The 72,089-nt window shown below is 37.9% G+C and overlaps 3 protein-coding genes, 1 long non-coding RNA gene and 1 pseudogene across 4 annotated transcripts; 4 read left to right on the forward strand and 1 right to left on the reverse strand.

The window, feature by feature from the left end:
• Positions 1-2,734: 2,734 nt before the first annotated feature.
• Positions 2,735-10,752, forward strand: chrnb3b (cholinergic receptor nicotinic beta 3 subunit b). Its single transcript, XM_072664254.1, has 6 exons — positions 2,735-2,798; positions 5,105-5,256; positions 7,526-7,570; positions 8,165-8,274; positions 8,862-9,738; positions 10,603-10,752. Exons 1-6 carry the CDS (start codon positions 2,735-2,737, stop codon positions 10,750-10,752), a joined length of 1,398 nt encoding a protein of 465 aa, XP_072520355.1.
• itga6l (integrin, alpha 6, like) lies at positions 10,057-26,755 on the reverse strand. The gene is made up of 25 exons (XM_072664253.1): positions 26,537-26,755; positions 26,109-26,236; positions 25,917-26,011; positions 25,591-25,816; positions 24,675-24,779; positions 23,566-23,782; positions 22,329-22,534; positions 22,116-22,207; positions 21,058-21,185; positions 20,883-20,972; positions 20,713-20,777; positions 20,471-20,607; positions 18,897-19,049; positions 18,610-18,725; positions 18,357-18,507; positions 17,101-17,184; positions 16,922-17,001; positions 16,635-16,709; positions 15,712-15,814; positions 14,889-15,065; positions 14,655-14,759; positions 14,384-14,494; positions 13,921-14,019; positions 12,911-13,036; positions 10,057-11,557 (listed from the first exon to the last, which is right to left on the reverse strand). Exons 1-25 carry the CDS (start codon positions 26,716-26,718, stop codon positions 11,477-11,479), a joined length of 3,132 nt encoding a protein of 1,043 aa, XP_072520354.1. The 5' UTR covers positions 26,719-26,755; the 3' UTR covers positions 10,057-11,476.
• Positions 26,756-46,617: 19,862 nt separating this feature from the next.
• On the forward strand, positions 46,618-47,498 carry LOC140541529 (uncharacterized). The gene is made up of 3 exons (XR_011977932.1): positions 46,618-46,683; positions 46,821-47,171; positions 47,439-47,498. It is a non-coding gene; the product is annotated as an uncharacterized lncRNA (long non-coding RNA).
• Positions 47,499-50,993: 3,495 nt separating this feature from the next.
• Positions 50,994-51,139, forward strand: LOC140541610 (U1 spliceosomal RNA; annotated as a pseudogene).
• A 16,403-nt stretch (positions 51,140-67,542) lies between these two features.
• Positions 67,543-71,578, forward strand: LOC140540764 (uncharacterized). Its single transcript, XM_072663190.1, has 5 exons — positions 67,543-67,876; positions 68,422-68,772; positions 69,815-69,931; positions 71,023-71,066; positions 71,151-71,578. The coding sequence occupies exons 1-5, from the start codon at positions 67,543-67,545 to the stop codon at positions 71,277-71,279; spliced, it is 975 nt and encodes a 324-aa protein (XP_072519291.1). The 3' UTR covers positions 71,280-71,578.
• The last annotated feature ends 511 nt before the right edge of the window (positions 71,579-72,089 follow it).

Genomic DNA, 72,089 nt, shown 5'->3' on the forward strand with positions numbered 1-72,089 from the left:
ATTCTGAGGCCTGTGTGTGTGTGTCTCTGTGTGTTTGTGTGTATCCAGAGACAATGCTGAGACTGAGTTCATTTTATGGCAAACACATGCATGTGGTTGTTGCTCACGTGTTGCGCACATGCCATGCTAAAATGTGCAGCAACTCGGGAGCAAAGGAGGGAGCAGACTGGGACATTCAGATGCCAAAAGAATAAAACCTGCACAGCAGTTTAACCTTAAAACAGCAGCTTCACAGCCATGTTCACTCTCCCCTGACTGCAATAAGGAGAACGGTGTCTCTGTTGTTGCCACTCCGGGCTCAGAACGCTGCTACTCTGGATAAGCAGGCAGGACTACATGCTGCTGTCACTTTCAGTGAGGGTTCTGTATCTCTCAGCTTGTCCAATAATGCATCTGTATGTGATATGTGTTTCTTTTCGGGGAGCCTAGAAGTGCAAATTACACTTCCTGACTATAAAGTCAGGACAAAATCTTACATAATACTGTTTTAATGTACAATAAAAGATATGAACATTGTTTAGTGTGAGTCCTTCCAGCTTCAAGTACGGCTCGGCTCGACCCGCCATCCTTTAAGATCCACAGAAGACGAGCGTCCAGCACCGAAGTGGTGGAACGAACTTCCCCTGGGTGTCTGAACAGCAGAGTCCAACGCTCGTTGTCCTCAAACCCAGACTGAAGACCCTCCTCTTCTAAAAGAGGACTTGGGCGAAGAGTAGAGTATTATGGTATCCATATTGACTCTAAGATTAGAGGATCTTGGTATTTTAGTCTATTTAAACTAGCTGAGGTTCTTCTTGAGTAAACAGTGAAGCACTTTTGTAAGCCGCTCTGGAGAAGAGCATCTGCTAAATGCTGTAAATGTAAATGTGTCTGTAATTGTGACTTACACAACAATTAGAACCAATTTCATTAGTTATCAGTGCAGAAATCCAGGTAACTCTGAAGGGTTCACTTGCTTTTTTTGTCAGTTATTTTTTAAGGATCTACTGAGATGCTTTATCAAGAGCAATCATGCATGTATCTAATCAGCCAATCAGCTTCAGGTACTATTCACATCAACCAGCAGAATTGGGATAAAAATGTGATCTCACTGATTTTGAGCGTGGCATGTTTGAGGGTGTCAAAAATGCTGGTTTGAAACATTTCTAGAACTGCTGATCTCCAGGAACTTTCAGCACAGCAGTCTCTAGAGCTACTCAGAACGGTGCAATAAAACAAACATGTCCAGTAAGAAGTTCTGCAGTTCTGCAGACCGAAACATCTTGTTGATGAGAGAGATCCACAGAGAATGGTCAGAGCTGACAGGAAGGCTACAGTGGCTCAGATAGCCTCTCTGTGGTAAGCAGGACACATCAAACCTTGTCAACCAGATTACTTGAACTAATTGAAGAGCCTAGTCATACTGGTCATGCTGGTCATGTTGGTCAACCAGCTTGCTTGAACTGGTTGACTAGCTTAGTCATCCGTGTCATGCTGGTCAATCAGCGTGGCCATGCTGGTCATGTTGGTCAACCAGCTTGCTTGAACTAATTGAAGAGCCTAGTCATACTGGTCATATATTGGTCATGGTGGTTAACCAGCTTGCTTGAACTAATTGAAGAGCCTAATCATACTGGTCATGCTGGTCAACCAGCTTGCTCAAACTGGTTGACTAGCTTAGTCATCCGTGTCATGCTGGTCAACCAGCGTGGCCATGCTGGTCATGTTGGTCAACCAGCTTGCTTTAACTAATTGAAGAGCCTAATTATACTGGTCATGCTGGTCATGGTGGTCAACCAGCTTACTTTAACTAATTGAAGAGCCTAATCATACTGGTCATGCTGGTCATGGTGGTCAACCAGCTTGCTCAGACTGGTTGACTAGCTTAGTCATCCGTGTCATGGTGGTCAACCAGCGTGGCCATGCTGGTCATGGTGCTAAACCAGCCTGTGCAAGCTGATTGACTAGCCTAGTCACACTGGTAATGCTGGTCAAGCTGGTCAAGGTGGTTGGTGTGGCGCAACAGATAACACCACTAGCTGTCAGTGAGCTACCACACCATGTAGGAGACTGGGGTTCGATTCCCAGTCTGGGTGACTATGCTGCGCTATACCAATATGAGTCCTTGGGCAAGACTCCTAACACTACACTGGCCCACATCTGTAATATGTGTGACCTTGTAAGTCGCTCTGGATAAGAGCGTCAGCTAAATGCCATAAATGTAAATGTAAGCTGGCAGACCAGCTTAACCCCCAAACAAAAACATTGTCCATGCTACTTAAAAGCTATGCCGGTCAACCAGCTCAACCAAACCAAACCTGAGCTGACCAGGGTGTTTTTTCTTTGTTTTTGTTTTTTAGCAGGGAAGTCTTTATTAGAGTCATGCTAAATCCCCCCTGTAAAAACAAACAGCTCATAATAAATAATTATATCCTGTATTTTTATTTAGTACGGTTTTAATTCCAGGCCTGTTTTTGAGTTAAAGCTGATATTAGGACATAAGCACTGCTCTGTAGTCCTATAAGGCCACCGTATTTCAGCCACGTGCCCTCTCGGCAGGGTTGGTCCGCTCCTCCTCCAGTTGTGCTTCGTGCGCTCTGACCAGCGGGCATCTCGCGGAGCTTTCGGCCAGAACCGCTGCGTTTGTTAATCTCAGTCGTTTAAAAGCACCAGAGAAGATGTGAATCGGTTGAAATTGTTGCGCGAGGCAGTTTTTTTTTATTATTGTTTTAGACTTTGGTCATTTTGGTCCAGGATGAAGTTGGCAGCCCTCGCGCTCTGCGCGCTGTTTGCGCTCTCCAGCGCCACCAGCACGACAGGTGAGTCCTAACAGTGTGTGGTGGTGTTCGGTTGGAGGTCGATGAGACAGGAGTAGAAGCTTCGTGGTTTAATAACAGAGATGTTATTGAAGGTTCAGTGAGGGACTGGTCAGCTGATGAGGTCAGATGTGAGTTGCATGGTTTTGGCGCAGTTCTGGAGGTTCTGGAGCTTCTTTATTGGCTTGATCTCAACAAATCCCCGCGGGCGAGGCGCTTGCTGGACTTCTGCTGAGCTTAGAAAAGGGGTTGGGTTTCAGGTCGTCCTCGTCTGCTTGCTGGGGTCTCACTTTTGTGCGTTTTGAATTTCACTTATGTGGACATTAAGTCTCGGGTGCACCAGGGGGTCACAGCAAACAACGATGGACCTGCAGCTGCTGAAAACACTGAAAAAGATCATGCATTACACTTAGAACCACGTTTGGGTCCATAAAGAACCATGTTTGTAGAGATGTGTGAGTGTGAAGAATGTGGAATTGGTGAAGATCCTTTTAGACCTTTGAAGGTCCTTCAACTGTACACATGCTTCTTTATGGAACCTAATGGGGGTTCTTCTAAGGCCATCAAAGAACCTTTTGTAGCACCTTCATTTCTGAGAGTCTAGAGTTATCTTCTGGAAATTCACCAAAAAGGGTTCTCTGGGTTTCCAACCCTGGTCCTCTAGAATCCCTGATCTTGGTTCGATTCACTTGGCCGGGTGTGATCACAGTAATCACACCTGGATGAGGACCAAAGCAACCGTACCGAGATGCACTTTGAGAGAGGGTGGTCTCAGTCCAGTTGTTGTCTCAGTCCAGTCCCAAACAAACTCTGGAGCAGTTAGTTTGTGGTGAGAGCATCTGACCCAGATCAGACCTCGATCCGACCCCAACTATCAGATGTGCTCTACAAGTTTGAGCTAAATGGCTCTCATAGCCAGGTGGCACCCTGGTCTACTGCCCAGATAGTTAATCACTACAGCTGTGAATAGATGCCTTGTCTGCCGCTGACCCATGTTAAACTGCACAGAAATCTGCAGCACTAGTCCAGAACACAGGACCTTCTTCCTGTATTTACCTTCATGCTCCACCCATACAGGTCTGACCAATCAGCAGAGAGATCGGCCTTGTGTGGGTTGTTGTGATGCATCTTGGTGGGCTTGGATTTTTCCCTGTGTGAAAACCAACCAAACCAAAGGGAAACGCTCAAAGTTTACAAACTCGTTTGAAGTCATTCGGGCCGAAGCAAACCAACCATTAGTGTTTACCCTGCCCCCAACACACCCGATCCAGTCAATCAGCTGATTAACAAGCCCTTCCTGAGTTGAAGCCTGCCATAAAAGAGCCATGTTTGATTGGAGTGAGGTTCAAATGAGACCAAGTTAGCCAAGCTACACCTAGTAAAAAGCCATCGCCAAGACACCAGCAAATAAACACAGCCCTCATACAGGTTCAGACATAATATCTGTTTATTAATGGGCCTTAAAATAGTTACATGTCTCTTGCCAAATAGGGAGCCCATGTTCATCTCTCCTGTCTATCTTATGAGTTTTGACGCTGACAGGTTGAACACTGACGTACAGAGAACACACAGTGTAATCAGGAACCAGCAATATCTGAGCTTTAACAGTATGGATGAATGTGGGTCAGTAGTTATCAGTAGTTATACTAATGAGTTATAACTGCTTACTAGCAGTCATGAGCTGTTTATAACCAATTAATAACCATTAATAAACATATTTTAAAGCCTTCATAAGGGAAGTCTTATTATAAAACATTGACAGTAAATAAAACTTTAGGTGAAGGTTCTTCAAACCTTTAAAAGGTACTTCACACTTCTCTTTGGCATAAAAAAAGGTTCTTTAGGTAACCAATTCCACTGTTTGGTATCACTCAAAAACACTCTGTGGCACCTTCATCCAGTGTTCATCCAATAAGAACAGATCTTCAGATAACGGTCAAGGGTACAGGTTGGGAGTTTGCCCCCATTTGCTGCAGTAACAGCCTCTACTCTTCTGGGAAGGTTTACACTGGATGTTGGAGCGTTGCTGTGAAGATTTGATGGCGTTTAGCTAAAAGAGCATTAGCTAGGCCAGCCAATTCTGGGTGATCAGTTCAGGCACTCCAACCTATCCTGCACAACACATTTGCCAGGGTTCACTTAACACTGTGAGTGTTGACCAACACTCGCAAAGCCCAGTGCTGGGGTCTTGGTTACTGTGTGATTGCTCCAAAGCGCCTGTTCTATGGGCAGTGCATTCAATTAAAAGGGGTGTCTGGATACTTTTGGATTGTCCACAATTTTTTATATTTGTTTGTGTGTGTCTGTAGGTGCTGGAGAGTTTGTGTCCTTGGCAGAGAGGGAGGATGCCCTGCTGCGGGACCTGTTCCAGGGCTACCAGCGATGGGTACGCCCCACCCAGCACTCCAACAACACAGTCAAAGTGCGCTTCGGCCTGAAGATATCACAGCTTGTGGATGTGGTAAGAAACATGTACACACATTCACACACACTGACAGTCTACCATACATGTGGATTGTACCACTAGGTTTTACTTTTTCGTGTATAATTCGCTCTGCAGTCCTGAAACCGAGGAGTGTTGCTCTCCATGGTGCTGAAATGCAGGGGCTGCATTGCAGAGCAGAAAGGGTGTTTCCACGTCACCCTTTTGCCTCTGCCCTAAAATCTCTGTACTACTCCCTCATCTTATCGCTGAGAGCTTTTCGTTGTTCAGGCTGGAGAGCAGGCTCATGCGATGGAGTGAATTATTAACAGTGTTGGGAAGCCGCTACACACAGACACAAACCCAGATCGCGCCACAGTCGTTATTCCATTTTCCTGGGTGAGGATTAAAGTAAAATTCCACCAGTTTCTCATAATAACAGCATTATATAGTAGCTGCGATGTAAACTTGGTTTCTTGGTAATCTAGTTGGAAAACGTGTGTTCTGGCATGTCTACAAGACAAAAATAGACAATATAATGTACTGTCCAAATTGACCAGAGAAGCAGTGTATTTTCTGAGATTATATGAAACATTGATTATGGTTAAATAGTGGTAAATATGAAACAGCACGAAACTACCTTAAAAAAACAATGTCTTTGAGGTGGTGGGACTTCACCATCTATTCACCACCACTGTGAACAATTCTCTAGTCTCTAGGTTTCTCTGGAATTGAGCGTTTCACCCCAAACACACTGTGTATGGCTTTGCTAATATTTGAACCATTTAATCATGCAAATATACAAAAATGTGGAACTGCCATAAAAAACACCACATATAATTTTGTATGATGTTTATTGTGTTAATTCCAATTACATTTACATTTACATTTTAAGGCTTTTAGCAGATGCTCTTCTCCAGAGCAACTTACAAAAGTGCTTTGCTATTTACCCAAGAAAAACCTAGTTTAAATAGACTAATAATTCAAAGATCCTCTAATCTTAGACTCTACTAAACACAAGTCAGTAAGGTGACCACTCTGCTATTCGCCCAAGTACTCTCAGAAGAGGAGGGTCTTCAGTCTGGGTTTGAAGACAGCGAGTGTTGGACTCAGCCGTTCGGACACCCAGGGGAAGCTCGTTCCACCACTTCGGTGCAGGACAGTAAAAAGTCTGGACGCTCATCTTCTGTGGATCTAAAAGGATGGCGGGTCGAGCCGAGCCGTACTTGAAGCTGGAAGGGCTCTTGGTGCGGATCGGCTTTTGACCATCCCCATCAAGTACGGAGGGGCTGGCTGGTCCTTTCTGGGTTTTGTAGGCCAGAGTCAGGGTTTTAAATCTGATGACCTGGGCAGCAGCAGCTACAGGAAGCCAGTGAAGAGAGAACGCAGCAGTGGAGAGACATGGCTGAATTTAGGAACATTGAAGACGACCCATGCCGCTGTGTTCTGGATAAGTTGCAGGATTCTGATGGTGCGCAGAGGGAGACCAGCCAGAAGGGAACTGCAGTAGTCAAGTCTTAAAGTGACGAGAGACTGAACAAGCACCTGGGCGGCCTCTCTAGAGAGGAAGGGTCTAATTGAATTTGAGGGTCAATTAAATCTGCTTGAACTGAAGTTATAAATGAACATGATGACTATATGCAGTTCCAAATGTATAAATGGTGTTACACACATTACAGGCAACTTCAATCATATGTGTGTTATAAAAGACACTGAGTTGTGCCTTCAACCTCACAAGGTAGATTTGGGGGAGCACAGAGAGGTCACCTGAAAAATGAAACCGCCTAAAAGTACATTTTGGATTATTGCAAGGCAGATCCGTACCACAGCTATGAAGGTGAAAACCACCAGTAAAGAAAGATGATGTCATTGTGTTTAGTTATAGTGTCTTCCTACTACAGTCACCACACATGGATGTGGAAAATAAATGGGTTTGTTCTGTTTTTATTGCTTTAGACCTTTAGAGGGACAGAGACTCCATCATTTCACAATATTACAAAGCATCAAAAACATTGGTCAATTTTAAAAGGCAATACAACACAATTACATTACTGTATTAAATATTAAATTAGACTGCAATATATTTTCCCCCTGGAAGTCCTAATGTGGTTAGAAGACAAACTGCTGTGAATTTTGATTGCAGGCTTTTTAAGGTTTTTTAATAAGACTTTGTGCTACTGTATCTCCTCGGGAGAACATCATTATATTTCAATACAATAAAACATGTATGGACACTCTTCTGTCTGTATAATCAGTGCTCTTCAGTGCTTTTTATTGTTTAATTTAATGTTGTTCTTTTTTATCATAGGATGAGAAGAATCAGCTCATGACCACTAATGTGTGGCTGTGGCAGGTCAGTGTTTTAAACTGGCATTTTAAAAACACCCAGTTCTGTGCAGATGTTTCAGACACTTCTAGATCAGAACAGAACAGATGAAGCTGGTGATCATAAATCCAGTAAAAAGGAGAAACAAGAGCTTCTCATTCTGAAGAAAGAAAGTAGTGAGATCTTGTCGGTGAGCTAGTCTGAAGAACAGAGCTCGGTTCCTCCAGGTTTCTCCTGGATGCCCTAGTCCAGCCAGCACAGCGTGGAGGATGTGTTCAACTCCATCATCATCATCAGCAGCAGCAGACCAGGTGTTGATCTGAGGAGAACTCTAAATAATACTAGACTCCATGAGGAGAACTTTGGAGATGTTCTAATGGAGAACCTCCACCACTTTCTGTAGGAATGTTGTTAGTGTTTATTCTAATATCAGTGTTTTACTGAGGAGATAAACACTTACTGCCCAGATGAGCAGCTTTTACTTCTATTTTTTTCACAGGTGACTAAACCTTTTGCACAGTACTGGATAAATTGCTGGCTCGAGTTTGGTTTTATATATGTAAGGGCCGCTCAGTCTATGTGTCTTACATAATCAGCACTAACAGTATTCTGGGTGTGTAGGAATGGATTGATTATAAACTTCGTTGGAACCCAGAGGATTACGGCGGTATAACTTTCATCAGAGTTCCATCAGAGAGCATTTGGCTGCCGGACATCGTCCTGTACGAGAAGTAGGTTTGTCATGATGACCTTGATGGTATCGATTAGGATTGCAGCGAGGTTATATCGGTTTTAGGTATACCATGGTATAAATTATGATGGTTATGACATTTGCTTAATACTATTGGAAAAAAATCTGGAAACTGGAAATCAAACTGCAGAAGAATCCCAGGAATGGATTTATTTAAAAATAATTAACCCATAATAAAATGATCATTAAAACAAAATAGTTCAGAAGAGCTTTCTTATTTATTTATTTGTTTATTTATTTGAGACTTATATGCAATTTATTTATATATATAAATGAAATATATAATATAAAGTATATATTTATATACTTCCATTAAAAAGTATATTTTAATTGTAATATATTTTTCAACCAAAAACAACCAGTGTATAATGGTAATAATAATAATAATAATAATAATAATAATGATAATAATAATAATAATGATAATGATAAGAAGAAGAAGAAAAAGAAAAAGATGAAAATGATTATATGAAATACAGATGATATGAAATACAGTATTTTCAGTGGAATGAATAGTTGCTGTAGGTTTAGAGCTAAAGAATTTGTCTTGAATCTCCTGTCCTGTAGTGCTGATGGACGTTTTGAAGGCTCTCTGATGACCAAAGCCATTATAAAGTATAACGGCGCCGTCACCTGGACCCCTCCGGCCAGCTACAAATCCGCCTGCACCATGGACGTCACATTCTTCCCCTTCGACCGGCAGAACTGCTCCATGAAGTTCGGCTCATGGACCTACGACGGGACCATGGTGGACATGGTGCTGGTGAACTACCAGGTAGACCGTAGCGACTTCTTTGACAACGGTGAGTGGGAGATTCTGAGCGCCACTGGCATGAAGGGCAACCGGCGCGACGGGACACTTTCCTACCCCTTCGTCACCTACTCCTTCATCCTGAAGCGCCTTCCTCTCTTCTACACGCTCTTCCTCATCATCCCCTGCCTGGGTCTGTCCTTCCTCACCGTGCTGGTCTTCTACCTGCCGTCGGACGAGGGCGAGAAGGTCTCGCTGTCCACCTCTGTCCTCGTCTCGCTCACTGTGTTCCTCCTGGTCATTGAGGAGATCATCCCGTCCTCCTCCAAGGTCATCCCACTGATCGGCGAGTACCTGCTCTTCATCATGATCTTCGTCACCCTGTCCATCATTGTCACCGTGTTCGTAATAAACGTGCACCACCGCTCCTCCGCCACCTATCACCCCATGTCGCCGTGGGTGCGCTCCCTCTTCCTGCAGCGGCTGCCGCACCTGCTGTGCATGCGGGGTCACACCGACCGCTACCACTACCCCGAGCTGGAGCCCCATAGCCCCGAGCTAAAGCCCCGCATCAGGAAGGCTCCTCCGGGCCCTGAGGGTGAAGGTCAGGCTCTGGTCAACATGCTGGAGAAAGCCACCTGCTCTGTCCGCTACATCTCGCGACACATTCGCAAGGAGCATTTCATCCGAGAGGTGCGAGGTCAAGCAGTTATTTATAGATATTTAACCCTTTAAAGTCCGAAGTGGACATGCACCTGTGCCAAACCTAGAAGATGCCAGAATATGCTCTGTCTGAACACAGCGGTAAAAACAAAGGATTGAAATTAGATCAGGGCCAAAAATCGCCAATGTCTGATTCTTTAAAATAAATCGGCCCTAGATCGGCCCAGATCCCGATCCCCTGAAACTGATTATCCTGATCTCAGGCAGTAGCCTATGTGTGTATCGAATTAAGCCTCTCATTACAATACACACATACAGTATATCGAACATTACATTCAACAGACTGGAGCAAATAAAGAACACATTTTAATTCTGACAGGGGTGGGCAATGGGGACCAGCGTCCAGCACAGTTTACTGATTTCCCTCCTCTAACAGACCTATCAAACCTGGCAATTATCAGGTAAGTTGAATCAAGTGTGCTTGAGAAGAAAGAGCTCAAAACTGATCAGGAATCTGCCTGGAATTGCCCACGGCTGCCGTAATGATTACTAATTGGTAGCTACATGCAAAGCAATGCAAAATAATAGCTGAGTCGTTCCTAAGAAATAACAGAGGGGGAAAAACAGGAACCACAGAGTCCAAGGAGTTTAAGAGGTTTTTACCATAACACCCACCCTAATGTAATCAATAACTGATATGTAATATACTGTCAACGAATGAAATTGTGTTTTCATTAACACAGTGGTATTATGCTGGTTGAGATAATGAAAATATTGACAAAGTTGTGAAATGATGACAATAACAAAGCTTATGGAGGGGATGAACTTGATGCAGCTGATGATGATGATGGTAATGATGATGATTATGATGATGAAGCTCTGCTCTTGCTCTAGGTGGTCCAGGACTGGAAGTTCGTGGCTCAGGTGCTGGACAGAATCTTCCTCTGGGCCTTCCTCACTGTCTCTGTATTGGGCACCATCCTTATCTTCACTCCTGCCCTAAAGATGTTCCTCAGCACCCCATCTCCTCCATCAGGTCCATAGAATCCCATAAAAGTCTCTACTTAGCATCAGCATCACCAACACTGGAGAGTGGACCTACAGTAGGGTTGGGTATTGTCTGGCATCTGTCTTAGAGATGTGTGAGTGTGAAGAACCTTTAAAAGACCCCAAAAAACTTTCTGCAAAGGTTCTTTAGAGATTTTAAGATCACTTCTATATTATTAACAAACGTGGTTCTTCTATGGCATCGCTCAAAGAACCTTTTTTAGCACCTTAGTTTTTTAGGAGTGTTGGCAGCAGCAGAACACTGGATAGATTATTAATTTCTGAATCATTTAGAAATCAGGTTTAATCAGTGATATCAGAATCTACAGATTTCAGACGATACCCAGCTCTTCTTTCAACCACTTTACACACACAAAAGACAAAATCACAGGCAGCCTATAGACTCCAAACACACACATCTAGTGAATATGACACTGTTTGTAATGTTAAAGATAACGGAAATGTATTAATGCAAAGAAATCTGAAGGAAACCAAGGTTATATCAAAACTTCGTAACTCAGTTAGTGATAGTATGTGTAGCTGATGATGCAGTCTTTGACGCTGGGGTTATTATAGTCCTCTGGGTTTCCATTTACCCAGATTTCTGGAGTTGTGTTCATACCAGCTTTGGGCATTGTCTCCAACATGTAGAGAATGTACCTCGACCTCTGCAGCATGACCCTAACTCTAGTGTTCTCTGTCCGTTCTCCTCCACAGATGTCTAGGTCGCAGCCTTGTTGGGATTGATGGGGTAATATCCTGTCTTGTCTTCGGTGCACATATCACACGTGAAGCATCCAAGCTGAGGACCACAAGCCACAAGCCTCGACGTTAGACTCAAGCAAAAGCTGACTGCTACTGACTAAAAGGAACAGTTCGTTAACTGATCTCTGACCCCAGATGCTGTCGATCAGCTTAGACATCTTTGATATCTGACCTGTTCTTGGGAGATGCTAGGCTAACATTGCGTGTTAACAAACACTGCATGTACACTGTCACCAATGTCATTTTGGTAATTACACGCCTAGAAATATATCTGCCACAAAATATTTTTGATAACCAAAAGTGGGGGTCCAGTTATTCTGAGAGGCTTAGTTGTGTATTTATTTATGCTAAACCACTTTGATTGGTCTGTGAATAAGAAATTAATGATTTCTAATAATCCGAATGCATTTTGAGCAGCCTGAGAGACTTTCTTGGGCGAGTATTTACAGAGATGAGATTGGTAGCGGTCTACCCTAGAGCTGAGCAAAATGACAATATTTTATCGTATCGTGATAAATTTAGTTATCGTGGTACACAGTATGCTTTTATCGTAAATATGAGTTTATCGTAAATATCGTCAGTGCTTATAGAACACTGATTAACTGCATGTTTCATTACTTGAAGTTTGCTTCTCTAGTTCACCCAAAGAAATGCTTGGCTAATTTTGCTAACAAATACTGGATGTAGACGAGAGCTGGGCAATATGATAGAATTTAATATCACAACATTTAAAGAATTTTTTTATTTACGATATACTTATAATATTTATTGCAATATTTGGTCATGTAGACAAAATGCACCAACAGCATAAAATGCCATCCAATTAATCTCCCATACTGAGTACTGTGATTTTTACTCAAAATATGCTTCACTCTAACGAATTAAATAAGATTGATTACACTCTTTGTTTAATTCATTTTGGAGTATGGGAGATTATGTGGATAGCATTTTGTCTACATGACCAAATATTGCAATAAATATTGTATATCGTAAAAAATATCGCCCAGCTCTAGTCTACACCCAGTATTTGTTAGCAAAATTAGCCAAGCATTTCTTTGGGTGAACTAAAGAAGCAAAGTTCGAGTATCAAATATGTCTTGGCTGACCTGCTACATCAGGTATCAGTGAGGAATCTTGTTAATTCAATATTTAGCAGAACTTTTACTTTAACAGAGTTAGAAATACTGCTCATGAATCTCCATGCATGAAATAACATCTCCTGTCACAACTGTATTTTCTTTAGTTTCAGCAATAACAAACTATTGAACACAGTCAGGTCTCGAAAACGAGAGTGAATAAAGTGTGATGTTTGGATTTCGGATGTTCTGTGGTTTTGGGTTTATGTGTCTTTGTGTGTTAGAGCACTGAATTAACTGTAAAGGAGGATTACCTTGGAAAGGAAGTAGACCAGGAGTGCAAGCAGGAGTAGCGCTAGCATCACGCTAAGAAAAATGACCCACCAAGGGAAACGACTTAGAAAATTAGGCTTCTTCTCCGGGAACACTGTTAGCCTCACCTGCAAATTTCATAGCTTTAGCACAATGCTATGGAGCCCGTAGAAATACTGCATGTACATAAATGAACATATGGACATAAATGCTGCGATAAATATAGGATGTAGCTCTCGGGAGGGAAGACAGGATTTAACAACAAGGAAATTGTACCAATTTATGTTTGTATGACAGTCTGTGAGTGTGACCATGAGGTCGGTGAAGCACCATAGAAGGTGCCCTAGAACATTAAGATGTGAAAGCCAAGGGCGCAATTGGAAATCAGTGCTAGGCTAAAAGCTAATACCAGCTGAATGGCTTTCACCATGTATTCTCTCCATCATCTGTTTCCTCCAAAACAAACTGGACTACCTCAGCTGACCCAAACTGGAGCTATATCAGAAGGGTTATAGAAGGGGAATCACTGGTTTATTTTTTTAAACGTTAAGACTCGAGAAAGTCTAAAGGCTAAAAGCTAACGTCTACAATCTCTCCAGCTTGCTCACAGCACCATTCGGTAAGACTCGGGAATAATGACTGCGTTTTTGGTATAGTATTAAATCTGTGCTATAATATGTGGCTTCTGTGAGACATCACCAATACTGCAACCCAGTCAATCAGAGCAGATTGTATCACATTTTTTTCACAAGCCCTCTTTAAAAGGAAAATTGGTGTGGTTTATATATTGGTGAGGTAAAATAACAGGGTGGTAAATGGGCTTGTTAAAGGACAGCTGAGCATTTTGCCAACTAAATTATTCACCCCAAATAGCAGATGGGTTTTGACCTAATATATCCCAGTTAAGTATAAATGGGTCAGTTGGGTCATTGGCAAATGTGTTAAAGGCCAAAACTGGACTACACAGCATTTCTGTTTTGGGTCAAATCAGGCCCTAAAGGAAGCTTTTTACCTGTGTTTGAGACCCCCGGAGTTTGATGTTGTTGAGATTGTCATCAAGACTGAGAGAAGCATTCAGGACAATGTCCAGATAGTCCAGGGAGTTATAGTCCTGTCAAAGAAAGCAAAAGTTGAAACCCTTCCAGATAGCATGTTCATGTGGGACCAGTATGGGTATCCCTACCAGAACATTTTGTCCTTGGGTTCCCCATTGGTCCCACATAGACTTGCCCACCTGGGTCAGCGATGGGACCAGGAGGGGTTAAACATGGGCCTCACCTGGGTTTTACACTGCACTTGGAGCCTAGATGAGACCCATGTGAGATTAAGGTGGGCTGTAATAATTGGGCCCATTTGGGAGTCATGCCCATGCCCACCTGGGACTCACCTAGACCACTTTGAGCCCCTGTGTGATCATCACACTATAAGACACCCAGCCCAAGTGACAGCAGCTACTGTAAACTGTAAAAAGGTACCTCTACAAACGTGCTGTTCCATAGGCGAGTGAGGAAAATGACTACTGCACTACTGTCCACCGCCTTAAGGGGGCACTTAAGTTCCACACACTGCAGTTGATCACCACATGTCTGGAAGAAGCATAAAGAATTCCAAAAAGGTGAGCAGGCCTACTGTGAAGTGCTTTTTTGAGTAATACAATGAACCAGGACATATATACATACATACACACACATCTGTCCTGAGCTATATAGCGAAGGCCTTAAACCACCCACTGAGGCCTGTGTTTACCAGATAGTCGTATCTTTTCCCTCTAAAAAAGTTGATTATGTTATCCGTGCTGAGAGCGTCCAGCTTCGCCTCCCCTTCCACTTGCCGCTTTTCTCTGGATGCAACCTGCAGTAAACAAAGCAGACAGGCCAGCATTGCTATGGTTAGCCATGTTCTAGTCTTAGCTAACATCAAGAGCCAAGAAGGCATTGGAGAAGACTAAGAAGAAGAAGCAGCGCTGTCCTCCTGTGCTACCTTGACATGTTTGAGTGGGCTGATTTCAGCAGCAGGCGTGCAGGAGATGGTCTGATTCTTCTGGCCAGTGATCTGCACCAGGTACAGGAGCCACTTGCCATCCTTGTTCTGTTTCGGCCACTGGATGTTCAACGTTGCGGAGGCGAAGGACTTCAGAGGACGGCCCATGTTGATGATCTGAATCAGTAAGCGAAACAAGACAAGAGGCTGTCATACAGGGGTCCACAGTACTTCAACCTTTCAAATAAAAGGCCCTTTACCAACCACATCCATGCATCTACTGTATGTATACTACTGTTATAAAGTGATGCACTATTTGACAAAAGTATTGGGACACCCGCTCGTTCACTGTTTCTTTCAAAATGACGTGTATTAAGAAGAGTTTATCCTACTTTTGTTGGAGTAACTGTCTCTGTCCTAGATTTTGAAGGAGCATTGCTGTGAGGATTTGATTGCATTTAGCAACAATAGCGTTAGTGAGATCAGGATGTTGGATGGCCACCACCCCAACTCATCCCAAAAGTACTGGATGGAGCTCCACCATCCATCATTCCAAAGAACACAGTTCTTCCACTGCTCCACAGATCAATTCTGGGGGGCTTTGTACCCCTCTATAAGCCCACGCCTGGTATTATTAGGCAGCATGGTGCCAACAGGTTCATGATGTTTATCTGCTCCAGAGAGTCCTATTCTATTGACAGTGCTTTATAGCTAGTATCATGTAATGTAATACCTTTACTGTCTCTAATATGACAATATTAAGCTTTTTAGTAATGATAATATTCAGTAAAACAGAGTTTTTCAGGCCAGGAAGAAGACGGACCCTAAACTCATACTGCACAGGTGCACCCATCTGTTCCTCTGATGTTATGGCCTTCTCTCCTTTCGCCTTTCCTCCAAAGTACACCTGGGAAGGTTTGGCCTGTCTGCAGACAAAAAGCAGAAAAGCCACCACAAATAAAAAGTGAAGAGATAGATCCTTGAAACTCATCCATCACAGCAGCTAAACATCAGGGTGTGACATGTGAACATCTGGCTGTTCCTTTTCACTGCCAGGTGTATCAGCCACCTAATAAATATATTCATTAAACTGCTAGTCTGAAGTGGGGATATATGGTTAAATATACCACAGACATAAATACATTTAAAAAATAAAGAGAAAGATATATATGAATACAGCTCCAGAAAAAAAAACAACTTTATTTATAGGCAGTGTGTTTAAGGAAATGAACATTTGCATTGTATTTCATAAACTATGGGCAATTTCTCCTAAATTCTAAATAAAAATATTACTATTAAGAGCATTTATTTTATTTATTTGCAGAAATTACAACTGCTCATATGATGCAAAAAAAATATTATAATAATTATAAGAAGTTATTATTCATATTTAAACACAGTACTAATATCTGAACTTTCAGTGAAATAACCTCGATGACCTTTCACATTGCTGTTGGGACTTTATGTCATTCATACTCAGAAAATTCATATAACTCAGCTTTGTTTGATGAAATACCTGGAATAAAACTTCTGCCAAACACATAGAGATGCAAATAATAAAAAAGTAATCTCTTAATTTGTTCCAGAGCTATATATATATATATATTATATTATTATATATATTTTTATAATTATTTTATATATATTTTAAACCAGTCAAATAACCAGTTCTCATATGTCTGTATAGAATCATTGCCTTTACTGGAGAACCCTTGAGAACCCCACTGTTTTTAGGGCTGTACTTACCCAACGACTTGGAGCTCCATCTCAAAGATAACTTTAGCCTCTGCGACATTTGGTGAAATAGTTTGGTTACTGATCCTATTAATAAAACACCCCCCCCCCCAAAAAAAAACAAAAAAAAACAGGCATTAATGAACTGTACAGCAGTGAATTCACTCCAGGACTGCCAGCGTGAACACCAACCGTATAAGTTAACATCATTTAGGACAATGAAAAAGATCCAACAGTAACGACCTCAGTCCACACTGATTTCAGCAAAATAGCTCTTCACTGTAAACAGCATTTCTTACGTGTAAAGATTCAGCGTCACGTTGGCGTCCGTTGTGTCCATAGACAGCTTTTCGGTGCTCAGCATTAGATATAACTTTACCTGTGGGAGCATGTTTAGGTGGGAACACTGAGGTGAACCAAAAGGTTGAGAGAGAAAACAATGATAGTAAGACCTGTCAGTATCAACAGTGCTTTTTACCTCTGCGTCTCTTTTCAGTGGGTTTCCAAGCAGGCATGACACCTTTGTTTTACTCCCATCCACTATACACTGTACCTTAGAGTTCTGCAGAAATCAAATAAAAAGACAAAGGATGTATTACATCAGAATTTAAGTTTATAGACTAATATTTCCTGTTATAGTGTGTGAAAGTGTTAATTAAAGTTCCTTATGGACTAATATCTCCTGTTATAGTGTATAGTAGTGTTATCAAGGTGTTTATGGACTAATATCTCCTATTCTAGTGTATAGGAGTGTTTATTGGGGTGTTTATGGACTAATATCTCATATTCTAGTGTATAGGAGTGTTTATTGAAGTTCCTTATGGACTAATATCTTCTATTCTAGTGTATAGGAGTGTTAATTGAGGGTGTTTATGGACTAATATCTTCTATTCTAGTGTATAGGAGTGTTTATTGAAGTTCCTTATGGTCTAATATCTTCTATTCTAGTGTATAGGAGTGTTAATTGAGGGTGTTTATGGACTAATATCTTCTATTCTAATGTATAGGAGTGTTTATTGAGGTGTTTATGGACTAATATCTTCTATTCTAGTGTATAGGAGTGTTTATTGAGGTGTTTATGGACTAATACCTCCTATTCTAGTGTATAGGAGCGTTTATTGAGGTGTGTATGGACTAATATCTCATATTCTAGTGCATAGGAGTGTTTATTGAGGTGTTTATGGACTGATATCTCCTATTCAGGTGTTTTCATTGAGGTTGTCTTTGAATTATTATCTCTTTTTCTAGCATATAGATGTGGCTATTGCAGTTGTTTATGGACTAATGTCTTCTATTTTAATGTTTAAATTGACTAATTGCCAAGAGCAGACCGCACTGATACCCTACTGCCACCAGAGGGAGACCACGCTCAGCTCCCAGCAACAATTTACTTATATTAAGGTTGTATATGGAGTAGGATCCCCTATTCTAATGTGCAAAAATGTTTAATATGACTAAATTAAACATCAGATTAACACCAGTTGTATTGTCAGTACAGTTTAGGGTAACCAAGTTAGTTACTTGGTGCTCAGAATCACGCTTAAGCAAGCACAACAGTGGTGTAACGTTATATCCCTCTGATCTAATTCTGTAACTCTGCCAGTTATGATGTAATGTGATCCAGGGCTTTGCACTGTGTGTAGAACAATAAAAACACAATCCCTGAGCAAACCTTTCCTTTCACACACCTCAGACACGTGGGCTGAGGTTTTCTAGCCTCGCCCTTACACTGACCTGTGGGAGACTGACTGACGATAAAGGCAGAGATTCTGAAAATTCAGCAGCCAGTTCAGTAAAATGAGCATTATCTCCTCCTTTGTTTGTCACAGTGACTTCCAGAGCCGTGTTCTCTTCGCCAGAGGTAATTACAGCCAGGTCACCGTCCCTTTACCATGGTAAACAGAGTAAGAACAGCACATTTAAAGGATATGTTGAGTAGTAGGCCTCGAAACTGAACCACTACGCTAAAATAGCAGATGCTTTGTACCTCCTCAGTGGGGTGCAGTGGTTTGTATGTTGGGCTTTTTTGCAGAAGCTGTACTTGAGGTGCAGGTTACTGTGGCAGATACCATCACTTCCACAGCCAGTGTTTAAGAACTTGAACTGAAGGCGTGAGAAAGGGTACATTATGAAGCAGCATGAGTATCACAGTATACCACTGATAGAGATAGGGTAATCCTCAATTCTCTCTCTCTCACTTTCAGACACACTTGTTCATTTACACACACACACACACACAAACACACACACGCTCACTCGCAGGCAGCTCAGCACCTTAGCTGTGGAGGATACATCATCTTTGAGTTGCTTGAGAATTGGCTCCAGTGGAGGCAGAGAGCTCCGGCTCAGTGTCTGAGGAGGGTTTTCTGATGGCAGAGTGACTAACAGACTGACGGGGATGTCTGTCAGCATGTCATCAATGTTTCCCTGGAGACACATGAGATTGAGCTTCTATTACAGTGGGGAGAAAACTCGCATTGGGTAATAACTATGTAATAACATCACTTTATAAGATACCATAAGATAAGATAGTCCTTTATTAGTCCCGCAGTGGGGAAATTCTTAAGAACTAAGAAGGTATAAAAAGTTCATTAATGAATATAATACACACTTACCTGTTCATATTTTACAGGTAATGTATAAACTGATAAGTTGTATATTAATATATATATTATTATATATATGTATATTAATAATCCGCATCATTTTTGTGGTCCACAATCTAAAGTGACCTTTTTTTTGTCACTGGCTCCACCCTTTCCTGTCTCCACCTTATCATTTATATCATTTGTAGTGTATTACCACACCTTTCCCAGGTGTTTACTAAGGTTGTTGTCTGCTGTCACCTATTCTAGTGTATAGGAGTGTTTATTAAGGTTTTTGTGGACTAATATCTCCAGGTCTAGTGTATAGGGGTGTTTATTAAGGTTCTTTTTTGACTAATATCTCCAGGTCTAGTGTATAGGAGTGTTTATTAAGGTTTTTGTGGACTAATATCTCCAGGTCTAGTGTATAGGAGTGTTTATTAAGGTTCGTAATGGACTAATATCTCCAGGTCTAGTGTATAGGAGTGTTTATTAAGGTTTTTGTGGACTAATATCTCCAGGTCTAGTGTATAGGAGTGTTTATTAAGGTTCGTAATGGACTAATATCTCCAAGTCTAGTGTATAGGAGTGTTTATTAGGGTCCTTGTGGACTAATATCTCCAAGTCTAGTGTATAGGATTGTTTATTAAGGTTCGTAATGGACTAATATCTCCAGGTCTAGCATATAGGAGTGTTTATTAAGATTCATAATGGACTAATATCTCCAGGTCTAGTGTGTAGGAGTGTTTATTAAGGTCCTTGTGGACTAATATCTCCAAGTCTAGTGTATAGGAGTGTTTATTAAGGTTTGTAATGGACTAATATCTCCAGGTCTAGTGTATAGGAGTGTTTATTAAGGTTATTTCTGGACTAATTTACCCAGGTCTAGTGTATAGGGGTGTTTATTAAGGTTCTTTTTTGACTAATATCTCCAGGTCTAGCATATAGGAGTGTTTATTAAGGTTCGTAATGGACTAATATCTTGTATTCTAGTGTATAGGAGTGTTTATTAAGATTCGTAATGGACTAATATCTCCAGGTCTAGTGTATAGAAGTGTTTATTATATATTTATAATAGATAAATATTTAAATACTTTTTTGTTTATGTTATACTTGTTTTGTTTATATTTTATTTATTGATGACTAATAGTTGAATAAACCTTAATTTTATAGAGAAAAAATTTTATGTTACCCAAATTTTAATGCCACCCATAACTGACCATTACACCATGCAGAAGAGCTAGAAGAATGAGCTCACAGTACCAGAAGCCTGAGGTAAGTTGTGGTGCAAAGCCTCTCGCCTTGTGGGGGAAGAACAAGGTCCATGAAGGTGTCTGGTGTGGTCATCCGGGGGCGCTCCAGTAAGTGGCCTTCATCAGCAACCAGATTGTATGAAATCTCTGCAAAGTTATGTCAACACAAATGAATCCAGGGCCAAACGATTACGATAAGATAGTGTCCCTAAGTTGATGTCTGTTGTGATCCAGCAAGCAGAATTCACTCACGTATTTTGGGATTATATGTCGCTGGATACGTTGTGAAGGAGAAGCAGGACGTAGCTGTGACGTAACTGAAACGTTGCATTTACAAAGTTAGTAAAACCACATGAGATAAAAGTAGAGTCCAGAGTAAGACTGAGAAATTTGGCAGTGAATAGATTTGCAGATCATCTCACCATTGTCTTTTGGGACAGTCTTTTCCCAGAAAGTCAATCTCATTAGGACTCAATTGCAGAGTTGTCTCAATGTTTATCACTGGTTTAGCCCTTCAACAGAAGCATCGAACTCTGAGCACTTATTCCAGAAGAGCCAATTGTTAGAAAATGTAAAGAGGCTGAATGAGTGACTCACCTGTAAACAACCACACTGTTTGAGAGTGACCCCACAGCTAAGTCTGGGTAGCCGTTCCCATCTATATCCATGTTTCCAGACAAAGAATAGCCAAAAAACTTGATGTTATGGGACAGACCATGTAGAGACTGCAAAAAGAGAACCAAAATCAAACTGGTGTTGAGTAGTCCAGCAGACAAAGGTGATGCCATAATGACCCGAGGTTTGCTGGTTTGAGTCTGTAGTATATTTATTAGCTATGCAGATGTTTATAGACCTGAAGGAATGGTATGGAGTTGAAGAATAATATAGTGAGCCCCATGGTTTAGACTTGGTTTAGGCCTAATTTTCTAAACTGCACATGAATGGAACAAACATAGGATGTTGTTTAGATTGGACATACTTTCCATTGTATGTGACAGGGATGTTAAGGGGTCAAGCTGTGTCTTCAGCACGTAGACCATGTATGGTAAGCAATGGTGAGGGCTGATTTATATCTCTTATGGATAAGATACTGACATCCTGCATATGGGAACAGTACAACAACATATGACGTGTAGTAGGGTATAAAACACGAGGTGCTCATCTGTCTAGAGAGAGAGCAGAGGGGTACCCTGAATTGGCGGGCTCTTTCCACACTATACTTTTGAAAGACGGTGGTCACGAGTCTCCTTTCAAGAGAAATCCTTCCAAGAACACCTCAAGTCCTAGGTCATGCTGGCTGCCGTTAGCAGCCAGAGCCTGAGAGAGCACAATTGGCCTTGCTGTCTCCAGGTGGGCAAATGTCTTCTTCTGGCCCCACATTACTTCAGAGTAATGCTGGATAGCATTGGGTATCTGCTAGCATCTCTGTACGCGCTGGTTGCCCTGTGATGTTGCATCGGAGGCCGTTTGAAAAGAGGCAATGGGTGGTTGTGCAGGTGTTGAAGGAGGCATATGTTCTCAGCCTCCCAGTGTCGGGAGCATCACATGTGATAGGAGCAGAGTACTAGAGTACGAGTGGGTTGGGTCATTGGCTGTCGAAAATTGGGAAGGAAATTTAAGTAAAATTAATAAATAATGAAATGGCTTTCACTCACCTGCTGTGGGTATTTTGACAATTTACCAGCAGTTCCAAGGAAAATGTACACGGCACCATGATCATTATTATAAGGTGCTCCAACCGCAAAATCTGTCAATAAGAAGCAAGCAGATTACGTTCAGTTAAATGTAAAAGATTTAGATTTAGATTTGTGTGTAGGAGCATGTTTAGTGGAGCTTGAAAGGGCCTGAGAGAAACGTCTTTATCGAACCATTGTAACCGTCATGATTGACATCTCCAATGCTTGCCACTGCTAGTCCAAACATGGAAGCTGTATTGCCGTAGAGAGCGGTGGGTTCTATGTGGTTCCAGTCTTTGCTGCCTTTATGGTTCATGTAGACGTATACAGCTCCTCCCACATCTGCGTCTATGTCTGGCACGGAGAACTGGGGTGCGCCCACTATGAGGTCGTCCCATCTGGGAGAGCAATCAGCATAAGTGTGGTTATTGGTCTGAAATCTGTAGTCTCACTGGATTTGCCAAACAAAACCTTTGTATCTCTTTTGCTGTATTTTACTTGTTTTTGATCTGGCAGTTGTGTCAGAATGTCGTAATGAACGGACCAATAGAAATGCTCCAAAAATTTACTTCCATTCAAAGATAAGAAGTTTTTTTTCTTTCTTTTGTCAAGTTGCCAATTCAGAGATACAAGGTTTTTATTTAGATGAGACACAGGAGCACATTCAGTGCAAGACTCTTTTCACTGAAATGCACCACAGAGTGCCACAGGAGGTCATTCCTACCTGTGGCCATCAAACTATGTGACTCCTCCCTCAGTGTGTGACACTACGGTTCACCTGTGCAATACTCAAATGATACTGTTCATATGTGCAATAATAATAATAATAATAATAATAATAATAGTACTGCAATTAAATTTAATGTGTGCAATACTGTTCCTTATTTATTATCACAGTTATTACCACTATGCCACTTTACTACATTTATATAAATTATATATAATTTTACATTTCAAGTTATTCAATTTTTTTTTCTCTATCTGTTCTGAATTTATTTTATTTATTTTATAGAGTGTTTATTTATAGAGTGTTTATTTTATAGTGTGTTTATTCTTACACAAACTGTTGCAGTGGTAACAACTGTAAAGTATTTATGAGGGATTTCCTACAATGAAAAAGGGAATCAAGGGGGTTTACTGTTTCTACATGAAAATACACTATATTTGTATTGTCAAAGATAATAATTTAAGAGCCTATTAGGCTTTTTATGTGGATCCCATCACCAAAAACACTGTTAACACCTTAATTCTTCAAGGCTTATTACACACTAAGGCGTATTACTCAGTAACTACAGGGACCTCTATGGGTCAATACCAGGTGGACAGATCTAGATAACTGTGTTGATATTGAATATCATCTTCGGCAGTCAGACCTATCAGTAAAATAGATCAGAAGAGGCAACGCTGGGTACACTTGCTCTGGACTCACCCGTCTGCATTGATGTCCAGAACAGCCAGAGAATAGCCAAAGGATGATGCTAGGCCGGGTCCTTTGAGGATGTGTACTACACTTAGACTGTGCTGGTCTTTTGTGGCAACAGGCCTCAACAGCAAGACCTCACCACTTAGGTTGGAACGTGGTGCCCCTGCCACAATGATCTCCTCTCTTTTTCTGATGAGATTCATTCCAGAGTCTAGAGCAAATCCTGAGAAAAGAAAGGGACGCAGTGAGAAGATGGTGACGACTTATTAGGGTATCGAGTGAGATTAGTTTTTGTGGTGTGGACCTTGAATATATTTAAATATAAAGGTCAGGAAAATTGTATGCATTAAATACATGGTGGTATTTAATATAATGAATTACTTTGGATTTGCTATCTGTATGGACCACCAGATCTTTCGTGTATTCTTCAGCATCAAAATCTGACCAAGCAATTGTGACAGTTCCAGCAAAACTACAGTTAAACATTTAACAATTTTTTAATCAACTTAAAATACCTGTACTTGTGCACATGCAGGCCCTATCCACACGTATATATATATTTAAAAACTGAGGTTATTGTCCGTGGTTTTGGTCATTGAGAAAAAGTGGAGATTTCTGAAAGCTCTGTTTTCAGTGTTTTCGTGTGGATGGGCAAAACGGAGCTTTATGAAAAAGTTGACATCACAACATATGCATGTTTCAGGCTGAATCTCAATTTTTTCCTTACTCCCTATATAGTGAACTATATAAATCATATTAAGTGAATTTACAGCATCTGAATAAATATATTCTATGTTTTATTATACATTTATAATGCTCTATTTAGGTCTATCTGTAGTTTCTTGACTTGCACAGGAAGTAGTGTGTAATTTGGCTTTACACCTCCCATGGTGTTCTACCCTCTTCATGGTGTTTTGAAGTCTCCCGTTATGAGGTACTATTGCCCTATACAGGACTAGCATGCTCATGCAAGCATTTTCTTCTCTGTGTGGATTGAAATCTACATATATTTATATAGAAATATCTGAATATGTGTGGACAGGACAACTTACACATACAAACAAAACATAATCTGATTTTGAAACTATGATGCTGTTGCTGGCAGAAATATTCACCTAAGTAGCTGCTGATGCCCACAGGAATGAGGTTTTCATTGAATCCATCTCCTGTTTCATAGCTGTCCAGAGAGGGTTTATCAACAGGCTCCATGCGAACAGTGCCTTCAGAAAGAAATGAGAATGCCCTGGACTTTCAGAAAAGCCATTATTCAACAGTAAACTGTTAATGGCAGGATTTAAGAAAACATAAATGCACAGAGGTCAGGTTTTGGTGATTTTGCCTCGGTACACCACCTCAGTGGATTTCAAATAAAGCTATAAAATGTGGTTGAAGTCTACAGTGATCAGCCATAACATCAGAAACTGCTTAATATTGAGTAGGTCTACCTTTGTGCCGCCATGACAGAAGACCCCACAAGACCTCTGAAGCTGTCCTGACACCAAGACGTTAGCTGTAGATCCTCTAAAGTCCATGTGAGGTCCATGAGCATCAATGAGTCTTAGGTGCCCATGATTCTGTCACCGATTCACTATTTGCCCTTCCTTGAAGCACTTTAGTAGGTACTGACCTCTGCATACGGGGATAAGACATGCCTGATGTTTTGGAGATTTGGTTTGTCCAGCCATCTCAGTTTTGTTCTTGTGAACTTTTCAGCTTTTCAGCTTCAAGAACTGACTGTATATTTGCTGCCTACTGTATCTACCCCTTGACAGATGCCGCTGTAGATGAAGATAATCAGTATTTTCTGCTTCACCATCGTACTAATGTTATGGCTGATCTGTGTAGACTTTCAACTTTCAAAATATTGTATTAAACATTGAGGAATTACTGACATTTTTTGCACACTCTCTCCATTTTCATATGTTAAAGTACTGTCCTGATACTTAGGGACCTGACCTTAATACATCAGTTGTAACAGGCCAATAGACTCCCTCCATAGACTCAGATATGCATTTGACTGTAGTAAAGTACCTTTCCAGTCGTAGGCACCTGGGGCACCAAACATTATGTAATTCCCATCCTTGCCAAAGGCCGGAGAAAGACCCTGCTGGCAGTAGCCGAACAGGTCCTTATTAGCTTCCCGATTCAAACAGAGCGTCCTTGTGGCATACTTTTTCAGGTCCTCATCCAAAATGAAGCATCTGCCCAGTACCAGCCGATTCCCATGACTCCACTTCTGGTAGCGGTGAGCACAAACCTAAACAACAGGTCAGTGATCTGATTTCATCTGGTTCTACGAAATTCAGCATTGACAGGGTCAGTGATGGGTTAAGTGCTGTTACTGTTATATTCCTTACCACCACTTTATTCCCTCGACCCTGGCTTTGCACACTGGCACCCATCCACTGGTTTTCCCTGTGGTCTTGTCCATCCTCTGGATTTGCATCTGTGACTGTAAGTTATCACACAAGATGTGGACCTTTATGAAGGATACTAAAAAAAAAACCCTGCTTGTGTTACTTGTGCTAGCTAAGGAGAAGAACACTGACCTGTGGTGTCCACAGGTATCCGTTCGCAGTCATCGGTCCGTGTGGTGAACTTGCAGCGAAAAAGACCCCCAGTAATGTTGGCTTTCTGGCTGGGCCAGGCCTTTGTGCGAGGGGCACCAATCAACAAGCTTAAGTTGAAGATGATTTAGGGGGTTATGTCAGCAGTTGAACAGGGATTAACAGGGAATGACGCTGAAACATAGACACCTCACTCTAAAAATGAAAGGTGCTACACAGGGTTCTTTGAGCGATGCCATAGAAGAACCATAGAAGAACCAATTTTTGGGTGTGAAGAGCTTTAAAAGGTTCGGAAAAGTTTTTCCATGGAAGCAAAAATGGTTGTTCTATGGCATTCTTACCCTTTGTAGCACCTTTTTTGGCATTATCTGCATCAGTCTTTGCTTCTAATAGCATGCAAAGTAACTCACAATTGCTGCTCGGTGGGTTTGACCTGGTGGTGCATTGCCACGGAAAATCCAAATAGACTGCCCAACTCTCCATTTTTCCTCAGGATATTTTCCTCGTCCAGGTTGAAAGCAAAGGCCTGCCATAAATGCAGGTTGCTAATGAGCCAGAGGCTCAGGACCAGTAATTCTCGTCCTGCTTGCATGTTGCTGCGTTCACTCTGGAGCTGCTCTGATTGCCCTGCAGCTGAGTCTGTGTTGGCAGTGAGGGATGGCAGCTGCTTTATATAACTGTGGGGTGTGGAATTCTGTGGAACTGGCAGACTAATTTACTGAAACTGGGTGTGGACAGACAGTGAAGTATTGTACTTTAAGATAAAGGAAGTTAATATTTACCTGTTCCATTCAGGTGGAGTGCAGTGCTATAATGCACTTTGATCCTGAGTCATTTGTAAACAGACTTTCTTGGCGAGTTTGCTTTCAGACTGGGTCCTGGGGGGTGCGTTGGTAATGTACAGCAGTTGATTGTCAGTAGATGTGAATGTGTATATTATTTAATGCACTGCTTCAGCAGCCTCATGCAGGAGAAAGGGCTGTTGTACCAGCTAACTGCATTTCTAAAGACTAGTAAGAGGTGGTAGTGGTAGGTGTCACTAGATGGAGCCAGTGATGTGTGTCAGCATATCTAAGCAGGTTCTGACACTCAAAGGGTCAAAAAATGTACACCAAGCTGGGTGTTTACCTGAGACCATATTCTTAGTAAACTAATCTCCAATCAAATAAATTAAATAAATCATTGTGCGCAAGGCAGGGATGTCGCTCGGACAGGGTGCCAGTCCATTGCCTTGTACCACACACAAGCATACAAGTTTCAAGTTCAAGTTTAAGGTTTATTTGTCATTTGCATGTCAGGATATTTATGCATTGAAATGCTTGTGTTGAGGCTCAGGTTGATGCTCTACAGGAGGACAAAACTATATACATACTAAACATATTAAAATAAAGTTAGATATAAAAAAATGATATTAAATAAATACAAAATACACACAAAATACAGAATATACAAAGACAGAAGGGATCTGTAGAAATTCTCTGATATGTACATTTATGAGACAGGTATAGTCTGAGAGAGAGTGGAGCTAAATATATATATATAAATATATAAGTTTATGTCTATTCCTGTTATATAAAGTGACTTAGTGATGTTGCCCATAGCAGTGATATATAGAGTATATTCACACACTCACACCTAAGGGCAATTTAGTATGGCCAGTTCACCCCATAATGTGAATTTCTTGGACCCAGATGAAACCCAAACTCCTCAGAGGCAGTGACCAGTGCAGGGATTGAACCCCCAACCATCGTGTCGCTTCTTCTAAAGGTCTAAATATGCCTTAATATGGATAAGGAACAAATAAGGAACATATAGTACATTTTATAAGGATATCTATGTTTATAGATAGGTGGGTTAAAAAGGTGGGAGGTTGACCTTTAGGACAGTAGCCCATCTGTTGCTGCACTATTCATCAGTCATCTTTTATCCCATTTATTGATAGAAAAGGATGACCACAGGACCACCGCTGTTATTAAATAAGTGGTGGACCATCTCAGCACAGCAGTGTTGCAGGGGGTTTTACACAATGAGTGTCAAATGACTTACTAGCCACCTTATTAGTCCTACCTACCTTGTGCTGTAGCTACAGATTATACAACAGCTGTTTAATATCTTAATCTTTAATATCTGTAATAACTGTTTAAATAATATCTGCTCAACATTGGTCCTATGGTTGTTTATTTCCATTGGAAGAAATCTGACTGTTCCTACTGTTGCACTGCTACAGTCGAAAAGTTTACCTGTATGAGTGTAACTGCACTGTAGGTATACTGTGCTTCTAAACTGGCAACAGGTGAGAGGAGGAACATGTGCAACATGTTTTGAGCTGCTTTCAGGAAAAAAATTACACCTACAGGTGTAATTAATAACATGTGACTTCTGCAATTATAATCCTTGCAATTTGCCACAAACCGCTACAATTGGTTAAGCAACAAAAACAGGACAGGTTTCGGGAAGCATTCATTATATGCTTGAAGTGTTTATGGGAAGCCCCACCCAGGACCCTCGAATGAAGGATTTTATGGCGTTCTGCTCAGGCGTGAACTACATTTGGATCCCAGTCAACTGTCAATGTGACGGGTGTGGCTTTTCACTTTAATGTTGGCCATGCATAACTCCAATTTTCTTTGACTTTAGTGTTCCACTTAACTGGACATGAAGAGACATGCTAGGAATCAGCAGAATATTCAAAGCCAAACAAGCCACTGTGTTCAACTAAAGGCCTTTTACAGTCACTGAAAAGGGTTCTTTACTGGGACTTGTAATTGTAGTGGAATCCTTTTTATTTCTTTAATGCAGCATACCCAGTACATGGGTATTTGATCAATGCGAATAACCAGTTAACCATCCAAATAACCTTTAAACATTCATAATTCTATATACACAGATCAGCCATCGGTAAAGTCAGTGGGAACTGCATATTAGGCAGCAAATGAACCGTCAGTTCGTGAGGGTGATGTGTTACAAACATGAAAAATGGGCAAGCGTAAGAATCTGAGACGGCTAGACGAGCACCTCCAAAACAACAGGAAGGTCTTTTGGGGTTTTCAGTACCTACCAGATACCACAGGATGCCTTGAATGGTTAGACGTGTTTGTTTTTGTGGTGGCACAAGAGAAATTTACTCAGTATCAGACATGCAGTAATGTTAAAGAATCCCCAGAGAACCCCTATTTCTATATGGCATCACTCAAAGACACAACACACAATATATGTCCAAATGTTTGTGGACATCTCATGAATGTATTCATACTTTAAGTTGCACCCAGTTAGAGAATTCAGCATTGACTGGGATATGCTTGACTGGATGGGACAGTGGAGATACCCCCCCCCCAAACGGTTAACCCAAGTTGGGTTGTTGTTGCATACTCTACTAATAAGACTTGAGGTGGGAGGAGTGAGTGTAGCACATTATATGACCATGCTGGAGGAAGGTGTTCATTGGTGCTGATGGTTTACATACTATAGTGCAAAGCAGTTGCTTTGGATATTGTGATCAGTGGAATGTCTATTCTCCTCAATGTGATAGCATGCTGTTTTGAGGCACCTAATAGTTCAAATCAGGCCTGTGTTGGGACAGACATTTCGAATATCAAGCTTCAAACCACAGTCGAGCTGTGAGCATACAGTGGCAGATCTTTATCTGCCAGTTTAATCAGCTTTCACTTGAAATAGACAGGCCTTCACAGCCTGGAACATCACAGTAGTGTGCAAAATTCATTGTGGTTTTCACACTTGGTCTTCCTCTGCTACCCTTAAGCTCAATTGTCAAGACCAGAGAGACTTACACTGTCAATACAAAGTCATAAATACATCTAGGCTTCTAATTTCACTTTCATCTTACATATTAATCTTACCTTTTACAATAACTACCACATATTTATAACACAATTATTTCCCTAAAGCTACTATGATGCCTTTTAAACTTTTGGGGGAGTGACTGTCTCCTAGGCCATGTCCCTGTGCAGCCTGTATAGCCCAATGTTTTGTCCTTGGGTTCCATGTTGGCCTCACATATGGATGCCCACCAGGGTCACTAATGGGATCAGGAGGGGTCACACATAGGCCCCATATGTATTGTACACTGCATAGGGGGCCTGGAATGGACCCATGTTAGATTAAGATGGGGTATGATGACGATGGGGCCCATTTGGTAAGCCTAACTGGGTCCCAGTAAAAATGTGCATACAAACTAGCATACAGACTAGACCTAGCCCACTTTCCACCCATGTGAGCCCCACATCAGCATGTTGAGTGGGTCACATTGGTGGAAAACCATTTGTCAATGGTTCTATACTTAACCACTACTGTTAAGAGTAAAAAAATGTTCAGTACTACAGTATATGGAAACAATGAGCTGTTGGTTACTGCTAGTTGTACTACCAGCTTGCTGACTCTGTAGTTATTCTAATTCGCCTGTAAGTCACCAGCACACTGATCGAACCTCCTTACTAACAAAAGGTGTGAAAACAGGGGTGAAAGAGAAGGAAAATCACCAAGCTGAGCTAAACACCGGGTCTCCAGAGCCAGAATACCCCTGATTGTAAGTTATGCAGTTGTGAGAAGAGCTACTGACCGGCATTATGGACAGTATATTTAATAAAATGTATTTTAATAAAAAGGAAAGTAGTTGTGTACCTAAAAAACAAAAGGCCACACAGCTCAGGGTGGATAGGGCAGCTATTCTTGGACTGTAAATATCTAGATGTTCAGCTTTCGTGTGTGTAATGTCTATAGTACAGTTTAGGCCTGCATTACTGGAGATGGTCATCCCACACAACATTCAAATGATTCAATATTTAGTATCTGATATTGGTATTTATTATTTAATCTGTGTCTGATTTGCACAGTTAACGTTTTACTACAGATATTTGGATATTTGGATATTTGGATGCTGGATAGTCACATAAAGCTGTCAGGGTACTTAAACTTTTCTTCATCTAAGAGACATTAAATCTATATTTACCAAATACTTCAATATCACAGTAACTGCATTGCAATGATCAAGTGCAGATGTGCAAATGTGAAGTATGTCGGTTACAGTAAGACGATTGAATGCATTTTTGCAGCCTCTAATGTTGTATCTGAAGAAAAGCTCTGTGTGTCTTTTTCTCTTACGACAGGCACAAACAGCTGAGCATCCTGTGGAAACTTTGAGAGGCGAGAGGTGGGCTGTTTTTCTGAAAACCCCGCTCTGGGGTGGTCAAGGCAGCAGAGATAAAACAAGAAGGCGTGGAGGACAGCAGAGCTGCTAAAACCACCAAAGCCTGCACGCCTTAACAGCACCCACAATCAGCCCTGTCCACTGACACTTCAAAGGCTGAGTTTCGAAATCAGATACACACACGCACACACACACACACACACACACACACACACGCACACACACACTCTGCACTTTAGTTATGTGTTGTCAATGATTTTAAAAGCTGACTCTGACTTTTGCTCAGTGTGCATTTTTAATTGGTCCTAGCTATTTGGGATTAGTATCTAACAAAAGCAAAAACTAAGCTCAGTCTTTGTACAGGAAGTTGTTCAATCAACACTATTAATGTTAATTTTTAATAAGTAGAGTGTTGATTTAACACTGTGTAATGTCCCCATATGAGGACACAGGGTCTCAAGAGGTTAATGTAGGTTAGGTTCCAATTAGGGCCTTTTTTTACTGTCATAACAAAAATGTCATTTTCATGTCAAAATCTTTTAATTTGTAATAATTTTGTTTTGATGATGTCAAAAAAACATAATGATGGCCAGAACTAAGCTTATATAGAATTCAAATATTTTTATTTTTATCTATTTGCCAAGTGACAAGGACTGAAAAACAGTGAACAGTTTAGTTTACATTTACTTCAATTTCTACACAATTACTGCTTATTAATGTAATCAGATGTCATTACCATCACACCCAGTTATGGGTTCATAAATATGGTTTGCAGTATATACATATAGTATATATATATATGAAATAAAATAATAATATTACATCTATATATCTATATATATATATATATATATATATATATATATATATATATATATATATATATATATGTATGTATAAATGTAATTTATATAACATATAAAATATATATATATATATATATATATATATATATATATATATATATACTGTGTTTAAAAGAATATTCTGGTTAGTTTGTTGAGGTTATTTGATTGTATCCAGTGCATTTCATTCTGTTGGAAAATAATTATCAAGAAATAACGCAACCTTAGCTTGTAATTTGCGGGGCACTTCCACAAGATAAACAAATTCAATTAACCCCTGAAAAGCCTGTGGACCGCCGGCAGTCCGAACGTGTTATTACAAACCTCTATTACCAAGAAATAGCAAAAGTTTGTACAGCAGTGCCTGCAGTAACTGAGTAATTCTGGGTAATAAGCCTTTCTGCATTCAGGTCTTAACAACTCAATACTAAAAATGTCTAAAAATAAAGTATTTGTCTTATAATATTAAAATAACAACCTCAAAAAGAGAGCAATTAGAGAGAAATTGTGTCTTTTACTTGCTATCATTTTTGCATGATGGACCTAGAAATCTTATGCTACATACTGTAATAAATCTACCCTTTGTCTACCAACTGCATGAAACACAACCATACAGTCAGATATGTGAGCATGAATCACTGATGAACATGTTATTATGTTAGAGTGACCTATGGTGAATTCTAAGGAAACTTAAAAGTGGTGTGGGGAGGCGCATAAGTGTGTGTGTAAAAGACAGAGAGACAGATAAAGAGAAATGGGAGGAGTAAAAGAGGGCAAGGGAGGCCTACCAGTTTGTCCCTATAGTTTGTACAGAAGTCCCTATAGTTACTAAATAATAGGCCTTAGTGCATAATCTGCAATGCATTCAATATGTATGTATATATATATATATATATATATATATATATATATATATATATATATATATATATAAATAATTAAGCCTAATTCTGAGTAGATCCTTCTTGTGTGTCCAACTGGTCAGAACTGGTCTGTTGAGGCATGGAATCCACAAGACGAAGGTGTCATTTAAAGTTTTTTTTCTTTTTGTCCTGTAAAGTTGCCCTTTCAGAGGAGAGTTTTCTGTGATCGGATTCCATCCAGTCAAAGTACAGTCAGATACTATCTGGATACAAAATGCAAGTTAATGCCAGGTGTAAAAAAGGATCTGCTGCCAATGTTGATGCACTAAGAACATCAACATTGACAGCAGATCCTTTAAGTCCTGTAGGTTGTGAGGTGGGGCCTCCATGGATAGCATCAAAGAGCCTCAGGTGTCCATGACCCTGACGTTGGTTTACCGGTTGTCCTTTTTTTTGAACCACTTTTGGTAGGTAATGTTGCTCTCTTTTGCTGGAGAGCAACAGAATTTCTATTTCTTCATATGATTTCAAAAACCGCTGTTCAGTGGGAGGTCTGTGAGTAGATTACTTGATGGACAAAACAGGAATATTTTGCTGAGGGGGTGCAATATTAATATTTCACATTTCTAACTGTATATGTCTTACTTAAACTCACAGCAGAATAATTATGACTTATAGTTATGTAATCTATATATTGTTTATGATCTTTTCAGTTCACCTTGTGTTAGATTAGTTGTCTCCTTAAATACATTTAAATACATACTTTTCAGATCATCTAGAGGTAATGGAAACTATTTATATTTCATTATTTAAACATAATAATTCGGTTATATGTTACATTTTAAGAGCTAATCAATGATTTGAAGATACTGGCTTCTGGCTGTCAATTTGGGCTAATGTTCTTGTTCTATGTTAAGTGGTCACATTGTGTGAAGTCTAAATATCTGCGGCCAAATGATATTTCCATAGAAGGTCCAGAGGACGTCTGGTGGTCAAATCTGTTCTTTCAAGCAAGCAGAAAGGACCTTGTGACCTAATATAAACAACCAGCCATGATTTCTATGAAGATCACTCCAGTCTGAATTCTTACTTACTTTACCCCCAAATCCATTAATCAATTAAATCTAATTGAAAATTACATTTTCAGATTCTGGAGAAGCTGTGAGTCTTCATCAGAAGCCACCAGTTTTGTTAGCCAAGGCTGGTGAAGCTGTTACCCTCCACTGCACATTTGAGAAACACAACAGTAATGAACGAATAGTTTGGTATAAGCAGAAACCGGGACAGGCTCCTCAGAATGTGGCAGTAATTAAAGCAAATAGCGAACCAGTGATTTCACCTGAGTTTGAGAAATCAGGAATTGTGTGAATCAGGTACTGTATTTTACCTACTTTTTACTTTTCCTATTCTCAAAATTTAGACCTAATTCTTACCCTTTCACTGTTCATCCTCGTTCCCACAGGACCATAAAGCTCTGGAAGTGAATTATGCTTATATAAATAGTTCTTCATGGAATTAAAAGTGGTTTGTCTGTGTCATCACTCAAAGAACTCATTAAAGCAGCTTTATTTGGAAGAATTTAGCATTTTCCATTCAAACCTCAAAAATGCTTATAATAAACTTACATCAGTGTTAGAGTCATATTAACCAACATACTCTGTAATGTTATATTTTGGGGAAATATTTAATTACCAAGAAAAAAAAAAACATCATAGAGTTCAGTTAACGAACAAATAAAAATAAATTAGGTCTTAATGTTTCCCACAAAACCTGTAAACCCTAGAAAACTTCTCTGTTTTTAAATGTCATCAATCACTATCTTAATGATTAATTACTTTTTCTTTTTAGATCTTTTCTTTGTAGAAAAAGAAATTTAGCTTAATTTAGAAAATTGGCTTATACTGTAGCTGTTTATGGAAAATGAATGATGCAAAAGGGTGAACCCAAAATTCTCTGTGGTATTTTGGTGATTCTGTGGTTTGTGTCTAAAAGCAGCAGCAGATGAGCAGTGACACTTCTAAAGAAAGTGAGGGGAAGTGTGAGATGAAAGTGCCCAATTTCTGACATCACAAATGTGTCTTTTAAGCAGAAAGTACTGAGATTGCAATAATTTGTGCAGTGGGTCTGTAAACATAAATAATACTATAGTGGAGCCTGAATTAACTGCAATTCAGTGAAACACCTAAAGTTTAGATTCCTTCAGGAAGGTCTGATCCATTATAAAATTAAACAATTGATATTTGAAAAAAAGTTCAGTGCTGTTAATATAATATTTTCACTGCCGGTCATAAACAAACTGTAAAATTGTTCATAAGTGATGAGAAAGATTTGTTTTGGTGTGTATGCAGTGATTAACAACTCTAAAAACAAGATAACAATATATAAATCTGCAATTTATCAAACATAAAGAAACTGAACTATACTACAACCAATAAATAAATAATTGATAAAGTGACAAACGACACTAAAAGAAGAGCACAGTGTATTATATGGTAAATAATGATATGCACATTTATTACTGTAAACTAAGGTTTGTCAGTTCTACGTCATTTAAGAAAAGACAGTTTCATTGGTTTGACTCAACTCAAATAAGCCATTAGACTTAGGAAATGGCAATAAAATGTGTAGTCTACTCTCAAATGATGATTCAAATGGCTCTTTGCATGATGCCAAAGAAGAACCATTTTTGGTGCCAAAAAGAAGCATGTTTATAATAGAGCTGTGGGTTCTATTAGTTTTATAGGCCTCAAAACCATCACTTAATGTAACAGATCATTTCTAATTTAAAGGTTCTCTATTAGAAACACAGTTCTTTATGGGACAGCCTGATAGCATCCTATTCACCAGCCTGAAGTACAATTTATAAACCATAAAGAAAGATCTAAACTTTACCAATCAAAGTATTTAGTGAAATGAAGCTACCTTGAATATTTTATTGTGTTGAAAACTGTAAATACAAGTCATTTAAGGTTCTTCTTCTGTTAGGTAACACTTCCTAAATGAGGGTTTTCATTGGCTGTTGCACAATTGATGACACAGTGGTTTCTAAAGAGGCCCAGAGGTCTGGTCTGGTAGGTACATTACGCTCCATCAAGCAGGCAGAAGGACTTTGTGGTTTCCTTTCAAACGTTTCTCTTCAAATAGCTTAAATAATGATCATGCATTCTGAGAAGATCACTCCAGTTTGGATTCTTATAGCAACACTTTGCAGAATAGGTTCGTTTCTGCATTTGTTTTAACCGAAATCTACAAAACCAATGCTCAACTTTGTGACTTTTTTTTTGTTACTTTTTTTACAGATTCTGGAGAAGCTGTGAGTCTTCATCAGAAGCCACCAGTTGTGTTAGCTAAGGCTGGTGAAGCTGTTACCCTTCACTGCACATTTGAGGAAAAGAACAGTAATGAACGAATGGTTTGGTATAAGCAGAAACCGGGACAGGCTCCTCAGAATGTGGCAGTAATTATAGCAAATAGCGAACCAGTGATTTCACCTGAGTTTGAGAAATCAGGAATTCAGCTGGAGACAAACAGGAGCAGAATTTCTCTGATTATTCCACATACAGCTAAAGACCATGAGGGAACGTACTTCTGCGGTATTTCTCAAATCAACATGATTCTCTTTTCCAGTGGAACTTTGTTAGCAGTGAGAGGTAATCACCAACTCTTTATTTTCATCTGTTATAAACATTTACATATCTTTGCTGACAAACCTTGTATCTCCATTTTAGTTCTAGGTGATAATGACATATTTTAACTTATATGTTTAACTCATTTGTAGATCATTCACAGCCAAGCATCTTAGTGCATCAAACTCCAGTATCGAGATCAGTTTCTCCAGGAGAACCAGTGACTCTGCAGTGCACGGTCCTCTCTGAGATCGCAGCAGCTGATATCCGAGTGCTCTGGTTCAGACCTTCTGCAGGAAAATCCTTGCCTGAAATCATCTTCACTGATAACAGCAACAGCAGCCGTCAGTGTGAGACCAGCTGTGTGTTCAACTTCTCCAAGAACATTCTCAATAAGGCCGATGCTGGAACTTACTACTGTGCTGTGTCCACCTGTGGGAAGATCCTACTTGGAAATGGGACAGCAGTGAATTTAGGTAACCTTTCATTTGAAAAAATGAATGGAAAAGAAGCTTAGAATTACTAACTGTTGTACCAGTTGTAATAATTGTAATAATTAACAATAGAATTTACTTACTTACCAAATGTAAGACAGGTAAAACTACTGTGAGAGCTGTTAAATAGACTTCCATCATTACTGCTACTAACTATTTGTTTCTGAGTATGACAAAAGCTAGAAAATATATTAGGAAGGTAAAACTAACGTCATTATTTTATGGACACTGCCATATATGAACATGTTACAACAATGTGAAATATCCCACATCTACATCCAGTGGGCACAGGGGGCACATTTGATATTTTTAAGGCATTCTTTTTTCTCTGGTCAATGTTTTATGACATTTCTAATGACATTAGTTTTACATTTCTAATATATTTTCTAGCTTTTGTCATACTGAGAAACAAATAATTGAAAGTAATGATGGAAGTCTATAACAGTATCACAGTAGTTTTACCTGTCTTACATTTTGTCCAAAGTAAATTTTATTTTATTACAATTATTACAATTTGTACAACAATTAGTAATTCTAAGCTTTTTTCCATTCATTGGTCAAGTTAGCATCGACTGGGGTTCAATGTCATAAAACATTGACTAGAAAAAAATAACTTTTTTGCCTTAAAAATATAAAATGTGCCCCCGGTGCCCACTGGATGTAGATGTGGGATATTTCATATTGTAGTAACATATTCATATATGGCATCATCCATAAAAAAATCTATACAAAGAATTTATTTCCTGAACAAGTGCTCGAAAATAATCTTGAGATTCAGTCTTCAATAAAAGAATAGATCCAGACCCATTGTTAAAAATGGTCAATTCAGAAGTGGCAATAATGTTTATAAGTTCTATATTATTCAATACTACATATACTTAATAGGTCTTAAATTGGCAAGCAACAAGTCCAAAAAGTCACTGGGAAGTAACTAGCTGATTATGATCTAGTTATTACGCAGTACCAAACGTAATTAAGCATTTTCTTGAACACCTGTAAATGTACTTATTAAGACTTAATAAGCAAGTGCTTCAAATAAGTATCTGATTGCTAATTACCTCATTATTAGGGAATAATTAAAGAAAAATAAGCATTTATTCAAATCTCTTGTAACATACTTATTGTTAACACTTAACAAGTAATTAGTTGGTAAGTAACTGGCTGCTTATTGCCTCAGTTTTAAGCAGTAATTGGAGTGAATTTAGAATTTTTGTGTATACAATGGTGCTCAAGTCTAGTCTAGTCAGAAAGGACCTCACTGCTGAAGGAGGACTTGATTTACATGTGACAGTACTGGTTTAAAATGTAAAATATAAATATGTTTTTTTTTAATTAAAAACAGAAGAATGGGAAATCGAGGCCTTGCATTTTACTGAGATTGGTCTTGAGAATAAATCTTTACTCTGAGGCCAAGACCAGCCCAAGACTCATTTGTGGTGTTGAGACTTGACCATTACAATACCATATAATACACAAATTAAGGTGCTCTGGAAAATGCTTAATTCATCATTAAGTAATAGTGCGGCAATATGTGCCAGTTACTCACCAGCTACTGAAGCTAAAACTTGTTAAGGCAGTTCTTCACTCCTAAACAAACTGCTACGAGGAGCCGTAGAAGAAATACCATTGGTTCCATAAAGAACAATTATTGTAAATAGAGATCTGTACATTTGAAGAACCTATTGAAGCTTTAAGAAATATTTTTATATATACATGGATCATCTCTATGGAAGCAAAAGAGGTTTTTCTATGACAGTGCTCAAAGAAATATTTGTAGCAACTTTATTTTTAAGGGTGCAAAGGCCTTTTATTTTCTCTAGATGCTGAAGTGATATGGTAAAAATGTACCAGTAATATTAATAACTAACTAAATAATATAAGCATAATGTTCTCATGATATTGTAAATGTGAGATTTTCAGAATAGCATTTTAAGATACACTAAGGTTTATGATGCTTTTCATAAACATTAATTAAAGATGGCCAGATGCTGTTGTAATCTTTTAATCATGAATGTGCTTCAGTAAGGCCTCTGGATCCTGCTGTGATCTGCCTGGGAGCGGCAGTGGGAGTGTGTGTTGTGGTGATATCTGTACAAGCTGTTTTAAACTGCAAGAAGAAGATCTGTGGACAGTGCAGCGGTGAGTATGAAAAGATCATTAAGATCACACTTGATATCATATAACATGGTAATATGCTTTCATGGTTTAATTAATTACAAAAAAAAAGTTACAAATGAAGCAACGCAAATATTAATAATTTATTTGAAATAACTAAATAATTACGCAAATGAAAAAGTATTTTAACATTACGATGAAATTGCAAAGAGCAAACTCCTAAACCTCTCAACAGAAAAATAAACACGCTGCCCTTCTCCCCTATTTCTGTTTCAGCTGAGATGCTTCAACAAGGCTCATCCAAAAAGAACAAAACCAGACAGGTATTACTTCATCACATTATCATGTACATTACACAGAAAGACCTCCTTGTTAAATGTCCATTTAACATGTCCTTTCCTGCAGGACCACGGAGCAGAGGAGCTGAATTACGTAGCTCTGAATTTCCATGAGCGGAAAACTAAACAAACACGGGTGAAGAAAGAACAACCTCAAGACACCCTCTATTCTGAAGTGAAGTGTTCCTCTGTTAACGAGCGCAGGGTGGCTCATTAGTTCAATTTTACACATTTCTAATATAAGCAAAGATTAACAAAGCCTGCATCTCCTGTACTCTGCTGCTTACAGTTCTTTTTTATTGATTTGTAATTTGACTTATAATATTTGTTCTGCTACAGTAGAACTAATGTCTTACATTTTTTACATTTATACAGTTTATTTAGACCATTTGTCATTTTCTGCAAATAATGACTTTTTTGTATTTATTTTTTTTGTATGTTGTCAAAAGTGTCCATTTTACTCAAATACATACCTATTAATAGTGATAGTAATACGTCTTCAAATTGCCACCTATGTAGAGGATAACACCTTCTTAGCTTTGAATGAAAGTCAGTTGACATGTAAAGTTACTGAGTACTACTGGGCAGAATCTTTTCTAATCTGTTTTCACATAAAAATAAAAACAAACAAGAAAAGAAAAGTACAAATGTGACCAGTAATATTAAAAATACTATATTTTTCTGTCTGTCCGTCTGTCTATCTATTCTATCTATGTATCTGTATACTACTCTTTCCTGACGTCTAGTGGACAAGGTGGTTACAACACACTTGCATATTAAACTTTAACTTGCATATAAAATTCTCAACTTTAAAAACCAAGCCCAACCAAGCCCAATATATATATATATATATATATATATATATATATATATATATATATATATATATATATATAATGCATTGGTAAGCACCAGCTTTCCTGAGGAATCTTAGCAAAATCCTCATGGGTAGTGTCCTCCAGTTCACGAATATTCTTGGGTTTGCTGCAGCAACCATCTTCAAATCCCACCAAAAGTTTTGTTTGAGCTTCAAGTCAGGCCACTGCGATGGCCAGTCCAGAATCTTCCAGGACGTCTTCTGGAACCAAGCCTTGGTGGACTTTGAGGTATGCTTGATATCATGGTTTATTGGAAGGTCCAATGGCGCCCAAGTTCCAGCTTACTTACAGAAGGAATGACGTTTTCTTTCTAGGATTTTCCAATATTTACTTAACCCCTCGCACATTACAGTGCAAACTGAAACCTCAGGGCCTGCTGCCACCAAATCTTGCTGCAGGTATTTTTCAGTCTCTAAAAGGTTTTTGACCACCTGCCTTCTCAAGAATTAGGTTAGCAGTGGGCTTCCTTTTTCTGCCACATCCAGGTAGGCAGACTCTGAAGTATTTTGGCTTGGAGTCCGGGTCATCGTTCCTGTGGTCAGCGTGAAGTTTGTTTGACACATGATTGGACTGTAAAACAGGGTATATAAAGGGTAAGAGGATCAGGGAGGTCCTTCTCCCAAACTTAAGTGGTGCCATAACTCCACATAAAGAACAACTGGCAGATAAGATGGCGATGAGGATGATATAATAATGTGGGAGGAGCCTGCAGGAGATTGGGGAGAACTTAAGAGAACCTTGGTTTAGAGTTCAGGAGGTCTCTAATTTGAGCTAGAACCTTCCACTGATAAGTGAAGGAATGGCTGAGATATGATTTAGGACGTGAGACAGAGAGGTGGTGGTGGTGGTGGTGGTTGTGTGCTGAAACTTTGTCATAGACACGTGAAGATGGAAATGATAGGAAATTAGATTAAAGAGGGGAGGGGCTTCAGTTATGTTTCTACTTAAGATCTTCCCCCAACATTTCATTCAAACTGATAGAATGCCCACACTGTGCTCACATATGTGTTTATATGTTTTAATTATTTTGATTTAGCCTTTTTTTGGTCATTTTACCAGTTTTACCAGTCAAAGTTGAGAATAGAATGAAACCAGTGTTTACCAGTAGGAGGCAGCATGACCATTGGCTGTGACCATTGCTGTTGTTTTGTGGTACTTTCCTTTCAGACCTGAGAGGAATTCTTGAACGCAAGCCATGTGACTTGTCTTCTGTCTCAACATTTTTGCCCTCTTTTACAGGAACCTTTTCAGCCCAATGAGCCTCACTCTTGAGGTCATGACTTAACTGGCCAAGACTAGACTGGCCATTGTAAAATATGGAACACAGTCATAACTGCACATTTTATTCCGATATATTACAGGACTCAACCTGCTATCTAAAATAATGATGCAATAGGCTTAAAAAAAGGGTTGGGGGAGGTCTGATGTGACTTTCACCAGCCAATGAACTCGATCTTCTGAGCCCAGCCAGCTGATACAGTTTGATGCTCTTGCTAATGGCTTCCTTTCCAGTTTGCATCAAAGAAGAGCTGCTGCTTTTATGACGACGACCACGATGTTGGTTCTCATTTTATTTCTCTATGTAATATGTAAGTTCATTTGCTCTTCATACAAACAAATTGTGAACTTTGCTTCTTTTGTTTCTTTCTCAGCTGAGCTCTGAACCTCTTTTATCCTGCAGATCCGGCTCAAGCTGCAGACCATTATGAGCCATTTGTATCAGTTAAGTCTGGTGAAAATGTGACTCTTCACTGTAAAGAAAAGCTTGATCAAGACTCTAGGGTTTGGGTTTGGTACAGACAGAGAGCGGGACAGGAGCCTCAAGAAGTGGCAACACAGTTAAAAAACAGAGATCCCATTCATCCATCAGAAAAATTTAAGATAAAGGAACACTTTTCTCTGACTATTGAAGGAGCTACTAAAGATGATGAAGGGATGTACTTCTGTGGAAAAGGCGACGGATACACGCTTCATTTTTTTAACGGCACATTTGTAGCTGTGACAGGTAACAGAATACTGTTTTGACTTTTGTCGGTATCTAAACCCACTTACAACTTTTACACTTCTAATATAAAACTGCAATCAAAATTAAATTCATGTATGTTATATGTTATGTATGTAAGAAATCAAAATTAACATCATTGTATTTGTAGCATCTCAGTGTTTTATTGCTCATATTTGTGCATTATTAAGCCCACACAGTATCAACATACAATATCACCACATTTAAATAAAATCACATTGTTTCTGGCTAATCAAGATGGCAATGGTAAGATGGTCTTTATTTTATTGACCAGGTCATCCCCAGTTAAAGATCTCAGTGATCCAAACTCCAGTCTCAGCATCCGTTCCTCTGGGAGAAAATGTGACTCTGCAGTGCACGGTCCGCCCTGAGAACCGAGCAGCAGAACTGCAAGTGCTCTGGTTCAGATCTGCTGCAGGACGATCCTTTCCTGAGATCATCTACACTCATCACAACAGCAGCCGTCAGTGTGAGATCAGCTCTTCTAAAGACGGCTGTGTTTTCAACTTCACCAAGAACATCAACAACAGTGAAGATACTGGAACTTACTACTGCGCTGTGTCCAGCTGTGGGAAGATCATTATTGGGAATGGAGCACATGTGAACTTCAGTAAGACAATTTTTAACGTGTTGCTTCTAGGTAGTATCTAGATATAGAAGATATTAGTACAGTGCTCTGACTCCTCATTTCATCATATATTGAAATAAAATAGAAATAAAATGATACAGTAAAAATTAATTAAATAAAAAAGAAAGAAAATATTGTTTATGTGTATTAATTATGTGTATTATCTAAACTACAAAGCTATCATTTATTAATTAATTGATGTGTTAGATTTTGCAGCATTCAATATGCTAGAAATGCTAGAACGTTTTATATCAACCGATTTAGTGTTATATTGAACTCCAGGAAAGGCACTAATCAATGATCTCACAGACATAAACATAAACCTGGTTAGATTTAGACAATGCAATATTCCTGACTCCAACGTGGCCTCCAGTAGGCCATTGAGGATAATTAGTATTATGACTTTCTGCTATTATATCTGACTGTTTTACTTCAGAATCATATTTTTCCTCATCTTTTTTGATAATTACTGTCAATATATGTCACAAGACTGAAAGTAAAGCATTCTTTAACCAGTGCTTCTGTACTTTCTGTGCAGTCAGTGTTGTACTGGGTTCCACACTGGTATTCTTAAACTGCACACACTAATATATCTTCTGTACACACTGACATTTAACTTCAGAACTAAATACTAACTAATGAACTTAATGAACTGTCAATAAATAACACAATTAAGAGAAATAATCTAAATTGTCCTCTATATACTAAAGTCATTGGACTAAATTCATTGTGTTCAATAGTATTTTGTATTTGGTCATAAGTTCAAAAAAGCTTAATGAATAATTAATGATCTCTTATATTGAACTAAAGCTCTGAATTGTTTAAATTTCTTCTATACATATTTCATTTGTATAGAAGATATAAGAGAAACAAAGGCAAAAGAAACATGAACTGAGATGGTTAAAAGTTGTTTTATCATAAATATGACTACTTCTATCTTTCAGAGGAGTCTGTGGATCCCACTGTGTTCTATCTGGGAGTAGCTTTGGGAATTTGCGTGGTTGTCATTTTTGGCCTAGCTGTTTTAGACTGCAGAGGTAAGTGCAGCTCTATTATTACTCTTTTGTAATTAATACACTTGTATGATTTAATGGTTAGAATACATTTTTAAAATGCTGAGTTTTGTAGCTCAGTTCCAGCAGACAAAACAGACAACAATGATGGCTTATCAAATTAATGTGAAATAAAAAAATACCAACAATAATTGTTATTTTTCATTTTTCCATTGTAGTGAGGCCTCAGCAAGATTCATTGGATAAAGATATGACCAGTCAGGTAGTACTTGTGCTCTCACATGCCGTGGTGTTGTGGTGGACATGAACTACTTTTCTTTAAAAATAATAATCTGATCTATTTCCTTTTGTTTCCACTGGACCAGACTGCTGTGGAGTGGATTTACGCTGCCAAAAAACTGAGGATGAAGAAAAGACACTCCGGAGACAGTGTGTACTCTGAAGTGAGCTACTTCTCTGTTACTGATGCTAATCTAACTCGCTAACTCCGAACATTTGAGAAAAATTTAACTTTTATTAGCATTTATATTTCTTAATTTCTGATTCATTTGATTGGCAATTTGGATTGGACAATTTTGAAAGGTGTTCAGTGTAGCAACAACATTGAAAAGCCAACTTTGGTTTCCTAAAGGAAAGGACTTTAAGGTACTGTTGAATTGGCAAATAAACTTTATATCTAGTGAAGAGTTTTGATAGATTTCAAATGTTTTGACACTTACAAATCTCTGTTACAGTCAGTGTTATTTATGGAAACAAAGTTGGCTGTTGCACGGCATCACTAACAGAACCCTTTGAGTAATTAATTAATTTCCAAAATCCAGGATGTTAAAGTGCTTCACTTTGTCTAGATACCATTTGAGCTTAAAACTGTAGGCCTGAATGTTTGGTTTTGAAGGTTTCAGTTCTCTGAAGGAAGGTGTGAGAACACTTCTTCTTTCACACATGGCCGACGCTCTCATTAGCTTAGATGGTGTCTGATATGATCTGATATCACCTTTTATGGAAATGTGGAAACTGAGTTTCAGAAGAGAATGTCCACATTATTTTTTTTAAACTAAAGCTGTGATCAATTCTGCAAATAAGCAAAAGTTGACTTGTGGAGAATATGACTTGTGGTATTATCATTTTCATCAGTTTCTTTAATGTTTATCCATTTTTGAGTAATCAATGAGACATTATGCTGTGTAACAGATCTTACAAATATAGCTTAATTAAAAGTAAATAAATAAATGATTACATAGCTGAAATATGTTTTTACTGTTTATTTCTGACTACAAATGCATTGATTTGTTTTGTTTGTTTTAATAACTTGTTGTGTATGTACATATAATAAAGCTGTTTTTTTACTTGTGCAGAAGAAATAAAGTACACATTACATGTAAAAAATGCCTGGAATGTATTTGTCAAATGTTTACAGCAAAATGTTATTAAAATATGATGCCTTAAAGAATTATGTTTACTATGACCTCAACGTTTTATATCAACCAATTTAGTGTTTTATGCAACTCCAGGAAAGGCACTAATCAATGATCTCACAGAGAACCTAAACCTGGTTAGATTTAGACAATGCAATATTCCTGACTCCAACGTGGCCTCCAGTAGGCCATGGAGGATAATTAGTATTATGACTTTCTGCTATTAAATCTGACTGTTTTACATCAGAATCATATTTTTCCTCATCTTTTTTAATAATTACTGTCAATATGTGTCACAAGACTGAAAGTAAAGCATCCTTTAACCAGTGCTTCTGTACTTTCTGTGCAGTCAATGTTGTACTGGGTTCCACACTGGTATTCTTAAACTGCACACACTAATATATCTTCTGTACACACTGACATTTAACTTCAGAACTAAATACTAACTAATGAACTTAATGAACTGTCAATAAATAACACAATTAAGAGAAATAATCTATAATCAATCAAGTTTGCTACACAATTTACAGATCTACAAATGAAACTTCTGACTTGAAAATCTAATGATGTCTTAAACACATGAGTAACAGGAGTAAGTTAAATACAGGAAAATTAAGTGCAGTCTTTAAAAGGTTCTCAGAGAATGAAAACCTAAAGTATCAAAAGTATAGTATAGAGAATTAAAAAAAATAACTAATTTACAGTACAATTAATGTTTATTAATGTCCAGAACATCAGCAATACAGATTCATTACTGAAAACCTACATTCCTTTTATAACAGTCGACCAGGTTTTAATCCGCTCTTGAACATTTTGACCTGCAGAGGCAAAGATCATATGGACAAATGAGCAAAGATCAGATGCCTAACAAATAAAACCACAATAGAGTTTTCCAGGAACTAAGACAACTAGTATTAACACTTACAGAGAGTTTAAGGAAGAAGAAGCCAAACAAGAAAAGAACTGAAGCTGCCTGAAAGAACCATGTGATTTTTTGCGAGCCAATGAAATTCAGAATAAGAACCCCCTCCAGGCCAATACAGCTTGGTGTGTTTGGTCAGTTACTTCCTTTAGAATATTTTCATAGAGTTATAACTGTTGCTTTTTCTACGATGGCTCGAGCTGTGATTGCCGCTGTAATTCTCTACAAAATGTGTAAGTTCCATACTTAAGTCCACTGAGATCCGCTAACACTGTAAGGAAATCTGAGCTGTATAGTTTAATATATATATAGTTTTATTATTATATTTCACCTGTTTTTATTATTGATTTGGCTGAACTGTATTTTACAGGTTCTGTTCAATCAGCAGGAAATTCTGAGTCATTGTATCTCTCAATTAAACCTGGTGAAGCAGCTACTCTCCGCTGCCCATATGAAGAACACTCCAGCACGTCGATGAGGATGTGGTTCAAGCAAAGACTGGAGCATTCACCGCTGGAAGTGGTGTCAAAGTTAGGAACAAAAGATGCAATATTTTCTTCCCAGTTTAACCAGTCAAGATTTAAAGATTTAAACAGAAATGCGAGCAGCTTTTCTCTGACTATAGAAAATGTTACTAAACAAGACGAGGGGATGTACTTCTGTGGAGTGGGTGATGAAAAAACACTGAAGATATCTAACAGTACTTTCCTAGCTGTTACAGGTAATCACTTTACTTCTATTTATATACATGATCACAATATGTTCAATCATATCTTCAAATATACCTTTTCAAATATAATATTCACCTATTATTCGATGTCAGTCTGAGGTTCATTGTTGCTACTATTACTAATATACTAAATATATTCTGTAAATATTCATTATATACAATCAAGAAGCTTCAACACTGGAGCTTTAAACGAGTATCAGACACATAAGACCCAACTATACTACTGTGATCCAGATTTCACTCTGTCTGTATTACCAGGTGATATAAAGATCTCAGTGGATCAAACTCCAGTATTCCAGAAGATCATCATTGGCAATGGAACAACAGAGTGCTGGAGTAAGACGTCATCTCTTTATAGGTTAATTAAACTTGACCAAACTGTATCTAGCTAAGATGGTATGAAATGCTTACCCAGCCAGATTCGTCCAGTTCACAGTTTACTGCATCTAAGAATTACATCACAGAATTTATTATGAATATATTGCCTGACGACAGAGACATTTCCAACAATTCCCCACATTTATTTCAAAGTTTTCAGATTTATCAATGTTTTATAATTGTCAATATTACTTATAAAACTCAGAAGATGTGTATCAGTTCACCAGTATGTTTGGAGCAAAAACACAAATTTGCATTGGCAACATTGCAACCTCTATTTCCATCTGCTAACACTGTAAAGAAATCTGAGCCGTATAGTTGTTTTCTACACTGAACTATTTCACACCAAATTTGAAAAATAGGCATATTAATTATGCAGAAATGTTGAAAATCTTACATGACATTTAAACTTAATAATAACGACATTTGACTTGTTGGGCTTATAAGTTGCATCAAAATTATTGTCTTACAGCAGAGTCTGACGTTCGTCTACTGATGTCCCTTGGAGTGTTTTCGGGGGTGTGTGTGGTTGTTATCTGTGTTCAAGCCATTGTAATATTTAAGATGAGAAGGTCTGGTGGTAAGTGTTCATTGGGTTGTATCTGATTTTGGACTAGATTACTTCTTATATATCTTAAAGTAATTTGGATTCTTTCTACAGAGAAACTTCAGGAGGGTGAAGGACCTCCTAACCAGGTATTTCTCATACAGTTGCTGTTTTACTGTTAATATTTTGGTTAGGATTGGACAGTCTTCAATGCAATGGTTTACACCTGAACTTGTAAACCACTATCACCTGAGATCCCATTTGGGATTGCTTTTAATTATATATATATATACATATATATATTTAATGTTTTGCACAAAGGCACAACTGGAAGCACCCAGCCAATTCTGGCATCTAACTTCAACCATGTAGTTACTGCATTAAGTAACATAGAGTTACGGTAAATCTTAACTAATTTGATCTTGAGAAAACTGAAGCTCTTTGGCATCTTTTAGGTAGCTTGAAGCAGCTCATTAAATAACAATTAAATCAGGATCTGTTCTTTCCCACAGGATCATAATGCTGACAATCTGAATTATGCTCCCATTCGCTTCATTGACAAGAAAACCGGGAGAGAAAGAAAGAAAGAACAGCCTGAAGAACTCGTGTACTCCCAAGTGAGAATCTCCCATGCTAATGATCATCGTTCAAAGCGCTAGTTACCGAGGTTTTGAGTACCTGCTGTTATGCAGATGATGTCTTTAATGCCTTATTTGTTGTCAGGGAGAAATTCTACTTGCTGCTGTGTGTTTGAAAAGAATGGGTTTTTAGTGTCAAGACTGTATGGTCACTATGGACTTTAGTTCATGGACTTGTATTATGGGCTTCAGTTGTGCTTATTATTATTTATATTTCAGACTTTATATGGTAACAGTTCATCTTTAGATATTAATAAAAATACAAATAACCTATAAATAATTTAATGCTGTATCTAACATTGACTTTATAATTATTTTATATACTATGTGCTGTATTTCCCATAATGCGCACTGTTAGTAATTTAAATATATATATATATATACAAATATTAATAAAAATACTTTTGTTTAAGAAAATAAATTGAATGTATATAATTGCTCTCTCTCTCTCTCTCTTTATATATATATATATATATATATATATATATATATATATTTTTTTTTTTTTTTTTTTTTTTTTTCTTGAAAAAACTCTTTATTGATATTTGTGTGATACAAATCTCACATTTGTGTGATGTGAGAAAGGTAATATAATATACATTATATTTACACAAATTTATACAAAAAGAAATATACAACGCAGGGATGAGTGTCAAGTGTAAAGTGCAACACATGAAAAGTGTATGTACCTCCAAAAAAAAAAAAAAAACCTGTACCTTTTCATGAGATGGAAATAATGTTTATAACTGAGTGTGAGTTCAATGTAAATAATTACATTTAAGCATTTCTGCATTCTGTCTCCTCATCACAGCAAGTTCATACAATATAAAGGACAACTGCTGTGACCACATGATATAGAAAATAAAAATAAAGATATTTATTTGTCTGTCTTCCGGTCTATCTATGTATTCATGTTTGTATCTATCTGATCTTCTGCCTGGTTATCTATTTATCTTTCATAACATAAAGAATTCAATTGCAATGTAATTGTAAACTAAATTGAATGTAACATGTCCTGTTCCTGTTAAAGTAAAAATCCTATGTTTTAATAAACTCTGATGAAAAGGCCAGAAATGTTCTATTTTAAGTAGCATTTTTATGCTTGCTGTTCTTGCTGTGCCTTATATTCACTAATTTGCAGCTTCTACTCTGATCTTATTTAAAAGCATTAATCTCAGTAAAATGTTTACGAGTACAAACTCCAGATCCCTTCATACCAGACACAGGTAAGCATGAATACAATAAAATGTAAAAGGAATTTCTCATTTTGAAGAAAGAAGCTAAGAAGCTTAAAAGCTAAGATCATAGATATATTGTTTTGTTCTTCAACAGGTGCTTTTATTTCAACAATTCTCAAAAATAATTTACTGAGAACTGCCTCAGCTGAAAAAACAGTGCAGAACAGGATGGTTCCCCGTTCACTCTTACATTTTGTTTTTTGAGTTTGATAACAATCCATGCTGAACTTCCACCTACTGTTCTGGGGTTCAGGAGAACTCTCCTTTGAGCTAGAAGGCCAGACCCCATTCTATTAAGCAGAGCAAGGACTGAGAGATATGATTGGTTTAAAAGGTAAGACAGGGTGATGGTGATGGGCTAGACCTTCATCAATGACACATGACAGCCAAGATAGGAAATTATTAGAAATTAGATTGGAAGGTGGAGGGACTTCAGGCATGTTCCTCCTCCCAAAATTCAGTTTTTAACTCACCTACTGGCCTGTTTCAGATCATACCACACCATTACAATCAAGTTGATTGACAAAAGAAACCCACACTATACACACACATGTTTATATATATATTGTCAATTTAAATTTTCCTTTATTTTGCATTTTTACTTTCTAACATTATTGATGGACTTTTTATGTCCTCAAACTTGTGATTCAAATGAAACACCTGTTGTTGCCAGTAGGAGGCAGCATGACCATTGGCTATGCTTTGGGTACTTCCTGTAGTCTTGTGGTGCTTTCCTCTCAGACTACAGAAGCAGTCATGAACACAAGCTCTGTGAAGCCCTGGGACATTTTCAGTGCCATGTGCCTCACACTTGAGGTCAAGACATGACTGGAAAAGGCTGAACTGGCCATTGGAAAATATACACCCCAGTATACATAGAGTTCTATATGAGATGAAACATTTTAATGAACAGTTTGAATTTGTTGAAATTTTAAGAGAAACTGTGTTTATTTTTGCTTTTTCAAAAATGTTCAAAACATCTAATTAAGAACCTTGTGGCGAGCCAGTGCAATTACTTACCTGGCAGGGGAGATACCATGATCAAGAAGGTGGTTCACCCAGGGTGAGGCTCAGCCATTGCACTCTGGTTGTGCTGACCCCTGCGAATTCAACTGCATAAATTCTGGTAGTGGGGGACTGTGTTTGCGCTCTCCCCTGATTTTTGGTGTAGTGGTGGCTCAGCGGTTAGCGCGCTGGACTGTTGATAACAGGGTTGTGGGTTCGATTCCTGGGCTCGGGAAGCTGCCACTGTTGGGCCCTTGAGCAAGGCCTTTTACCCTCTCTGCTCCCTGGATGCTGGAGTTGGCTGCCCACCGCTCTGGGTGTGTGTGTACTCACTGCACCTGGTTCACGTGTGTGTGTGTTCACTACCACAGATGGGTTAAATGCAGAGGGCACATTTTGCAGTACAGAGTACAGTGACAGATATGTGCACCCTTACCTTTATTTCTTTCTTCCTCCCATGCTAATGATCATCATTTAAAACCTTAGTAACTGAAGTTCTGGGACATTTTTTTATGAGCACCTGCTGTTATGCAAATGACGTCTTTAATGCCTTATTTGTTGTCAGGGAGAAATTCTGCTTGCTACTGTATGTTTGAAATGAATGGATTTTCAGTGTCAAGACTGTATGGTCACTATGGACTTCAGTTGTGCTTATTAATCATATTCTATGTAAAACAGAGACTTTATATGATAATAGTTAATCTTGAGATATTAATAAGAATAAAAAAGAACCATTATTGAATATTGAATGTTGTACCTATTCAATTTCTTTGTTTCTATTTTTTAAGAGGGGCCTGTGATGAGCCTGTGCAATGTCTGGCAAGGTTGTGGTGGGTGAGATTGAAGGCCTAATCAGAAGCACTATTTACACTGGTGTAGTTTGCTTGTGGTGGGCTTCTCTTTAGCTCTTTTTCTTCTGCATCGAAGATTTTTTGGGGTTTTTGGGACTGTTTTATTTTGGGTATTTTTGCTTTTAGTTTTTTATGTTTTTATAGCTTATTTTTTAACCTGTTACCTCTGAGATGTTTTGTTTTTTTATTAAATTTAATTTGCCACTTATGCACCTTATATTTGTCATGTTGTTGAGGCAGTTGTGACAACCTACTGAATGATCTTCATCAGCAAAAGCTTCATTTAAAACCAACATGTTTGACATTAGCTATTCACATTAACGTATAGGAATTTGAGCCCAGTCTTCATTGCAAAATTGAAATAAGGTAAATTACAGGCCATATAGGCCTCTCTGCCATTCATTTATCTACTGCCTTAGTCTGAACCTGGTGTTTCTGTGGGTTAGTGCTACAATGATGCCCAAATAGGTTTAAAAGGAGGTTTGGGGAGGTCTGATGTGACTTTCACCAGCCAATGAACTCGATCTCCTGAGCCCAGCCAGCTGATACAGTTTGATGCTCTTGCTAATTGCTTCCTTTCCAGTTTGCATCAAAGAAGAGCTGCTGCTTTTATGACGACGAACACGATGTTGGTTCTCATTTTATTTCTCTATGTAATATGTAAGTTCATTTGCTCTTCATACAAACAAATTGTGAACTGTGTTGCTGAAATATCAGCCACTGTTTTCTTTATCAGCTGAGCTCTGAACTCCTTTTATCTTGCAGATCCTGCTCGAACCACAGACCTTAATGAGCGGACGTTTATCTCAGTTGAGTCTGGTGAAAATGTAACTCTTCACTGTAAAGAAAAGCCTGAAAAAGCCTCTAAGGTTTGGGTTTGGTACAAGCAGAGAGCGGGACAGGAGCCTCAAGAAGTGGCAACACAGTTAACCAGCAACAACCAAGAGCCTTTTTTGAATTCGATTTTTCAGAAAGGATTCAAAATAGATAAGAAAGACTTTTCTCTGACTATTAAAGGAGCTACTAAAGATCATGAAGGGATGTACTTCTGTGGAAAAGGCGACGGGAACACGCTTAAGTTTTTTAACGGCACATTTGTAGCTGTGACAGGTAACAGAACTGATGTTTTGACTTGTGTTGATAGATAAACTCATGATACATTTATACATTTATACATTTATAATATAAAACTGCAATAATAATCAAACCTGTGTGAGCTCTTCACTCCTGTGACATAGAAAGTAAAAATATATTTGGAGCATCTCAGTTTTTCTTGATTATACTTATACACTATTATTTTATTGACCAGGTCATCCTCAGTCAAGCATCTCAGTTATACAAACTCCAAAATTAGCGTCGGTTCCTCCAGGAGATAATGTGACTCTGCAGTGCACGGTCCACCCTGAGAACCAAGCAGCTGAACGTGGAGTGCTCTGGTTCAGATCTGCTGCAGGACGATCCTTTCCTGAGATCATCTACACTCATCACAACAGCAGCCGACAGTGTGAGATCAGCTCTTCTAAAGACGGCTGTGTGTTCAACTTCACCAAGAACATCAACAACAGTGAAGATACTGGAACTTACTACTGCGCTGTGTCCAGCTGTGCGAAGATCATCATTGGGAATGGAACAGCAGTCAGATTGAGTAAGCCAAATTTTTGTGTTTTACATTTACAGTTTACAGTTTTGTGTTGTGCTTCAGATACTAAGTATGTAAATAGAAGATGGGTTGGAATTAAATGCTAATAAAAATCTATCAAAAAAAATTAAATAAAATTTCTAAATTTCTAATAAATAAAAAAAAATAATGTTTTGATTATCTAAATATGCAGAAATAGTTACATAAAAGTTATTCATTACTGTACATTATTGAATTTGTGCTTCAACAGTATTTTGTATTTGATCATAAGTTCAAAAAAGCTTTCATCTATGGTCTCTTATATTAAACTAAAGCTGTGAAAAACATTATTTTTCCCATACATTCATGTTTTATTTTGTTAATTGAGTTAAATCTGAGGTTTGTAAGAGATACAATGGTCAAATACCATGATTTGAGAGTTGGTTGAAAGGTCTTTTACCGTAATGTATAAAGTACATTGACTATTGTTGTCTTTCAGAGGAGCCTGTGGATCCCATTGTGTTCTATTTCGGAGCAGCTTTGGGAATTTGTGTGGTTGCAATCTTTGGCCTAGCAGTTTTAAACTGCAGAGGTAAGTGTAGCGTTTTTGATGCTCTTTTGTAAGTAATGACTTTTAGGATGTTAAACTTTATAAACTATTAAAATACTAAACGTTCTGAAGCTCAGTTGCAGCAGACAAAACAGACGACATTGATGGCTTATCATATGGATGTGAAATAAAAGAATCTCTGACTGAAATTTTTTCCATTGTAGTGAGACCTGAGCAAGATCCCCTGGATGAGAATATGGTCAGTCAGGTTGCATTTCTGTTCTCTTACATTTGATGAGTTATGATTTATTTAAATGTAGAAATAATTATCTAATCTCTAATCTTTTGTTTCTTCTTTTGTTCCCAGACTGCTGTGGAGCGGATTTACGCTGCCAAAAAACTGAGAATGAAGAAAAGACGCTCTGGAGACAGTGTGTACTCTGAAGTGAGCTACTTCACCATTAATGATGCTAATCTAACTCGCTAATGGAAGTTATAAGACTCTGCACATTTGCAAATATTTTCACCAGTATTGGCATTCATGTTCCTTTTTTCTGAATTAACTTGACTGGCAAGTTGGATTTGACGGGAATGCTTTGAAGTTCTGGAGTTCTGACCATAAACAAAACAACTTTGGTTCGCTAAAGAACCTTTAAATCAGCAAAGAAACTTTATATCCAGTGAAGGTTCTTTATAGATTTTAAACATTTTGGTCACTCACATATCTCTTTTCCAAACATGGTCCTTCATGGAGACAAACTTGTTTGTTGTAAGGCATCGCTCACAGAACCATCATATAAAGCATCTTTATCTGTAAGTCATTTCCAGGACCTGTATGTTAATGTGCTTCACTTTGTCTAGATACCATTTGAGCTTAAAACTGTAGGCCTGAATGTTTGGTTTTGAAGGTTTCAGTTCTCTGAAGGAAGGTGTGAGAACACAGTTTTCGAGTGTGTTGTCTCTACAATCTTTCACACATGACCAACGCTCTCATTAGCTTAGATGGTGTCTGATATGGTCTGATATCACCTTTTATGGAAATGTTGGAAATGTGTGAGAATCAGATTAGAATGGTCACATTATTCATTTAAACGAAAGCTGTGGTCACTCTTCAGACCTGTGGAGAACAGGACTGGTGTTTCTTAGACAGCATTCAAATGTACTGCTAAACACATTTTACATTTGAATTGAAAACCTGATAGAATACAGTACAGAGACATGGAGCAAGAGGGAGAGTGGTTTACTTCATAGTAATGCCAAAATAAAAAGCCATTATCTGTTGTTTATTAAGTTATATGTGTTAGCAACATAGGTTTTATAGCTGTAGTACACAATTAAAGAAGAATAATTCAGACACCAGACATGTATCATCTGACTGATTGCAGTAGAGGTAAGAGGAAGAACCAAAAATTAAGATTTGTTGTGAAATATGTCTTAATAAAAAATACATTGAATTTTAATGCCTTTGACTTGTCTTGGCTATGCAAATACTGTATCATTGTTCTGCTTTGTAATGTCTGTAATATGATTTGTGCCTTAAAAACTTAGTTTTTATACTCTTTATACATTAAACAAAACAGTGTTAATATTTGCTCTGGTGGTATTATCATTATTTGTCTTTGAGACATGAAATGTTCTACTTTTATGTTTATCCATTAAATAAAATAATTAACCTGGAACTGTGCTGTGCTGTGGAAATGAGTTGCAATATAATTAACATTTTATAATTTTTATTTGATTAGATTTGAATTTGATTTGAATAATTAAAATAATGTATTAAATTATATATATATATATATATATATATATATATATATATATATATATATATATATATATATATATTTAAGTATATCAATATATTTTTTACTGATATTATTACTGATTATAGATGCATGGAGCTGTTTTTGAACTTGCTGTGTATATGCACATAATAAAGCTGTTTATTTACTTGTACATACTGTGAAGAAATAAAGTACATTAACTGTGAAAAATGCCTGAAATGTATTTGTTAAAATGTTGCAGCTAACTGTTAAGGAAATCTGTATGATATGACATATTTTAAATATCGAGACTTTTTGATATTTAAAATATTTTTAAATATCATATTTTCTATCAATTTAGTTTTATGTTGCTTCTGTGTTTAACTTAAATTATTATGTGACTCCAGACAAGACACTGTTCAGTGGTCTCACAAAGCAACAGACAACATTACCCTGGTTAGAATGAGAAAATTCCTGTCTTAAATATGTATTATTAAGGCTAGCTGCTATTATATCTGATTGTTCTTAAATCAGAATATTTAGAAGGTCTTTGATAGGTCTTTGATCTATAATCAAATATGTTTTTTTATGTTACTGTAAATAACCTCTAGCCTAGTAAAAATCTAAGGAGTATGTAAACAGACAAGTCATATGATTCAGGTAAATAAGCTTGATTTAATATTTCCAATAAGAAAACAAATATTGTCCCTCTGGACTTTATTCTGGACATTTATTCTGGAAATATCCATATATGAATTACAGTACAGCTGCGATTTGTTTAATGTTAGAAAATCAAGTAGGTTCTATTACTGAAAGTGTGTATTACCTTTTCTACAATCAAGCAGGGTTTAAATCTTTCATGAAAAGTGTGTCCTCTTAGAGACCTGCAGAGACAAAGATCAGATAAGACTAACTGAAAAAAACACAAGTGAGTTTTCCATTAGTTCCAGGAACTGATACAACTGAAAATAACACTCGCAGAGTTTAAAAGAGCCCAGAAGAAGCCAAACAAGGTAGGAAGTGAAGGTGACTGAAAGAACCATGTGATTTTGTTTGTCAGCCAATGAAGTTCAGAATATCAACCTTCCAAGCCAATACAGCTTGGTGTGTCTTGTCAGTTACTTCCTTTACAATATTTTCTTTTGAGTTATAGCAATAGATTTTTCTTTGATGGCTCGAGCTGTAATTACGGTCTTATTTCTTCACCAAATGTGTAAGTTCCATACTTACGTTTTTGTAATTATTGATGATTTTGATGAATTTTGTTTTTACGTTTTTACGTATTTCACTTGTTTGTTTTTTTTTGCTGATTTGGACTTTTATTGATTTATTTAACAGGTTCTGCTCAAGCAGCAGGAAATTCTGAACCACTGTTTCTCTCAGTTAAATTTGGTGAACCGGCTACTATCCGCTGCTCATCTGGAGAAAGCTCCAATACAGAAGTCAGAATGTGGTACAAGCAAAGACTGGAGCATTCACCACTGGAAGTGGCATCAAAGTTAGGAACAAAAGAGGCAGTAATGTCATCCCAGTTTAGCCATTCAAGATTTAAAATAAACAAAGCTGGGAACACTCTCACTATTGAAAATGTTAGTAAAAAGGATGAGGGGATGTACTTCTGTGGAGCGGGGGAAGCGAAAACACTGACATTTTCTAACAGTACATTCCTAGCTGTTACAGGTAATCACTTCACTTCCATTTATATATATATACTAATATACTAAATATATTCTGTAATTATTCATTTATTACAATCAAGAAGCTTCAACACTGGAGTTTTAATCGAGTATCAGACACATTAGGCTCAACTATATTACTGTGATCCAGATTTTACACTGTCTGTATTACCAGGTGATATAAAGATCTCAGTGGATCAAACTCCAGTACTGGAATCAGTTTCTTCAGGAGAGTCGGTGACTCTGCAGTGCACAGTCCTCTCTGAGGTCAGTCCAGAAGATCTCAGGGTGCTCTGGTTCAGATCTGCTGCAGGACGATCCTTTCCTGAAATCATCTACACTGATCACAACAGCAGCAGCAGCCGTCAGTGTGAGACCAGCTCCTCTCCACACAGCTGTGTGTACAACTTTTCCAAGAGCATCCTCAACGACAGTGATGCTGGAACTTACTACTGCGCTGTGAGCACCTGTGGGAAGATCATCATTGGCAATGGAACAACAGTGTGCTTGAGTAAGATGTCTTTTTTTTTAAGGGCAATTAAACCGATTTTACAAACTGTATCTAGCTAAGATGGTGTGAAATGCTTCATTCTAGAGAAACCTACCCAGTCAGAATGGATCACAATGGTGATGAACTGGACCAGACATCCACACCAGAGTTAAAAACTACTAAACATAATGCTGTATTTTAAATACACTACATATAGATTGAAAGGGTACGTGCAGGGAGTTTTAGGAAAAAAAAGTTTCTATAAAAAACTAATTTAAAATTTCAGATTATTCAGATTATTTTTTGAATTGGCAACATCACTACCCCAGCTCCATTTACCATCTCTGTAAATAAATCTGACCCATCTGTTTCTCAATATTACACCGTTTCACACCAAAACCGCTTGAGACTTTTTACATTTTTATTTTAATTAGACACCAAATGTATTTGTTTGTTCATATGTGATATTAGTTTATGTCATCAGTAATAACATTAATTTATATTAAATAGAAATTGAAAAAAGAAAAAAATACTACTAATACTTGTATAATAATTCTTGTCTTACAGTAAAGTCTGACGTTCCTCTACTGTCCCTTGGAGTGTTTTCGGGGGTGTGTTTGGTTGTTATCTGTGTTCAAGCCATTGTAATATTTAAGATGAGAAGGACTGGGGGTAAGTGTTTATTGGGATTTGCCTGTTTTTGGATTAGATTGCTCATTATGATGAATAGAAAGTAGCCACTATAATACCATAGAATTCATTTGGATTTTTTAATCTGCAGAGAAACATCAGGAGGCTGCTGTAAATGAGAGACCTCCAAACCAGGTATTTCTTATGCAGTTGCTGTTTTGATTGCCACTCTTCAATGCAATGGTTTACATCCAAACTTGCAAAGCACTATCACCTGAGATTCAGTTTGGGATTGTTTTTAATCAGAGCAGTTTTTTGCGATTTTTTTAAGTATTAAAAATATGTAATAAATGTTTTGCTTAAAGTTACACTCAGAAGTACCCGGCTAACTCTGGGATTTAACTTTATAACCGTGCGGTTGCTGGCTCTGTAACTACTGGGTATTGCTTTGGTTATATATTTATTTTCAATGTCATGCTGGAGAGTTTTGAATATTTAAATATAACAGGCTTAATTACATAATATAACAAGCTTTAATTTTGTTTTATAAAAACATGTATTTTATTCTACCAATATAACATAGTTTTAAAAAATCAGGATCTGTTCTTTCCCACAGGATCATAATGCTGACAATCTGAATTACGCTCCCATTCGCATTGTTGACAAGAAAACCGGGAGAGAAAGAAAGAAAGAGCAGCCTGAAGAACTCGTGTATTCCCAAGTGAGAACCTCCCATGCTAATGCTCATCGTTCTAAACGCTAGATGTTTTGGACATTTTTTACCTTCTGTTCTACAAATAAACTCTTTAACTCTTTATTGTCAGACAGCATTTCTGCTGACTACTGTGTATTTAAACAAATACTGGATTTTCATTGTCTAGGTGTGTGTGGTCACTATGGTTAAATTTCCACAGTAGTAATTGATAATTAATGTTAATATAAATATATAATATATATAATGTAGTATTATATAATATAGAATGTTAATATTAATGGAAGTTAGTTAATTTTTTTAGATTGGCTGAAAAGTTGTGGCTAAGTTAATGCTTAATTTAATCTAACATTGCCTTTAGAACTGCCGTATTTCTAATAATGATCACTGCTGCTAACCTGTTATTGTATTTTTTGTGCTTGTAAATTTGCATTTATGTTTGATTCATATCGCTATCCAAACAAAAACCCTGTACATTTACATGAGTTATAAAAATAGCATTCATATCTTTCAGTGTAAGTTAAATGCAGATAATTGTGGAATTTTGGAGGGTTTCTGTTGGTCTGTTCATCGCAGCTGGTACATATAGGAAATGTATTCGGCCTTCGGTCTGTCTTCCTGTCTATCCATCTATATTTCATAGCATAAAGAATGAAATTGTACTATATTTAAAGCAATATTTCCAATAATATTTCTTGCTCCCATTTAAAAAATCAAATTTAATAAATAAAAATCCAGAAATGTTGAATTTGATGTTGCAGTTTTGTGTTTGTCTTACTGTGCCGTATATGCACCTCTTACTCTGATATTATTTATCTTACCAATACATTTAGCTTGTAAAACCTTCAGATCCCATTAGAACAAGTGCAGGGAAGCATAATTATGATGAAGAAATTGAAGAAATAATAAGAATTTCTCATTCTGAAGAGAGTAGTAAAGATCTTGTGAGCTTGTTTGAAGAACAAAGCTTGGTTCTAGATTTGTCCTAGACTCTCCCAGCCAGCGCAGCATGGATATGTCCAATTCCATCACCAGCTCACCTGATTCCACATCATCAACCAAACCATCTGTTGAATGATAACTATAAATAATGCTAGACTCCCATGAGGAGAGCTTTGGAAATGTTTTAATGAGCACAGTGATGGACAACCATGACATATTTGTATTTATTCTAATATTAGCATTTTACTGAGTGCAAAGGGCTTCAAAAAAGCAGCTGTTGATCAATTTACAATTTTTTCTCAATTTATTTGATGGGTTGTTTTGCTACACCAGGTACTATTTTGGTTTAATGATTTTACATAAATATATACTATACTTAATATATATGAAATATACATGTACTATTATCTTAGATATAGTACACATAAAACACATTTTTGTATTTTTGTCAATAAAAAGGCATAATAGTTAAACATGGAATATGAAACATAGGCTTCAGCATAGATTTTAACAGTAAAATATACCTATACTTAAATAATGCTTCACAATGTAAGCTCACACCAGCCGACCTGTCTAAAGTGTGCTTTGACCTGAGCTCTATTGCTGAGCACTATTTTTCTGCCATTCTGAATTACATTAACATTTACAGCCGCAGCTCTAACTGTTTGACCTGATGGTTTACCAAAACAAACTTGACCTAGCTTCATTTCAGACGTCAACATCTGTTACTGATCTGAATTTACAGCAATAGCAAAGCAAATAAAAAATAAAATAAAATAAAAATATACAAAAAAATGCAAGGCAATTTCATCAAATTTATATTAAAAAAAGTACATAAAAACAACAAATTGAATAAGTCGTAATGTACATTAAGGACTGAGATGTTTAACTGATGATAACCTGGACAATATAGTACACAATGTAAGGTGAAAACTCCACATATAAAGCTAGGACTGTCAATCATCTAGGGAGAGTGGAACAGATGCATTGATGTGGTCTAAACATGTACATGTACACCAGTCCTATAGTATCTGTCCACTAATCTATATATTAGTCCCAGGTTGGTCTGCTTTCTGCCTCTCTCCATGGTGCTGAGACAGACATGTGTTGCTCTCCATGGTGCTGGAAACCACATGCCTTATGCCTCAACATTTACATTTACATTTATGGCATTTAGCTGACGCTCTTGTCCAGAGCGACTTACAAGGTAACTCGTATTACAGAGGAGGGTCAGTGTAGTGGTAGGAGTCTTGCTCAAGGACTCTTATTGGTGTAGCGCAGCATAGTCACCCAGACCGGAAATCGAACCCCAGTCTCCCACATGGTGTGGTAGCTCAGTGGCAAGTAGTGATGTTATCTGTTGCGCCACACCAAACACTTAACCAACCACTTAACTCAACACAAAATAATGATTGCAGTCCTCTTTCTAATTAAAATTATTTTAATTAATATCACATTGTCTCACTCGATGTCCAATTTGCTGAATAAATGTAGAAGTAGGGACATTATCTTGAACTGGATGTATGTACAGCAGCAAATTTCTTAATTCTGAAGTGCTCTACAGGAGGCAATTTTAAATATGAAATCATTGCATGTTTTAGAATTTCTATGCTTTTATAGAAAGAAAATAAGGCAAACATAGTTATTGTGCAATTAGTTTCGCGTTAAAATAAGCAAATAAACAGTACTTATGCTTTAAAACCTGTAGAGAAGTTGTTCTCTGTAGACGATGTAAATCTAAAACATATGTCATTTGACCAGGGGTGTCCAAACTTTTGCATGAGAGTGTATATAAACCTCTAACCTGAAAGCAACTTTAGACCACCTTCGATAAGCAAGAAGAGGAGAATAATAGCTGCAGTGTTGCACTCCACCACTAGGGGGCATCTGAGTTCCACACACTCCAGCACATCAGCACATCTGGAGGAATGGTGTCTGGAACTTGCAGCTGGGAATGAAGGGGACGCGTGCAGCAAGACTTGATCAACTGATCTGAATCAATTAAGCAGCCAATAAGTCCAAATCTGATCAGCTGTTCTCAGACCTGTCTCTTACCTCCTCTGATCACACTGGAGACAAGAGGAACAGCTGCTGCCCACATGCTCCTCCTCTAATCCTCCCCTAAGTACCAACCCTTCTATGTAGTGATTTCTGCTGACAACAGGCCTTCAACCACACACATGCACACACACACACACACACACACACACACACACAGCTTGTCTAGTCTCGGTAGTGAAGTACTACCAATAGAATAGGACTCTCTGGAGCAGATAAACATGAACCTCTTGGCACCATGCTGCCTAATGCCAGGCGTGGGCTAGGGAGCAGTGGAAGAACCGTGTTCTCTGGAATAATGGATGGTGCTCCATCTAATACGTTTGGGAAGAGTTTGGGAGTTGGGGGTGAGATGGGGTGGTGATCATCCAACATCCTGACCTCATTAATGATCTAGTCAATAAATGCAATCAAACTCTCAAAGCAAATCTTCCCCCAAATCTAGTAGAAAGCCATCTCTGGATAATCTTATATCTGTAATTGCAGGTGTCCCATTACTTTTGTCCACTTTGTCCATACCTTTGGGACATATAGTGTATCTTGTGAACTAGTTAAATGAAGGTTAATTGTTCTATGCACTCCAGCCACTTACAGCACAGCTTTACTTTAATGAAGTATTGATTGACCATATATATATATATGTATGTATTCATATATTTATCAGATGGTCTAAGAGTTTCTGCACAGGGCTGTTTATCCGAGTTTCCATTCACTTTCCATTCGCATTATGAGTGCAGCAATTTCTCACACTTCCTCTGGGCTGCCACAGAAAGACAGTCGCTGTGGTTTTTAACTGCAGACTGTAAGATCTCACACCATAGCACCCTCTGCTCTTGTGAGCATAGAAATCTTACACACCATCTTAAAGACCTGAGACCCTTAAACTGCTAAGAAAACAAAACTGTTCTGACCAGAAGTCACTGTTGACTTCTGGTTAGAACAAATTCAAAGTAAAGATCTGATCCATTATTGCATTTGTTTTGTTAACATAGCAAAACAAATCCCCAAAGCTTTATTGTTTTGAGGATTTTATGGACATGTGGAAATTATGTTTCTATAAAAGCAGGTAATGACCCATCCCACCTCAGCATCACCCCCTGAACTCCTGGAAACTTCACCATAACTAGCACAAAACACAAGAATTTAATTCCTGCTATGTTATCGGTTATTGGAAAACTCCATTTTTATCACTGTATCTTAAACCCCTCAATCAATAAACCAGCTTCCCCACCTCATACACATCTTCTGATATTACGCCTCTTTTCAAATTATCAGCTTTTTTTTTTTTAAATTGCTTTGTAAGTAATTTCTTCTTCCTTCAGCTAGACACGTCCCATGCCGGCCTTTAGGTAAAGAACCACTGTGCTCTGAACAGAGGAATTAACATGAACCCACACACATACACATACACTCTGTATACACACTATATACACACATGAAGGTCATGGGTCAGGAGTAAGAACCTCCAGCAGTATTCCACCACTGTGCATTACCATTTACACTGATACATTTATTATGTTTTACACTTCAGGAGACCAGACTGTTATGAGTCTTTACTTTAAATAGATCTATTGTACTTCTTGTAAAGTGTAAAGTGTAAAGTGTAAGGTGGAGATCAACAAATAAAGGTTTATAATAATAATAATAATAGTAAACATTAATAATAAACATTAAGGATTAAGGATTAAGGAACATTAAGGATGTAATAATATAACATATAAATATCACTGATAGGGTCGAGGAAAAAAGTCATTCATATTCGCTACATAATCGAAATATGACTGTGATATGACTGTGCTTATTCAGATTCAGCCATGATTACAGTCTGCTAGGAGAAGTGACGTTGAAGTTTGTCATTCCCCAAATCCATCAGCATTGTGCTTTTGTACCTCTTCATTGGACAGCACTGAACCTTTTTACAGTACAGAGTATGTTCGCATGCCGTGTCTGAAAAACAAAACAAAAAAAAAATAAATAGAAATAGCTGAGCATCCTGTGGAAACTTTGACGTGTTGGGTTGTTTTTCTCAGAAGCCCGACCCTTCAGTGATGCAGGGGCTAAAAGATCAAGGCGTTGAGGACTCAGAGCTGCGAAAACCACCAACGGCTAAAACACCACCACAGGCAGAGACGTTCACTGACACGTCAAATCAAGAAACATCGAACACATGCACACACAAATGCACGTACACACTCACCCCTTGCATATTTAAAAGAATGAGCTCATCATAATAATTAAAAATATGTATTAATATCAATACAGACAGCCAAACCTAGTTCCTCTTTCTCACGGAGGACTTCAGCGACTTTAAACTACAGCTATACCTTTAATATTAAGTGTTAAAATCCCTAAAATCCCTACCAATAGACTGAGGAGCAAAGGGTATAAAGCCCTCCAGCACTGGGCTGTGGAGCAGTGGATCTGCATTCTCTGGAGTGATGGAGCTCATCCGAACAATCATCCAAGTCTCCCCAGAAGAGTAGAAGCTGCTCCAGCAGCAAAGGGGAACAACCTCACTATTGATAACCTTGATTTTAGAAGAAATGCTAGATATTCAGGTGTCTATAAGCCCCTAAACTTGGACAACGGGCTCTGATTTTTGAAGTCAAGTGTTGCCTGACTGCTTTGGGGGAAGGGGAAGAGCGAGAGAGAGGGAGGGTGAAAAAGAGAGCGAGAGAGAGATGATTTGTAAATGTGATTACATAGTGGTGGAGGAGGAGCCCCAGTGAGAACTGAAGCTAACTCTGCCCATATATAGATATTATAGAAGCTATTTCAGTATTACAGCTTAGTGTTCCGATGTTGCAGCTTTTACAGACCCTAGTATTATCCAGCCATGGCAGTTCTTTATATCATATAGCACTTTTTATTTCCCACTGACATCTCCAACACATGCTAAAGCATCATTGAGATATAGTTCACTACAGTAAATGAAAAATTTACTAGATGTATCTAATCAGTCACAAATAGTGGCCTAGGTTTTCTGTAAATGGCCCAGGATAGCGTTCAGTCCAGCTTTCAGTATTTGTCACCTATCCCAAACTGAACCAGACCAGTGGATGCGTCAAACTGAAGTGTAAGCAGGGCAGGAAGACTTGTTTTTTAGAACTATAGAGCTGGCTTTAGTAGGGTTTTTGTCTGTGGTGAGTGTTAGTCACATCCAGCTAGGCCTGTGCTTGACCTTGACCTTCTCATCGAAAACAATGAATGAGCACAGCACTGGAGTTAGATGGTGTAAAGATTTGACTGAGTGTCAGAATCAGCTCTTTCTGCAGCGGTAGTTTAACATGCAGCATAGCTGGATTCTTATTTGGTGGCATGTTAGGTCTGACCAGCATCAAGGAGATACTGCCACCTATGGACTTTACTATTGTGTTGTTTAACCCCCTGAACCACAGGTTTAATCTTGTGTTATTGATTCTAAAATAGAAACTATCATAAATGTATCTTGTAACCATTTAGCATTCAGTCCCACAGGGTTCTATTTTAGGGCCTATGAAAGTGATATTGACTGTGAGAGGGAAGTAGCTATAAGGGTGAATACCTGCGGTGTGGGTCTATGTACATGGTTTAGGAGGTGGGTGGTGGGGGGTGGTGGTATTGTTGTCATCTCTTGGCAGCCAATAATAAATATGCCACTTAGTCAATTCAATCGTGCTTAGGGCCACTAAAAGGCTTGAGTCAGCCATGCAATATAGGACTCTCCAGATGCAGGCGCTGTGTGTTGGTAATTAATATGTGTGATCTTTTGAACATGCTGATTTTGATTGGCTGGTACTGAGGCCATGAATAAATATTCTATAGCATTAAACAGCATGGCACTAAAAATGCATGATGTAGTGCTGATACTGCCAAGTGTTATGAATCTGGACATTAAACCCAAATCTGAAAACAGGGTGTGTTAAATAAGCTGTTAGTAAAACATTTTTTTAATTTATGAGAGTAAAAAACTGAAGTGTAGACTCACAAACATTCGAGATCATGATGTTAAACTGTTGTGTAACTTACTGTAGGTATACTGTGTCTGTTTTCTGATTATTTTTACACACAGTAAAAAAATCTATTAAATATGATCTATGCAAAAATAATGTTACTTTAAATGTGCTATGTATTTTTATCCCCAGTGTGCAAAATTTGCAAATGTCATATTTAAGTGACTTATTTTGGCTTTACAATGAACATATATTATCACATTAACACAGGTGTAAAGATGAGTGAAAATACAGAATATGTATAAACTAAAAATATAAAATATTCAGATCTTACAATGTTGTCTTGCTATTTACATTTAGGCATATAGAATTGATTTATTATTTTATTTTTCTATTTATATTTAGAGAAGTTTTATAAAAAGTTTACATTTTGCAAAATGACCTTTAACAGTTTTTTTATTTCTTTTTTATAATTGTAGTTATATGAGTGTATTTATGAATGGCCAATAATTCATTTATACATATATAATACTTATATACATATATAAGTATTTGTTAAACATCAAAAACTAGACCTTTCATCTTATGTTGATTGTGTTTACTCTGACCTTTCCTATACTAATAGCTAATGTTTTACCTCAGATTTTGTCTAAACGTGGTGAGAAATGAGTAATGAGATGTTATATTTTTAGAATTTTTGAGGGAGGAAGAAAAACTGAATACTTTTGACACAATTTTATATAAACTCATAAGTAATTTTAAAAAGTGTGACATTAAAGAGCTTAGATTTGTAAATAGCATTACAGAAAAGCTTTGGTTATGGGCTGGTTTGAGGACCATAAGCAAAAGCATTTCTCAGTTAAATGATGCATCTATGAGGTAACACTGCTGCATTTACCTACTCTTTTCAGCACTGACTTCTGGTGGCCAAACCTGTGATGTGTCAGCCAATGAGGTGAACATACTTTGAGCCCAACTGACTTCAAATATCTGCTGCTTTGGACATTTGAAGATTTCACTGTTTCTAGTGTTTCGAGTCTGGATTCTTATTCTGTGTTTCTACAAGATGAGTAAGTTTTAAAAGTTTATAATATATTTATCGTATAAAACAAATAAAACCTTGTAGCACATTTGGCTGATAGAATTAAATTAGTTAAAACACATGATTATTCTTATTATTGTTGTTATTATTTTTGCTTTAACTGTGTATTTATTCCTTGTATCTCCGTTTTACACTTGTGTAAAAAAAAAAAAAAATGTTCCTTTTCTTATGAAGCTGGAATTTTGGAAATTGGTATAAACACTACAGTGTTCTTGTAGATCCTGTACAAATGATGCATCTCCACCACCTGGTATCATTTGTCTTTGCTGAGCCTGGGGAAGCAGTCACTCTTCAGTGCACAATTGGAAAAAAGTCCAGTGAACTTTTTCTTTGGTACAAGCAGAGATTGGGACACACTCCTCAGCAGGTAGGGTTGTCGGGACCACGGTTAGATCCCATACTTTTTCCACCATTCCAAGAGTCTGGCTTCAAACTAGAGAGAACGGACAAAACCATTTCTCTGACTATCCCATGTGCTACTAAAGATGATGAAGGAATGTACTTCTGCGGATCATCTCTGGTGAATGTGATCACATTCTTCAGTGGGAGCTTCTTAGCTGTGACAGGTAATTATTTATTTCACCTACACGGTTAGGTTTAGATATTTTTACAGCAATAGAAAACCAACCTTGCACATTTGTCACATGCATTCACTATTTTATGAATATTTTATGAATATTACTATGCTATCTCGAGACTTTTCAGCTAATTATTTCACTGTAAAAATATATGTATTTTTTTTAATGTAAAAGCCCATGTTCTACAGTTTAACATTTAATGTTAATAGTTCAACGGTATGTTTTTAAGATAGATATGTACATTTCTATTCTGGCACTTCTAAAAGCATACACCCATGTATTATTATTATAAACTACAATAAATGTTGTACTGTATGTGTACTGAGAAGTGATTGGTATATTTAAAAATATTCACAAAGTTCACATACAACATTTTTATTAGCTAATAATTATCATTTATTTCACCTACACGGATACATTTCATCTTTTTACAGCAATACAAAACATTTTTTTAACAAAGTAATCAGAGGTAGGTGACTGGAATTGGCATGAACAGGTCCAAAAACATCTAATCTTTGTATTATTTTAAACAGGTGATCCAGATATGAACTTTTATAATTTATCGCTACTCCAAACACCAGCATCTGCATCGGTTCCTCCAGGAGAGTCGGTGACTCTGCAGTGCACAGTCCTCTCTGAGATCCATTCAGAAGATCTCAGGGTGCTCTGGTTCAGATCTGCTGCAGGACGATCCTTTCCTGAAATCATCTACACTGATCACAACAGCAGCAGCAGCCGTCAGTGTGAGACCAGCTCCTCTCCACACAGCTGTGTGTACAACTTCTCCAAGAACATCCTCAACGACAGTGATGCTGGAACTTACTACTGCGCTGTGAGCACCTGTGGGAAGATCCTTTTTGGAAACGGAACAGCAGTAGATCTGAGTGAGCATTACAGACCGCTCACTATGACTATGTAACTATTTCCCTCCCAAACAACAAACAATATCCACAAACCTCTAAAAATAACAGGGCTGAGTTTTTGTATAGTCTGATGATTGACCTTGGCGGGTTTCCTTCAGGTCCATCAAATATATCTGAAGGGCTTGTACTGTAAGAAGTTTTTTTTTCCAGTCCATCATCACAGAGTACAACCTAAGATACATTTTACACATACAAGTTTTGACTGAACATTGTCATTGCTGACATTTCCATTTCCATTCCTTCGGCTGATGCTCTAATTCATTTACATTTACGGCATTTAGCTGACGCTCTTATCAAGTTGCCCAAGGGCTCTTATTGGTGTAGCACAGCACAGTCACTCAGGCCGGGCCTCGAACCCCAGTCTCCCACATGGTATGGTAGCTCACTGGCAGGTAGTGGTGTTATCTGTTGCACCACACCAACCACATACAGAGCAGTTCAGAACAATTCAGAGCAACATACATTTGCCAGATGCTGATTAAACCTGGTTTTTAAGTAATTTAAGTGTACCACAAAGGGCCATAGAATAACTATGTTTGGTTGAATGAAGAACTGTTTAAATACAGGAGATGAGGGTATGACGACCCATCAATTTAGTAAAGTTGAAGTTTTTTTCACATTTATTTTTTTTTACAAAAATGGTTGTAAATGAACTAAAATGGTTCTGTGGCATTGTTCAAAGAATCCTTTGAAGCACCTTTATTTTTAAATGTTGCTTTTTTGTAATTACATAAAATGTATAAAATATGTTTATTAATCTAAAGTAAGCATTCTTGTTACATTTATATTTTCATTTGAATATAGAATTTACAGTGTTTAAAAAATTTGATTTATATAGTTTTGTCCCAATCATATTTTGTTGTTATTGAAAATTATTGAAAATTAATACTCATAGATAGAACATAGATACACTGTTAGGCCTCTTTAAGTTAAATACCTGTGTAAAATGTGTAAAAAAACAACATGCTTACAGTGTTTTATTTTTATTACATTCATCCAACAGTGCGGCCTGTGAATTCCTCAATCATTTACCTCGCAGTTGCTTTGGGAATGTGTGTAGTTGTGATCTCGGCTCAAGCCGTTGTGATCTGTAAAAGGAAAAGCTGTGGTCACTGTGGTGGTAAGTAAGTCAGATCATTGAGATTTTGTGATGTTGGGAGGAATTAACTTCAACTACTTAACTAACAAGCTCATATTACTGGTACAAGTTTTTCTTTAGTTAGAAATGTTCTTTTCCTAATTTACTTCCCAGTTTAGTCATTGACAGTTCCCACCCACTAGCTAAGACTCCCCCATCTCACAATGCTACAAGACATGATGAGTAAAGGCCAGCATATGCTTCCCCTGAGACACATAAACCTAGTCAGCAGCAGCTATCAACATAATTGGATACCTGAACATGCTTCAACAGTAAGTGCATTTCTGCATCAGTGAGCAGACACCCAATCTCAATCAAATCAAACATCCCCTGACAGTAAGGGTAAGGGTGATTGCTCTCTCTTGGACTCTCAGCCCCGGAAGGATTGAACCCATGATCCCCCAATGATAGCGCCATTAATTATTATTACTAGCTTATTAGCATATTTGTTAGTTACAGGAAATAGAAATTAAATTAACTTAATGCTCATTACATGGTGGACAGAAAAAACATACTGTGCCACTGTGCATCCCCCACACATACAGGCACGCCATATAAAGCACCCACCCATCCTCCCTCCTTTAGCAAATGTCATTGTGGTTCAAAAGCAACTCATACAAAAGAGTTTAGATCATTCTTCCTATAAATATACAGTATACTCTGGAAATTTTGAAATATGAATGATGATAACTGTGGCACCAAAGATCATGTGTGGTTTGAGTGGTATGTCATTTCTGACAGTAGTGGTTTTTTGGTGGTTGAGATCTCACAGATATAAACACACAGTCTGTTTATCCGAAGCCAGGATTGAGATGCATTGGAATACAAATATGTGGTATATTACATTGACAGTTTACATGTTGGTGCTAACTGTTTCTCAGTATTACTGAGCTCTGCTAAAGCCTGAGTAGACTGATAAATCACTGTGCTATTCAGTTATTATTATTATTATTATTATTATTATTTTTAATCAGTTTTTAATCTCAGTGTTACTGAACTCTACTAAAGCCTGAGTAACTTTTTAGTTATATTGTTACCAACCTATGACTTTAAATTGTGCTTATTTTCACTAGAGAGACATCGTCAAGGTAATGTGGCACAGATGAGAGCCAATCAGGTACGGTCCTGCCACTACATACACAAACTCATGATGTGCGTTAACAGTCCTATGGTGTTTAATGTTCAATGTCTGTTCCCGCAGGCCCAAAATGCTGCAGAGCTTAACTATGCTGCTTTACATTTCTCAAAGAGGGAAACCACAAGCGGAAGAAGAGAGCCGCCACAACTGAGCTTATATTCTGAAGTGAAGTGCGCCACCAACGCTGACTGAGAAGTTGTCTAAAGGCAATCTCTAAAAGCCCATGACCTACAGTTTAACATTTTACAACCTCTCTTTATCCTTAATAATTCTACTGTATATTTTTAAGATAGATACATGTGCATTTCTATTCTGATTAACTGCCTCTTTAAAAAAAAAAAGCATACACCCATGTAATATCCTTATAATCTGCAATATACATTGTACTGTATGTGTACTGAAAAGTGATTGGTGTATTTTAAAATATTCACAAAGTTCACATATAGCTTTTTTTTTTATAACAAAATATAATAAATAATAATCTGTTTTATATCCCACTTTGTTATTTCAAATAAAGTAACAGAAATGTCTGAATGAACTGAATTCTGATTTTAAATAAATTAATATATATGTTTAGATTTCCATAAGTATCCACACTTTACTTTTGCAGGGGGTAATGGGGCTCTTGGTGGCTACAGAGGCGAACGCATGAAAAAAAAAAAACACCATGTGACTGTCGCCAGCCAATGACGTCAACCTCAAGAGCCCAGCTATCTATTACAGTGTGTAGTGGTATATATTTAGTTTCTATAATAATAAACATTTTAGTTTCTAATAAACACTGCTTATTTTAGGGTGATGGCTTCAAGTTTTTTAGATCTTCAGCTGTTTCTTATTTTGGGCTTTTGAAATGCGCTGGTTTATTCTTGGTCTTCTACTTCATACTAACTTCATGACTTCATCTCATTTTATAGATCCTTTTAAAGCTGTGGATCTTTATGAGCATGATTTGACTCAATTAGGTCTGCGGCAAGTATAACTCTTCACTACAGACTTGCAGTA

This window comes from Salminus brasiliensis, chromosome 19, assembly GCF_030463535.1.
Source record: "Salminus brasiliensis chromosome 19, fSalBra1.hap2, whole genome shotgun sequence".
In the NCBI taxonomy this organism is placed as follows: Eukaryota; Metazoa; Chordata; class Actinopteri; order Characiformes; family Bryconidae; genus Salminus; species Salminus brasiliensis.

Excerpts from the sequence above, each read along its gene's own strand:
- chrnb3b (XM_072664254.1), top strand. The coding sequence starts at position 2,735 with ATGAAGTTGGCAGCCCTCGCGCTCTGCGCGCTGTTTGCGCTCTCCAGC. Across the intron at positions 5,257-7,525 it reads TATCACAGCTTGTGGATGTG|GATGAGAAGAATCAGCTCAT; the intron begins GTAAGAAACATG and ends TTTTTATCATAG. Across the intron at positions 9,739-10,602 it reads AGGAGCATTTCATCCGAGAG|GTGGTCCAGGACTGGAAGTT; the intron begins GTGCGAGGTCAA and ends CTCTTGCTCTAG.
- itga6l (XM_072664253.1), bottom strand. The coding sequence starts at position 26,718 with ATGCAAGCAGGACGAGAATTACTGGTCCTGAGCCTCTGGCTCATTAGC. Across the intron at positions 26,237-26,536 it reads AAACCCACCGAGCAGCAATT|CTTGTTGATTGGTGCCCCTC; the intron begins GTGAGTTACTTT and ends CTTCAACTTAAG. Across the intron at positions 20,973-21,057 it reads AACAGTGTGGTTGTTTACAG|GGCTAAACCAGTGATAAACA; the intron begins GTGAGTCACTCA and ends CTTCTGTTGAAG.
- LOC140540764 (XM_072663190.1), top strand. The coding sequence starts at position 67,543 with ATGCATCTCCACCACCTGGTATCATTTGTCTTTGCTGAGCCTGGGGAA. Across the intron at positions 67,877-68,421 it reads GAGCTTCTTAGCTGTGACAG|GTGATCCAGATATGAACTTT; the intron begins GTAATTATTTAT and ends TATTTTAAACAG. Across the intron at positions 69,932-71,022 it reads AAGCTGTGGTCACTGTGGTG|AGAGACATCGTCAAGGTAAT; the intron begins GTAAGTAAGTCA and ends TATTTTCACTAG.